A 72,089-nucleotide genomic window follows, 5' to 3' on the forward strand; every position below is an offset into this window, starting at 1 on the left:
ACCATCATATATAATTTAAAAGGTTACGTCGTTGCAAAAATACACTTTTCCAAATAAATTACATATGATGCCAAAATAGTTCAAAAGAAATTTGCGCCAAAGCGTTTTGCCTTCAAAAATCTTGTGGTTACCTGTATTACTGATTACCTGAGAATACAAGTTGTTTTTGAAAGAGTATCAGCATTAAAGTCGGTGAGGTCATAAGCAATTTATGAATGAAAAATGGATGTTGTTCCTTAAAGTTTGTTACAAGTCCGTTTACAGAAAATCCAATATTTTCTAAAACGTTTGTAATAGTCCTAACTGAACCAAGACTTAGTATATGTAAGTAAATCATCATACTTATGTGTGGTCTTATATTTAAATAAAACTCCTTTTTGTGAAATCCTTAAATTCCCGTGAACTGTGTGTTTTGTTAATTCCCCATGTAAGTTGTTATAACCATACTAAGACTCGAAGACCTCGTACTCGACGTTCTTCAGGCGTCGGAATGTTATGACACTTGTCACCCCAGACCTGCCGGTCTAGCTGTTGCAAGCAGCTTAGGTGCGGGTTTGTCAGACCCAATATAGATCTATACACAACTATCACGCTCTCCCTACAAGAGATTATGGCTATAACTACAGGACTTTTTTGTTGTACTTAAGAGTACCATGAAGGTGAATGTCTCACAAATTTAGTCATTAACATGTTCACGTAGTTTGTAATGAAATATCCGTTTTGTAAATCGATTGTATTATTGTTTCTTTGTTAAACGAGGTGTCCAAACTATACCTATTATAGTTTATCAAGAGTGTTTTATGTTTTAAATGAAACCTTGTTATGCATGGCTTTGTATTTCAATAAAATGACATTGAAAATACTAAGTATAAAATCTTACACACCTTGCTCACCATGTTACAAGGTGTGGATAACTCTTAAACTTGTTTTGACGGTTTTACCCTTAACTGTCACTGTATTAGAATATTTATAGAAAACTCACCGTAAGTTGAAAACTGAATCCTTAAACTCGGAGAGTTTGGAAAAAGAGTCTACTATGTTCATAAATTTTCCTATAATTTTTGGTGGTCTCAAACCAGTGTGAAAATTTTCATCTTCACAACCTGGTCCGATTTTGTTGCTGCAGTGATAGACAGTTTTGTAAAAATCACCATAAATTGTAGAAACATCGTATGGAGATGTGCAAGTATTCATTTTAAAGGTATAAACCTGAATTATTTTCATATGAAACAGTTTTGAAAGATATTAAGTTTAAGATGGTCAAAATAGTCCGTAAATAGAACTCAACTTTTCTATTGAAAGATTATGTTTGCGTTTAGTTAAGTTTTTGGTGTTTTAACTTGTATTCCCCCCTGAAAACTAAAGAAAACCGGAAAATTTAGGGGTATGAACTCACCTTGAGTGATTTCTTGAAGAGTGGAAGGTCGAAGACGAGGAGTATCAAGTCGAGATCACTTGATGAACACGTGAAAGTTTGGATGATCCTAAGAACGATTTTTGGTGTTAAAATGTGTGTAGATGATCCAAGAGTGTTATGAAAATATGGAATAACACTTGAGTTTAGATGAAATACTTACCAAAAAGTGAAGTAGTAGCTCAAGAACTCCTTCAAAAAGTGGCTGGAAGTAGAGAGAAAAAGAAGCTTTCTTGAGGGGTAAGAGAAGTGTAAGTGTTTGATGGTGAAGGAAATGATCAAGGCAACCCAAGAAATCCTCCAGGGATTTCTTTATATAGGAGGTTGCTGGAGCAACTTGCAAGATTGATAGGATGTTTGCCTTGGTTTGTGTGATGTGGATAAGATTGGGCTAATGGGGAGGTGACACATGGAGGGCAAGTGGGCACACTTGACCCACTTGATATTCTAAGCTATTTTCTTTATTGTAAAATAATGATTTATAATTAATAAATCCTTGAGAAATGAATAAAATATGAGTTTAGGGGGTTTAAAATGATAAAAATATGAATTTGGTGAAAAATCCCCGTAAAAAACGGGCTTAACAGGCGAAAGTAGTCAAAAACCGGACATAAGGAGCGAACCTGCGAGGGGTTCGGTTCTTTGGAGATGAGGACCGAAAGTGGGAAGAAGGAACCGAAGGGAAGGCTCGGGCCCGAAGGTGCGAGAGGAGTGAAATGGACCGAAGGCTCGGTTCATTTCGGTTGTATTTGAGATTCGGTCTCGGATGCTATGTTCGGTTCAGAAGGGGCTAAGTTCGGTCCTGAAAGGTAGCTTCGGCCCTAAAAGAGGTGAGTTCGGTTCCCTAGGCAGTTTTGTAAAAATGTTCATCTTCACAACCTGGTCCGATTTTGTTGCTGCGGTGATAGACAGTTTTGTAAAAATCACCATAAATTGTAGAAACATCGTATGGAGATGTGCAAGTAGTCATTTTAAAGGTATAAACCTGAATTATTTGCATATGAAACAGTTTTGAAAGATATTAAGTTTAAGATGGTCAAAACAGTCCGTAAATAGAACTCAACTTTTCTGTTGAAAGATGATGTTTGCGTTTAGTTAAGTTTTTGGTGTTTTGACTTGTATTCCCCCCTGAAAACTAAAGAAAACCGGAAAATGTAGGGGTATGAACTCACCTTGAGTGATTTCTTGAAGAGTGGAAGGTCGAAGACGAGGAGTATCAAGTCGAGATCACTTGATGAACACGTGAAACTTTGGATGATCCTAAGAACGATTTTTGGTGTTAAAATGTATGTAGATGATCCAAGAGTGTTATGAAAATATGGAATAACACTTGAGTTTAGATGAAATACTTACCAAAAAGTGAAGTAGTAGCTCAAGAACTCCTTCAAAAAGTGGCTGGAAGTAGAGAGAAAAAGAAGCTTTCTTGAGAGGTAAGAGAAGTGTAAGTGTTTGATGGTGAAGGAAATGATCAAGGCAACCCAAGAAATCCTCCAGGGATTTCTTTATATAGGAGGTTGCTGGAGCAACTTGCAAGATTGATAGGATGTTTGCCTTGGTTTGTGTGATGTGGATAAGATTGGGCTAATGGGGAGGTGACACATGGAGGGCAAGTGGGCACACTTGACCCACTTGATATTCTAAGCTATTTTCTTTATTGTAAAATAATGATTTATAATTAATAAATCCTTGAGAAATGAATAAAATATGAGTTTAGGGGGTTTAAAATGATAAAAATATGAATTTGGTGAAAAATCCCCGTCAAAAACGGGCTTAACAGGCTTCCAAGCCTGACCCACTCAGTTTCTTTGTATTACAAGTAGTAGCGCGAGAGCATAAGTTGGACAACTTGTGAAGATATTTTGTTTATAGGTCAGTAGTTGTATATAACTGTTGTAAGGCTTATAATATGTCGTTTATGCTTTTGGTCTGTATCGGAACATGACATCCCGAGTTTTGTTATATATGAAAATACATTTCTTTAAGGAATGCTTTGATAAATTTTATTTTATCATATTTTGTTTTGGGAACAAATTCCACAACTCTTTTAATCAAAGGATTACTCTAAAAATTATTTTAAAAGCATAAATTAAATCGGTCTTTTCTGGCCGTGATTTTGGGGATGTCACACCATTTCCTCATCAAAGTTCACATTGAGCTTATTAAAACGATCCATGTATCGTTGCATCCTCTACACGTGGTTGCTAACATATTCTCCATCTTTCATTTTGCTTGTTATGATGGACTTTAACACCTTGTACTTTTCCTGGATAGCTCGCTTATGGTACTTTTCCATAAGGCCATTGTTCATCTCGTACGGCTAGTAATCCTCATAGTGTCTATGCAATTCAGGAGTCATTTTGGCCACCATGATGCAAGCAACTTTTTTTGCATCATTGTAGTGTTTCTTGTAGGTGACCATTTCTTCAGGAGCGGCCTTCACTTCGTCGATCTCATTTAATGGTCTATCAGGACATATTCCTTGTCCTCAAAACGAAGGGCCATATTTATGTTACGCATCCAGTCATTATAGTTGGTGTCATCCAATTGCACCTTAGAGCATATGTTTAACAAGGAAAAGTTGTTGTTGTGGAGGAGGAGGAGGAGGAACCAGAAGCATCAGTTGGAGGAGACATCTATAAAAGAAAGATAGTTTTTTGTTAGATAAGAATAATCCTCAATATAACACCCAAAATGAAATATTAAGGCTAGGTTTCAACTAGATAATTCACAACTTAGAAAAGGAATGTCGTAATCTAATCATAAATTATATAAAGGTAGGTAAATGACGATTTACCAATTTCACCACAAGAAAACAAAATTTGAACGAATTAGGTTTTAATGAAATTCCTAGATCTTTTGAAATTTGTTGAACCTCTTCAATGGCATGTTTAATCTTGATTATGCTCTTCCATTTGTGACTGAGATACCGAGAATCACAAACAAGATGTGAATAACCCTGCAAATTAGCTTTGTACTTTCGATATTATTTATCATCTCATTTTAATGTTTCGGTTAATCACACGCGCTCCATTAATCAATGATAATTTTCAAGACACCATTGCCATTCTTTATTAGTCCCTATTAATGTGCATGTTAACCACACATGCTCCACTAACGACTTATAAAGTGCAATGTGAAATTTCATGGGTTAGCATACAAATTCACATTTTTCCTAAAGTAACTAAGATTGGAAATTTTAATAAAAGGTTTAGTTACTTTTTTATTCATTATACTTATTAATGAGAATTAATTTTTCCTATCAACCCCGTTTGGCTAACGACCCTCCACTAATCAAGGAAGCGGTAGGTGAGAGTAGACACTCATTCAACTACCATTTTATAGGGAGTTTCCTTATACCCCCTTATAGACTAGCTCCGTGAATGAGGCGTACTAGCGGTTCGACTGACTTAATCTTATACATATAGTAATTATTAAACGTTTAATTTTACATATAGTATAAAGTGTATTTTAAAATTTTTCAAAATACTAGGTTTAAATATTAAATTTCGAAAATTAAAGAATAAATTAATTTTAAATTCAAAATTAAACCAAATATTTAATAATTATCTATTAATTAAAAAATTAATTAATTATATTAAATCATATAAGGATTATCTACTTAAATTAATCAAATAATTTAATCATAATCCTTACCCCCCTAATTTTCGATAATATGGGTATATAAGGATCATCTACTTAAATTAATCAAATAATTTAATCCTAATCCTTACCCCCTATTTAATCAGAAAAACTAATAATTACCAAAAATAAGAAAACTCTATCCAAGCCAACCAATTTTTTCGAAAATTGCATGCTTGGGGAGGAAGGTAAGGATTTTAATCCTTACCTTATTTTCGAAATCTTGAGAGGCAAGGAACCCCTCTTCAAAATCAAAAATTTGGAGGGCAAGGTAAGGGTTTCATCCCTTACCAAAATTTCAAAACTTAGGGCCTAAGAAACCCTAATTTCGAAACCCTAGTCCATGAGGGTTTAATTTCCATAAAACCTAATTTGATTAATTCATCTATTATAACAATTCAATAGAAAACAAGCTAAGACTCTGATACCACTGATGAGTTTTATGTAAAACAAATAAACTCTAAAGTGTGCATGCAACCCTAATAAAGATCTATGTTTTCTCTAATTGAATCTATAACTATGAACATCAAATAAGAACCCTAAGGATACCTATATATTTTCGAAATTTAGAAAGAAATAAGGAAAACATATATCCACTATATTGCAACGTTTCAACATGGAGAATTCCAAGAAAGACGACTTACCTATCTAGAGCAATACCAAACTGAGCAAGGCTTAGAGTCTGAGAACTGTTGAAAAGATAGCGGATATGAGTCAAGTACCATATGCCTCCGCTGTCGGCTCAATCATGTACGCTATGACGTGTACTCGCCCTGATGTGGCTTTCGCTTTGAGCATGGTTAGTCGATATCAAGGGAACTCTGGTAGAGCTCACTGGACTGCAGTAAAGAACATTCTTAAGTACCTGCACCGGACTAAGGACTGGGTCCTTACCCTCGGTGGGAGTGATGACTTGAGAGTGACAGGGTATTGTGACGCCGGTTTTCAGACCGACAGAGATAATTTACGCTCTCAGTCAGGCTGGGTGTTTACCCTAAATGGAGGAGCAGTAACATGGAAAAGTTCCAAGCAGGAGACTGTAGTTGATTCAACGTGCGAATTAGAGTACATAGCAGCGAGCGAAGCATCGAATGAGGCGATATGGTTGAAAAACTTCATCGGAGACCTTGGAGTTGTACCATCCATAAAGGAACATGTGGAGATTTTCTGCGATAATGAAGGAGCGGTCTCCTTGACCAAGGAACCGAGAGATCATGGAAGATCCAGGCATATCGACAGAAAATACCACTTCATAAGACATCGAGTAGAAGAAGGACTCCTCGTTGTAAAGAAGTTATCGTCAGAGGATAACCCAACAGATCCCCTTACGAATGGACTGAGTAGGGTCAAGCACTTGCAGCATGCTAAGAGTATCGGGCTGAAGGACGATATTAGTTTTAGTGATTAAAAAAAATATTTAGAAACTTGTAATAGCTAAAATGTAATTGACATTTGATGATTGAATAAAAGGAGTTTTGTTTATAAGTAAAAGTTACTATCTTGTGTCAATTGTTTACTATTGTTTCACTTTTGCATGTTTTGACTTTCGGAATAATAAGATTATCCAAACTATCCACAGTCGGTCATACTTTGGGAGTAGGTTATGAGGCTAGACTGTCATGAATTGGCTTGTAGATTGTCTAAGGTGTTAGATATAGCAAACGTATGCTACAACATTCATGAGTGCTCTTGAAATAAGATTTGAGTATTGGATTAAACCCTCGCTCACATGAATCACTTCATGGAATTTATCACGAGTGATTGTGAGACGATAATATCATATAGTCTTCAAACCAAGATATATGAGTTGTTGACTACGAGTTGGTTGTGCATTGATGGTATGAAAACGCATCAGATGTTATAAAACGTAATGTTGTGTATGATTTAACGAGTAGTTAGTACAAGCATATAAGTTGAAGTTTATCTGTTCCTTTTATCCTAAGAGGATTAAAAGCGATATCTTGGGTCCCTCGATGATTTTGTTTTGGCTTATGTATCGGGCCCGGTCTGGACTCAATTAATGTGTCCAATTAAGTTCTATGTCAAACAAATCAAAAATCAGGAAACAAACTGTTGGACAATGAGTATGACCTTATTCCATGTATTTGTTTAAAGGACGCGTCACTGACTGGGTCAGAGTTCGATAACGACTTTTGAGAGCTACGATTGCTAATCGGATTTTGAAGTTGCATTGGCAGTTATAGTTATTAGACTTATCTGAGTGGGAGACTGTTGGATTAGGCGTCTAAGCCCATAACTATAATTGGTATATACTTGACCCGATAGTAGCATGGTTCTTTTGGTTTGCCTTCACCGGAGCAATTTGATAGGATGGACTTTTGAGAAAAGGTTATTTGTGATTTATTAATATATTATAAGTATAATTTATTAACTGAGAAATCATATTATTTAATTAGTATCCATCAAGAATTAATTTGAAATTAATGAAGTGATCAAAAGAGACTGATTAAATTTACGGGGACTGATTATGTAAATCAGTAATACTTATAGTATGGGCTAATGATCCATGGTTGATTAGGATGGCCTAAACCTATATGATAGTCCATGAAGGTTTAAACCCAAAGGGCCTAAGAAATATGAAGGGTCATGGTGAAATCGGGTTTGCATGGATGAAACCCTAGTCTTTGCCACATTATAAAAGCAACCCCTTAACCCTAAAATCGACCCCATGCATTCTTGTGAAGAACCATAACCGATTTTGTGCTATTTAGCCGCTTCTCATAAGCCTCCTCTTGCATTTGGTGTTTGTGACACATTAGAGGCATCACATTTGAGGTGCTAAAGCTTTTAAAGGCCAAGAACTACAAGCTACACTAAGAGGTATTCATCTAACTTGGTTTTATGTTGTATATCTTCAATTGTATGCTAGTTAGGGTGTGTGCTTTGGAAAAATGAAATTGCATGTATAATTAGAGAAAACTTAGATCCAAAGCATCTAGGGTTGCATGTTGTAGTGGTTATAGAACATGGTTTGGCATGCAGAATTAAAGATTGCACAATGAACATGGTGATTTGGGTGTTCAAGAGATGTATTGAATATGTATGGTGTTACAAAAAAAAGGACATAGATCTACATCTACATAAATAACACACACTCACACACTCAACTTTTACACCTCTCAAGCACACCTCTACAAGTGGACTAAACTCACCTTATATAGAGGTGTTTACATGTCTCTCTCTCACTCTCTATCTCAAGTCAAAAGGCTAATGCACCACATGTAAGTGGGTCTACAAAAGTCAAACATTTACAAAGTCAATCATGAATAACTTTGTACCCCAACATTCTCCCCCTCAAAGTTAGGAATGAATGACCCGCTTCAAATCTTCCAAAATCAAACAACTACGTGATCCGAGCCTCGAGGGTGACACATATCGAAATGAACTTCAAATCTTCAATTCTTCCATGATTCTACAATTTTGGCTCTAGGATGTGAGACCATACAAACCGAGCATCAACGAATGATCACGAGCTTCTCAAACTCCAAATTGATAACCCCAATTGTCAAAGTTGCCAAACATTCGAAAGGTTAGGGGCTGTTTTCGAAACTTTCTCCTTTTTCTTTACAAAACTAACGAAAACTTTTATCCAATTGTCCAAAGTTTGGAAAAAGGTGTTAAACTAACGAAACTTCAAGGGCCATATACGAAACTTTGAACTTTCTTCTTCCCAATTCATTTGATAACGAAGATTTCACAGGGCACATTTGAACGAAACTTTTGAGCACCCTTCTTACGAAATTTCATCTTCCCCAAACAAACGAAAAAATTCACAGCAACGTATGAAACTTTATGCAAACATACGAAATTTCATCCCTTCGTACGAAACTTCATCACCCTTCGTACGAAATCATCTGCCCATTTTCTCTCTCCCCTTCGTTCAATCAGAGCACCAAATCCATAGCCAATTCTAACGAAAAATTTTCAACATCATTTTAACGAATTTTTGTTCTTCTTCACTTCGTTAATCAGGTAACAAATATCACAGAACTTTCGTTAATCCCTTATTCTCCAAAACCTTCGAAATCAAGATGATGCCAAGCCAAATCATCGATTTCTCAAAATCGGCACCAAATGCTATTGATTTCGACCCAAAGCAGTCGACGACTCCAAAATTTTTGTTAGTCCTGGATCATCAAAACCTTCGATCTTTGAAAAAATCTTCGTTATTTCCAGTCCAACCATTCGATCGCTGATATCATCCATAGTCATTCATGCTTCGATTTCATTCACTGACCCACACAAAATCAACATCAGACCCTTCCAAAATCATTCGACATCTAACTCAATCTTCAACACCAATCGATTACCCACATGATTTGAAATCGTCCAGTAAATCATAATCAATCATTTGACCCAAAGCAATTTTGACTTGATTTAATAATATCTATCATAAAAATCATTTAACCCTTCGATTATCAAAATTCATCGACTCCCAAATCAAGTTTGACCATTTGACCCAAAGCAATTTTGACTTGATTCCACAACAATCACTACCGAAATCAAGAGGCTCGACTCATCGGTACCAAACCAAAACCAGATTTCGATTAAATTGAACGAGAAAAAAAAACTTCATTTGGCGTTTAAAAATCGATTGGAATTGAGAATCAAAGATACACAAAATCAACTTCGATTTTAGTATTACATTCGTCTTGAACTGAATAAACGAATAAGTAAGTTGATTTCAATCGCAAAACAAGTCGAGCTTTGAGAATTCACATGAAGATACGAGATGAAAGATTCAAGATTTTGAAGATAATCAACAAGCTACACTGTATCTCAAAGATTATGAAATCGAGAGAACTTTTGTCACGAGAACAAAGAGAATTAGATATCTGGATGTGAATGATTTGATTTTGGGTCAAAACTCATATAATGGATTAGATTAAAGTACTGGACTTCAAATCGGATATACGAATAGTAACAGATTTGAAATTTGGGCTTCAAAGTTTAATTGATGAATAGTAATGGATTCGACATAATGGACTTCAAAATCAATATGAACAGGTTAACGAATTTCTTTTGGATTCACTTAAAAATATGGATGAACAGTGAATTTTGAATTTGAGAATGATTTTTGGAATTTTGATCTAAACAAAAATAATTGGATCAACAATGGGATTTGAAACGAATTAGATCCAATGAATCAAAACGATCAAAATTTCAAGAACGTAAAGCACAAATTAACGAGATTAAGAGAGATCATAGAGAGAGACTCACCAAAAATGCTCCAATTGTGACAGATTTTGCCAAACCGATAATCGTTCTTCAAAAAATCACGTTGATCTTTGAAGACCCGCTCTGATACCAATTGTAGTGGTTATAGAACATGGTTTGGCATGAGGAATTAAAGATTGCACAATGAACATGGTGAGTTGGGTGTTCAAGAGATGTATTGAATATGTATGGTGTTACAAAAAAAGGACATAGATCTACATCTACGTAAATAACACACACTCACACACTCAACTTTTACACCTCTCAAGCACACCTCTACAAGTGGACTAAACCCACCTTATATAGAGGTGTTTACATGTCTCTCTCTCACTCTCTATCTCAAGTCAAAAGGCTAATGCACCACATGCAAGTGGGTCTACAAAAGTCAAACATTTACAAAGTCAATCATGAATAACTTTGTACCCCAACACATGTGCACCATAAGAGTGTTATAGTGCTCAAAACCCAACATGTATACCATCCCGAGGATGATTGGACCCATAGTATGTTGGCATTCCAACCCGATGGTTGAGGGCCTAGGGCATTCCAACCCGATGGTTGATTGGGCCCATAATATGCTGTTATTATATGTGTGTTACTTGTGGTGCGGGTATTTTGGGGGAACTCACTAAGCTTCGGGCTTACAATTTTTGGATTTGATCCAGGTACCTCAGATGATGGCGGGAAGGCGAAGGCGTGATCGTGCACCTCCTCACATTTTTATGATCTTGATTTCTAGGATACTATGATGTCTAAACTATTTTGAAAACACTTTGTAATAGCTTAATGGTTTTGAATGGTTGAAAAAGTTTTAAATTGGGTTGAATTTTTAGACGTTACAAGGATTTTCTGACTGCAATGACATTCCAGGAAGAGACCGGTGAGAAGGGTTTCAATATCTAGTAGGGTTCCACCAGAGATCTAGGGTTTTCAGTGTTGGATTAGATGTCTAAGCCCATAACTATTATCGGTATGTACTCGACCCGAGAGTAGCATGGTCCATTTGTGTTGCATAACACCAGGACAATTTGTTAGGATGGACTCTTGAGAGAAGGTTATATATGATTTGTTAATATATTATAAGTTATAATATATTAATATGAAATCATATGTTTTAATTAGTATTGATCAAGAATTAATTTAGTGATCAAAAGAGACCAATTAATTCTATGGGGACTAATTATGGTAATTAGTTATATTTATATGTGTTGGGCTTATGATCCATGTTGGACCAAGTTTGTGTATGGATACATAAAGAGTTGGGCCACATGAACCATGGATCATAAAACCCATGGGTATGGATTTGGGTTATACCCATGACCCTTGAAATACCACATATAAGTACATACTCCATTGCCCAAAATCGCACTTGCAAGTGCTTATTTTCTTAGAGAAATATGGAGGTGTTTTGGTGCATGGAATTCTCTCTCAAGAGTCACATTTGTTCTACGTGAGTTGTGATTCCATTTGAGGTGCAACACTTGGGGAACTAATTTCTTAAAGGCCAAAGTCTTTCTAGCAAGACCAAATACATCAAGACTTCAAGCTACATAAAAGGTATGTTACTCTAACTAGTATTTTGTATTGTTTATGACAAATTGCATGCTAGTTATAGGTTTAATGCCTTGGAAACTCCTTTGCATGTATAATTAGTGAAAACATAGATCCAAGGTATTTAGGGTTGTATGCGCACCATAGGATGTTGTAGTATACAAAACTCAACAGTTGTATCAGAACCATGGGTTGTTTTCAAGTTATACTTGCTGAAAAGCCTGAAAATCGAAGTTTTTTGCTGTCTGGACAGGGGACTCGACGAGTCCATTGAGGGACTCGACGAGTCCATGTACAAACTCATCCAACTCATCGAGTTTGTTCTTGCACTCGGCGAGTTGGAGCCCCTGACAGCAGATTTTCGAGTTTTTTGGCTGGAATTGGACTAGGAACATTACCCTAAGCTGTTTTTGAACTTATAAACCTGTTTTTGATGTGGTAATGTTCATGCTAATCCAATTTCAAAGATAATTGTCATAATTTCAAGATTTGTATTAGTTTATATGTTCATGCTAATTTTCTTGAAGATTGATTATTTGAATTATCTTGTTCTTATGAGTTAGTTTAGATTAATAGAAAAATTGTGTGATAATTTGTTTTCGATCCAAATTGATCTAAAAGTTGTTCATCAAATGTGTTTTTGTAACTTGTCCTCAAGTTATATGAAAGGTCTCATTTATGATTTTCAAAACTCATAAGATTTCCATAAGTTATGAAAATGAAGAGTCTCATTTTTTAAATGTTTTAAAGTCTTCCATAACTTGTCCTCGAGTTATGGAACTTGAACAGTTTTTTCATTAAAACTATTTTAAACTCATAAATTATGGAAACCAAAAGTTTTTGAATTGTTCAAAAATTACCCTCAAGTTTTGGAATTTGTAAAGTTTCCCCCACTAATACTTTAATTCCAAGTTAAACCCTTAGAATTTTAAAAGTTAAAATTCAACCCTTATACTATTATAATATTATAGGTTTAATATATATATATATATATATATATATATATATATGTATAAGAGTATGTCAGTCTTACTGTTAGTAGGCCTCATTCACGAAGTCGGTCTATAAGGGGGGTATAAGGTTACTGCCTATAAAATGACAGTTTAATGGGTGTCCACTCTCACCCACCGCTTTCTTGACCGGTGGAGGGTCGTTAGCCGAACGGGTTTAACAGGACATTAATTCTCCCTTCATTAAAAGTATAATGATAAATTTAAAGTAACTATTCTTTATTAAATTCCCAATCTTAGTTACTTTAGGAAAATGTGAATTTGGTGCTAACCCATGAAATTACACTGTGTACCTTACCAAGTCGTTGGTGGAGCGTGTGTGGGTAACCGACACACTAACATGGACTAGTAAGAGTGGCAAAGGGTAACTTAATGTTTATCATAGATTGGTGGAGCGCATGTGGGTAACCGGCACATCAATTAGGTGATAAAGTTAAGGGTACCAAGTTAAATTGCATGGTTATTCACACCTTGTTTGTGATCCTCGACATCCCAGTCACAAACTTGAGAGGGCACAATCGAGATTTAAACATGCCATTGAATAGTTCAATGAATCTCAAAGGATCTAGGAGTTTCAATCCAATTAAAACCCAATACCCTATTAGGTTTTTCATGGTGGAAATTGGTGAATCGTCATTCGCCTACCTTCAAATATTTTATAGCTTGGATTACGGCATCCCTCTTCCAAGTTATAAAATATTGTGTTGGGTCCTAGCCTTAATATTTCATATTGGGTGTTATATTAAGGACTTAAATCAACTAACTTGAATTTCTCCCATTGTATATGTCTGATTCAGACAACTATGATCTTCCCAAATCTCTTGAAACAAGCTTTCCCGTGGTTGGATCATGGAAATCATACTTCTCTTCCTCCACCTTCTCCAATTATTCTCCCTAACCCACAAGTTCTTGAAAAGTTCAAGGTCACTCAAGCTCTATTGGCAAGCAAAGTCTACGTGTGCTCACATCTTGGAGATGGAGTCACATATTGACAAGTCGGGAGAGTTGGGTGTCAAAGTCTTGAGGAAGTTGGTTGTTGCTAGGTTCTTCAATCACTTCCTAAGTCACATAGTGAGTTCCTTTAAGACTACTATATGACAGACCATGACATGACCCTTAATGATCTTACCTATTTGCTTGATGCTGCTGAATCAACAATGATTTGGAGCACTGGTAAAGCAAATTTGATTGGAAGATCGACTTCCCAAACTTCCATGGAGATTGACAATAGTAACATTAGAAATCCAGAAAAGCTTTCTCTTCCCAATGGAAAGGGATCAACCATAGTCACCTCGGTTGACCAAATGGTAAAGAGAAAGGCTAAGTCTAAGATAGTCCCGTATACCATTTCCAAAGAGTTCGTATGTTTCTATTGCCAAAGGAAGGGGCATTGGTTGCGAAGCTGCCCTGTTTACCTGAAAGATCATAAGGATGGTAAAGTCAAAAAGTTTGACTCTACTTCGGGTAAAGTCCACTATCTAACTCTATTAAGTTCCTATTTTAAGATTCTTATTACATGATGTGACTAGGTCGCATTTTGATGTTTTAAGAATCAAATAAAAGAGAGGAAGCTTAAAGGAAGAATATACTGATTCTGATCGCGAAGATGGATTTCAATCGCATGGTTCGGTGATCAGAATTTTGAGTCGTTGCTTAAGAGTTGGGATAGATTGCCTAGGAATAAATAACAACATTGTTTTCATATGCATTTGCATTGTAAGGATAAGTTTTTTCCACAAGTTTTAAAATAAAATAAAAGGTTTTAATTTTATTTATTTTAAATATCCTTACAATGGCATTTGTGAAAATTTGTTGTTTATATGATTCCATTAATAGCCATATTGGAAAATGGATTTGATTTTTTCATTTGTGGTAGTGTCATAATTTACCAAATAAGGAAAGATTCTCATCACCCAAGTTTCAGTTGGATAGAAACTTGGAATCATGCAACTGGTATTGTATGATGAATGAGAATTTTCATCTTTGGGAAATTAAGACTAATTCCTTGTTCATATGTATATGTGAGTCAAGTGAATGACTAGGAGATTGGGCACACTTGGTTGTGCACTGGTCAAGTCCACCACAAAGATGGATGAGACTATTCGTCATGATTTACTAAAGTTTAGTAAATATGATTATGCTTACAAGTTTAAGTGTAATTCTGAAACATTGGAAAAGTTTCAATGTAAGGCAGAACGGATGAGAAGAATCAAAGTAGGCAGAAAGATAAAAGTTTCTCCAATCTGAAAAGATGGGAGAGTACTTGAGTATCTTGTTTATGGTTATCTTAGTGATTATAAAACCATATCACAATTGATTATCTAAGGACATCTTAGTGCATTTGTTTAACTAAGAAGAGGAATCGTGAATTGTTGAGATGGTTAGATCAAAAGATGAATCATACTTCGTTCCAAAATTGAGTCTTAGAGCAATACTCCAAGATTGTAACTCGAGTGACATAATCTTAAGAAATGTTATAACACTTGTCAAATGTAGAGTAAGATGCTTCCTACTCTTGTACAATTGAAATTGGTGAGTTGTGATGTTTTGGATAAAACGAAAACCAACTAAGGCCAATTGTGTGAAGTGTTTGTCTTGATAAGAATCCACACTAACTCTTGAATATTTGCTTTGTCAAGGAATGGTTCTTGACAAGAGAATATTATATGTCAAGAGGTCAGTGGGAGTCTTAAAGATCTTGAAAGCTTCAATAACTAATCAAGGGTATTGTTTATCACTAGCACACGACTTGAGGTTTGTAACCTATCGTGTTGACATATTCTTATTTTTGTGCCCATTCCAGTTAAAGTTGACTATGAATGTGAGTTCTATGAAGTTCTCAGTTGTTTGCATAACTACTTGGAAACAATGGTAGGCCCTTGTGCTACCAGGTGGCAAGAAGTTAAGATTAAACAAGTTCAGTCCATATAGTATGGATTTGTCACTAACCTTGTCTTGTGATTATGGTTATGACAAATTTACATGGATAGGAACACATACACCATAAAAATCTAAGTGTCATAAGGTTTCTCTCCGATTCATGAAAATGATGGTGAGGAAACGCTTTCACTAAGTATATTTTAAGTAGACAACAATTGTGATATTTGCATTCTCATAGTCGTTAGTAGAGTGTGTGTGGTTAACCGACACACTAACATGGACTAGTGAGAATGGCAAAAGGTCTAAACATTATGATTACGACATCCATCTTCATAATTGTTTAGACACACATGTGAGCTATCTAAGGAAATGTGTATGATTTTGGGAAGCTTAGATAAGGTCTTATCAAAGCATCTCGTATCAGAAATCTGAACTTTGGTAAGAAAGTCAATAAGTATTGATTTCTAGAAGTTCAGCTGATTTCTGGATACATGTCAAAGCTAGTGGGAGTATAAGTGTTATGCTAATAATTATCATGTTAGTGGGAGCATGATTATTATGTTAAGTATTGCAAGTTAGAAATGTTAATTATAGAAAACAAAGTTTCAAATTGCAAAGATGCAGGGTTTGAAAAGTTGTTTTGCTATAACTAAGGGAGAGAAATTATACTTCATTCCAATTCTAAAAGCTTAGATTGTGAGTTTTTTAATCAAATTTAGTCATAATTACATTATTTGCGTTCTAAAATTCGATTATGATTACGACATCCCTTTTCATAGTCTGGATTGTGAGAACATGGCAAATAGAAATATTATAGCAAAAGACTGGTCTAGTATCATGTCTTTATGTGAGACATCATGAATCGTGTCCCATATGCTTTAGCTATAGGATCGATTACATGTGCTGTAATATTCATCTGTTCTAAATTTTTCCAAATGCCTAGGACATTAAGAGGGAAAAAGTACTAGAACTGGATATGACTAAAATGATTAAGCAATTGTTGAGGACAATCTGTGGTTTACCAAAGATTGGTTGCTCATGGACAGTTGGAAGTATAGTGTAAATTTTGGAAGGACCGTATTGACATATTCTGAAAAGAGGCAACTCTTGTTCAGAAGTGATAGTAAAAAATGGGAATATGGAAATGTTTCCATAGGTGGAAGTTGTTCTTCAAACCGTGTAAGATTAGAAAACTTAATGCAAAAAGGATGTTCAAAGGAATGTACTTTGAATGTGAGACTTTGTTTCCATGGAATTGCTCTCAATTGGAATACTTTGTAATATTTGTTGCCAAGTCTTTGTGACTTTTGTGATTAGTCATTACAAGAGGATCAATGTATACAAGTTTAGAATCTAATAGATTTTGGTAAATGGCAAGAATTTGGTATTCTTACATTTACAATAAGGATTTGGAATTGTGAAATGAGCATCATTGAAATGTTGTCAATTGATCTATTCCACCAAGAAAGGATCATAAGTAAACATAGAGTGCGTGCTTGGAGCATGACATAACTATTGTTTTAATTCAAATATTAAGTTGATTATCCGAAACATTATACAATGAATAATGAGTAATCAATATGACTCAAATGTGTTTGGGCCATATAGGATTAATATTATTAGTGTGTTTCACTTTGCATGTTTTGACTTCCCGAATAACTAGGTTATTCAAACCATCCACAATCGATCATACTTTGGAAGTAGGTATTGAGGCAAGATTGTCATGAATAGGTCTGTAGTTTGTCTAAGTGGCCTAGACATAGCTGTAGTATTCATGAGTGCTCCTGGAATAAGATTCGAGTATTGGATTAAACCCACGCTCATTTGACTCACTTCATGGATTTTATCACGAGTGATTATGAGACGATAATATCTTATATTCTTCAAACAAAGAGATATGAGTTGCAGTCTACAAGTCGGTTACACATTAATAATGTGAAAACGCACCAGTAACTTGGTGTTATAAAACACATTGTTGTGTGTGATTTGATGAGTAAATAGAGTAAGCATATGAGTCGAAGTTTATCCATTCCTTTTACCCTTGGAGGGATAAAAGCGATATCTGTGGGCCCCTCGATGATTTTATGATGACAAACGTAAGTGCTCGACCGGGCCTGGACTGATTTGATTTGTTCAATTAGTCGGTCGTCATAAATCTGAAATCGGGAAACAACAAATGGACAGAGAGAATGATTATAATCCATGTCTCAGTCCATATGATATCTATAATGGAGGAATATACGATCCCTTATCTAATGAACACGTCATTGACTAGGTCGGAGTTCGACAATGGCTTTTAAGAGCTACGATTGCTAGTCAGGATCTTGGAGTCATATTTGCAATAATAGTTTTAGACTTATCCAAGTGGGAGACTGTTGGATTAGATGTCTAAGCCCATAACTATTATTGGTATGTACTCGACCCGAGAGTAGCATGGTCCATTTGGGTTGCATAACACCAGGACAATTTGTTAGGATGGACTCTTGAGAGAAGGTTATATATGATTTGTTAATATATTATAAGTTATAATATATTAATATGAAATCATATGTTTTAATTAGTATTGATCAAGAATTAATTTGGAATTAATTTAGTGATCAAAAGAGACTAATTAAATCTATGGGGACTAATTATGGTAATTAGTTATATTTATATGTGTTGGGCTTATGATCCATGTTGGACCAAGTTTGTGTATGGATACATAAAGAGTTGGCCCACATGAACCATGGATCATAAAACCCATGGGTATATATTTGGGTTATACCCATGACCCTTGAAATACCACATATAAATACATGCTCCTTTGCCCAAAATCGCACTTGCAAGTGCTTCTTTTCTTAGAGAAATATAGAGGTGTTTTGGTGCATGGAGTTCTCTCTCAAGAGTCACCTTTGTTCTAGGTGAGTTGTGATTCCATTTGAGGTGCAACACTTTGGGCACTAAGTTTTTAAAGGTCAAAGTCTTTCTAGCAAGACCAAATACATCAAGACTTAAAGCCACATAAAAGGTATGTTACTCTAACTAGTATCTTGTATTGTTTATGACAAATTGCATGCTAGTTATAGGTTTAATGCATTGGAAACTCCTTTGCATGTATAATTAGTGAAAATATAGATCAAAGGTATTTAGAGTTGTATGTGCACCATAGGATGTTGTAGTATACAAAACCCAACATTCAGATGGTGATGCAACTTTAAGAAGAGACTAGTAGGTGACTGTGGTTCATATCTACATCGCCGGATATTCAAATCTACGTCACCGGAGGTGGTTTTGGGCGGTCTGGCAAAAAAAGAGTCTTTAGTGACTAGGATAGAATGATAAGCAGCAGTGGTTTGGCAGACGACGGTGTTCCGTCAAGTGGTGGTGGTGCGGCGACGGTGGTCAGTAGGAGGTGTTGGTATGACATCATTGGAGAGAGAGAGAGAGAGAGAGAGAGAGAGAGAGAGAGAGAGAGAGAGAGAGAGAGAGAGAGAGAGTGTTCCTAGAGGTATGTAGGTGGGGTTGTATATTTTTTTGATTTGATTTTAAATAAGAAATACAATAAAATTATAAAAGAAATAGAAAAATAAATTAATAAGGGTAAATCTGTTATTTGAAAAAAAATCAAAGTAAATTGGACCAAACTCATAACAAAACGAAAAGTTTGGACCTATGATATCAGTCCAATCATTTTTGAGCTAAAATGACAATTTTAAACTAACCAAGGATCATTTATGCAATTTTGTCAAAGATTCAAGAATATGCACAATTTTCAATTGCATCGATATCCGGAAGCTTTTATCGAATTCGTTTCTGTTGTTTTATAGTGAATAGTTACTTGGTTTTGAACGGAGTGATTCATGATCGTGGCGTCCTGGGGCCGTACCACGCAACTGAACTGATTATACAACCACCGGTCCACGACCACATTTAGGTGAACTACTTTTCTCATCTCTGCCGTCAATCGACACAACTACTCCGGTTTTGTTTCTAGGACAGTCGTTCTGCCAATGGCTGGCGTTAAAGTTAAGCACGAAATCCTGGAGGAATTGAACGGTGACGACAGTAACAATACGAAAACGAAGGATGTTTCGGGAGCTCCGGTGATTGATATTGATAGTTCCGATGACGATTCCTGTTCATCTGACGATGGAATTAAAAATGGCAAGAGGTCTAGGGTTTCGAGAGGTGTTGACGAAGTTCATAGAAACAAAAAGAATAAATCTGCGGATGGTGTGACTCTTCCCGCAGGTTTTCTAGATCGTTTACCGCCTAAGGATGCGGCATTGCAAAATAAGAAGGGAAATATTGTTTCGTCGGAACGGAACTGTAAGCAGTTTTGGAAAGCTGGCGATTTCGAAGGAGGTTCCGGATCTTCCAGATCTTCCGGTGGTGGTTGGGATGCACCCGCAGGTAAGTAAAACTTGCTGCTTTTTATGTTTTCATCGCCCAAGGGTTTTAGGGTTTTTTTTAAAGGAATTATCACAGTTACTTGCAATTATTAGGATTCAACTTGATCTGAGTTATTAAATTTTTAAACTTAATTAAGCTAACTAAACTTTGATTAAGGCTATTGCGAATGTGTTTATGGAAAGAAATGTAAAATTCGCTGAGAAAGGGAAGAACATTAAAGAAGTATAACTTTTATCTCAAAATTCTCCCAAACTTCTCAATCTCTAGGGCCACTAATTGTTTGCTGGTTTTGTACTTAACTCGTGAAAAGTTTAAGATTTTTGAGAGCAAATTCTTTACCTGACATATTTCATATCTACAGGTGGTATTGATCATTTAAGGGTTCATCCAAGATTTCTGCACTCCAATGCAACTAGTCATAAATGGGTTCTTGGAGGTAATGTTGTTTTATATGTTTTTGAGTTGGTTATTTTTCTGTTGTTTTTTTGTTATATGCAGTTGAAATCACTTATTTGGTTCATATTCCTAGTTTTTATACTTATAGATTGGTCTGTGTATATCTACTCATGCAGCTTTTGCAGAACTTCTGGACAATTCACTAGATGAGGTAATTATGCTGTGCCACTTAAAGACCATACAATCATCCATCTCTGTTACACATATCTATATATCATTTTCATTTCTTTCAATAGGTCTGTAATGGTGCTACTTATGTCAAGATTGATATGCTAACAAACAAGAAAGATGACAACAGAATGTTGCTGATTGAAGGTATTTGTGTGGCTTCCTTTGTATTGATTGCCTTTCTTGTTAACCATTTTCATCCACCATGTAATGTAGATAATGGTGGTGGGATGGACCCAGATAAAATGCGTCTATGCATGTCTCTTGGGTTTTCTTTGAAAAGCAAGATCAAAGATGCTATTGGACAATGTAAGTGACCTCACTTTACTCTCATCAAATATGTTCTTGGGTAGATTGGATGAATATTTTCTTTATTTGCCATTGTGATATTTTTAATAGATGGGAATGGTTTCAAAACAAGCACCATGAGGCTTGGAGCTGATGTCATTGTCTTCTCTCGATGCTCTGGGAAAAACGGAAATAGGTTTGTGGAATATATAATCTTAGGGGACTTGATATTTCAAAAACACTAAGAATAACATTTGATGATATTTCCTTGAAGGCCTACACAAAGCATTGGTCTATTGTCCTACACGTTTCTTCGGAGCACAGGAAAGGAAGATATCGTAGTTCCAATGGTAATTAAATTAACACATGCTTGAAATGTTTGCCAACTAAAATTTATGTTCTAAGTTATTATGCCTTAAACTCTAGAGGGCCTCAAATATTTCTGGAAAATGTCATGTCAAGACGTATGTCGGTTGCAATGTGAAAATTATTGATATTGTTTGGGAGCATCAAGTTAAAGTTAATCACAATGCTAGTCTTTTGGATGATCGAAAAGTGTGTCAGCAATCTTTCTTACAATTGTATTTAAGAATTACATGTCAAATTCCAAAATTTATGTTCTCATTCACATATATATTATTATTATTATTATTTATGTTATTTATAATTTTTGGTTGTTGTTGACTATGTCAAAAAGCTTGATTATGAAAGACGTGATCGAGAATGGAAGAAGATGAAACGATCATCAGCAAGTGATTGGGATAAAAACGTTGAGGCAATGGTACAATGGTCTCCTTTTTCAAGTGAAGCAGACCTCTTGAAACAAGTAAGATTTATTTTATGAGCAATAGTTTGTATCATTCTAAATTAATATGCTATTAATTTTATTTTATTTTTTATAGTTTGACAAGATGAAAGATCAAGGCACTCGCATAATCATTTACAATCTATGGGAAGACGATCAAGGCCAATTAGAGCTCGATTTTGATGCCGATAAACATGTTTGTGTTACATCAGCCTTGAATCAATGTAACTAATTTATAGACAATACATGATCAAAATCCACTGATTTCAATTCACATTAAACAACATGTCTTGCAGGATATTCAAATTCGAGGTGTTAACCGAGATGAGAGAAGTATAGAAATGGCAATACAGTATCCCAACTCTAGACACTTCCTCACATATCGCCACTCTCTCAGGGTAAATTCGACATTAAACTTAAATATTCTGTGTTACTGATTAATGATGGTTTAATAATTTAATTTTTTTTTTTTTATCAGAGTTATGCATCGATTCTGTATCTAAGAGTTCCTCCTTGCTTCCGGATGATTCTGCGTGGGGTTGATGTGCAACATCATAATATCGTAAATGATATGATGATGACAAATGAAGTGACATATCGTCCACAGCCTGGTCTTGATGGGGTCCCCAAGGACTTAAATGTAATTTTCTTCACTTGATAAAATAATTATTTGTTTGCTAAAGTTACCTACTTACCTTAGTTTAATTACTGCCTCTTTCAATGATCAGATGGTTGCTACAGTTACTGTGGGATTTGTAAAGGATGCAAGGGCTCATATCGATGTACAAGGATTCAATGTTTATCATAAAAACAGACTCATCAAGGTTTTGACTTTGTTGACTTTTTACATTCTCATGATGCATTAGATATCATATGACACTCCATCATTCTTGTTTCAACAGCCATTTTGGAGACTTTGGAATGCTGCAGGAAGTGATGGTCGTGGGGTCATAGGTTATATTTATCCCTTCAAAACTTTTAACATTTTTTTTGTGATTGATTCTAATTAATTTTTAATTTTTTTTATAGGTGTATTGGAGGCTAATTTTGTTGAACCAGCTCATGACAAACAAGGGTTTGAACGCACCAATGTTCTTTCAAGACTCGAAACACGCCTCGTTCATATGCAGAAGACATACTGGTATAAATATAATATTTCATAATTATAACATTCTAATTATTTTATTAAATTAAAAAAATAAGTAATAAACACAACCGTTTTCTGATTCAGGAATGCATACTGTCACAAAATTGGGTACGCGCCACGTCAGCACAAGAATAAACCGGAAGACCTAGGTATAAAATATTGTTTTCTTTTACATTGTGGGATACTTGCTCGATCTGTAAATAATACATCATTTTTTTTTATCTGGTAGAACCTTCTCCTAATTACAGAGATGACCCTTCTTCTAAAAAGAAGAGTAAGATACATGGTGTAGGTGTTGGCTCTTCTGAATCAACATCACCTATGTTTCAAAACATGCGTGATAATGATTTGAAAACAAACATGACTCCTAAACATGCAAATGCAAATGCAAATGGAGATTATTCTTCTCAGAGAGATTCATCAGGTCAAAAGACTCGTTTGGTTTCAGCTCTTGAGGTCAGGCATCCGGATTATTCTCCAATCCAAAAAGGAATGCAAGTTGTGACACGTGTTCCTGGTGGTGTTAATGGAAATGAAACTGCTCTTTCAAATAATAACACTCAGAGATTGAATCAGTTGGTTGAAGAAAACCATGAGTTGAAGGAAAGATTGAAAAGACGTGAAGAAGAGGTATTAGGTAATCTTCTTCAGGATCTAGAATCTGAAAAGAATCGTTGCAAAACACTTGAAGCACAGGTAAGTAATTTCACTAAACTTCGTGTCTGTTTTTCATGTTCATAAGTATATAACCTTAATTAGTATTTGTGTATATAATATGAACAGATTGAAGAGGAAAAACACAAATATGATGTTTTAAACAGGGAGCAAGAAAGTATCATTGCTATATTTACAGAGGAGAGAGAACGTAGAGACTCTGAGGAGCAAACACTGAGAAAGAAGTTGAAGGTTTGTTTATTTGTTTGTTTGGTAATAGTTAGTTATTCTACATTTGAAATGATTTAATTATTTATTTGTGTGTGAAGGAAGCGGAAGCTACAAATAAGAACTTGGTGGAAAAGGTGACACAGTTGCAGTTGGAGAAGATGAAGAGTCAGGGGCGCAAGTGGGGCCAGTAGGAGGAGCACACAATGAATGTAACGTCTGCTAGTGTCTGTTATGCATAATTTGCAGATGTTTTAGAGTTTTTTTTATTTTAGAAAGTATGGATGGTTTCAGTTTGTATGAAAAATGGAAGGGTTGTTACTTGTTATGGTTGTGTTTACTTGCTACCACGCTGTTTGCTTAAGTCAAGTGTCATGATTTGTTGCTTATTTATGGGATAGTGATTGCTCATAATATGTTTCAAATTAAAGAAAGAGTTATTGTATTTAGTGGTTTAGCAGTTATGATGCTTTTCTTTCTTTTATTTATGAAAATCAATGTAACTCATCAAATATGTTCTAATGGCAAATCGGAGAAGGTCTAATGAGCAAATTTTGTCAAGACTTTTGGAGTATTTTTGTGTATGAAAATGCCTTTGAAGGGATGTTATGTGGGGGGTTGTAGAACTAACCTCTTACATCAAATTCATGAACTAAAGAAAACCCAAAACACCTAGTATGCCATTGTTTACAAAATAAATCATCTATGCTTGTTAAAGTCAATAATAGGGAGCTCATAGGTTGGTTTGCTTGGTTTGAATTTTCAATAACCGAACAAAACTTAATGTACAAAGCAAACAGAAAGAGGTGGAGATGATTTCAAACCCATAATTTCCAGCAAATCTAATAAAAAATAGGATACCAAACTTGATTTTCCGACAAAAAAACGTTTCCCCCAACCAGTAATCTCAACACGAAGATCTCTTTGGCGCCGCCTCTATTCTCATCCTGTTACACGCATTGCAACAAAATCAAATGATAGAAATGGTCCAAGTTAAAAAAAATAAATAAATTAGGAACCAATCATATAAATTACTCCAAACCACAGGGACCATTTGTGTAATTTACTCTAAATATAATGAAAAAAAACAATTTAATTCCTTAGAATTTGTTTTTGGGTTTAATTATCGATTTTCTCGGTCCGAATCCGACCCAGGTGGGATATAAATACCTGCAGATTGGGCGGAATCGAGAGTGGGCGTAGGGAAGTAGACTTGGATAGATCTCTCTGTTTTTCTTATCTTCTTTACCATCAAAACCAAATAAAACAGAGGAGAAATGGCGGGGATAGGGTTATCATGGCCATCAAAGTTGACCGATAGACCTAAACTCACTTCCACCGTCTCTCGGTCTTCCTCATCTCGTTGCTGTTTATCTTCCGTTAAAATGACCGTCTCCGTCGACGAGAAGAAGAAGACTTTTACCCTCAAGAAATCTGAAGAAGCCTTCAACGCTGCCAAGGTATATGGATGTGGATTCCTATTTAATTAAATCTCCTTCTGCCTCAATTTTGTGTCATCGATTCCTTTCTCTTCTGCTGTTCAGTTGATGTTCTTGACTACCTGTTTCATTAACTGTTCAATGTGAATCAATAACATTCTGTTTATTAGCAATTTAGGAAAACACGAATCGCAAATTGCTTCTTATGTATTCCATCTGCGATTGGTTGTTTCTGTTCTATATAATTTTAGTATAATTAGATAGATTGTAGTTTCATATTGGTCAAAACACACATTAAATTGCTTTTTATTTTTTTATTTTTTTATATAGCTTTGAGTTCATAACTCTATGTTTCTATTCTATATGATTTCAGTACAATCAGATATATTGTGGTTTTGAAGAGAAATGTTTTACTACCAGCTTAGGTTAAACGACTTGTAGATGGCTTCTGTAAGTAATAGATTCATCATTTTAAGCAATTCTAATCGAGGAATTTAGCCTACTAAATTTTGGTAACAAGAGTGCATAATCTTAGCTATATATCATGGAGTTTGTGCTGCAACATTGCAATTTATTACAATCCACCAGTTAGCTAGCAATTAACATGCCCCAGATAAGAATTTTCAGACCATCAATTCAAAGAAGATGACAATCTCACTTTCTTTTCACCTCAACTCATAGAAGTTATATATTGAATTTAGTTCCAACTGTTAATTATAAAGATCCTAGTTTTGGCAATCTCATTCAATGAAAACATTCACTTACAGTGATTATTTGTTTTGTGATTCCTATTCTGTTGGCAGGAGTTGATGCCAGGAGGTGTTAATTCCCCTGTTCGTGCTTTCAAATCAGTTGGTGGGCAGCCTATTGTAATTGATTCCGTGAAGGGTTCTCACATGTGGGACATTGATGGCAATGAGTATATCGATTATGTTGGTTCCTGGGGACCCGCAATCATTGGCCATGCAGATGACGAGGTTACTTCTATCCTCTATCCTCTATCAAAATCTTTATATTCAGGGTTAAACGCAAGAAATACAAAACAATTTTCATTCCTATAATTTGATAGATTTTTCGAAGTATAATATCCTAACAAGAAAAATTACCAGGTACTTGCAGCCTTAGGAGAAACAATGAAAAAAGGAACAAGTTTTGGTGCACCATGTCTCCTAGAAAACGTATTAGCCGAAATGGTGATCTCAGCTGTTCCCAGTATCGAAATGGTCAGATTTGTGAATTCCGGGACAGAAGCATGCATGGGTGTACTCCGGTTAGCCCGTGCCTACACCGGAAAGACAAAAATAATAAAATTCGAAGGATGTTACCACGGCCACGCCGACCCCTTTCTTGTCAAAGCCGGAAGTGGAGTCGCCACCCTCGGACTCCCCGATTCCCCCGGAGTCCCCAAATCCGCCACCTCCGACACCCTAACATCCCCTTACAACGACATCGCCACCGTCCAAAACCTCTTCAATGCCCACAAAGGCCAGATCGCGGCCGTAATCCTCGAACCCGTAGTTGGAAACTCCGGATTCATCACTCCGACTCCGGAGTTTCTCAATTCCCTCCGCGAAATCACGAAACAGAACGATGCGCTTCTTATATTCGATGAAGTGATGACCGGGTTCCGGTTAGCGTATGGTGGGGCGCAGGAGTATTTCGGTGTGACTCCGGATTTGACGACTTTAGGGAAGATTATTGGTGGCGGGCTTCCGGTGGGGGCGTATGGCGGGAGGCGGGAGATCATGGAGATGGTGGCTCCGGCGGGACCCATGTATCAGGCGGGGACGCTTAGTGGGAACCCTTTGGCAATGACAGCTGGCATTCATACGCTTAAAAGGCTTCAAGGAGCGGGGACTTACGAGTACTTGGATAAAATTACAAGTGAACTTATTGGTGGGATTTTGGATGAGGGTAAAAAGGCGGGGCATGCGATGTGTGGAGGGTATATTAGGGGAATGTTTGGGTTCTTTTTTACGGATGGACCTGTGTATAATTTTGAGGATGCTAAAAAGAGTGATACAGATAAATTTGGGAGGTTTTATAGAGGGATGTTGGAAGAAGGTGTTTATTTTGCTCCATCTCAGTTTGAGGCTGGGTTTACTGGGTTGACTCATACACCTGAGGATATTCAGCGGACGATTGATGCTGCTGCCAAGGTTTTCAAACAGCTTTAGATTTTGTCAAGTGGTAAGGTTTTATCGTGAGTGAGTTTCGTTTATATTTTTTTTGTAGGTATATGCATTTGGATTTAGTTATGGTTTTTACCATGTTGTAATATGTTTAGATATGAGTGTGTAATAAGATTCTTCGTTTGGAGTTCTTTTTGCTGATGGTTTTTGTAGTAACTTGTTATCGTTCTCTTTTATCTACTTCACCGGTTGACCCTGACATCCCTGATCAAAGATCGATCTTAAGAAAAAAAGGTTTAGGTTAAATGCAGGAAATATAGTAATAGACTGTCATTTCCTAAATAATATTACTCCTACCACCTTATAAGCTTAGAATATAGAAGCACATCAAAATAGTATAAACTTATAAACGAATAACAATAATAAAAACTTCAAACTTATAAATTTGGAGATATGAAAGAAATATTCATGTTTGTTAATATATAAACTAATTTTGTTGGATTGGTTATACTATGAACGGAACTATATCCGCAAGATCGTTTTATGTTTTGCAAGATTGTAATCATAAGATTGGATCGGGATCGGAAGATCTTACCCAAATGAATTTATATTCAAATTTGCTTGTAAGGTCTTGGATGTGCAATATACATTATAACTTAATGTCAATTAAGACGTCGATATAGAGTTAACTTTAACTTTTAAACATGAACCATAATTTTTGTTGCTGCAAACCGTAAAAAATTAAGAAGAAAACATCTTAATTACAGAAAGAAACAAGATCATTATGATCTACAATTATAGGCTTAACATCAAAAATGAAATAACATGAGTGTAACTTGTCTAATTCAAGATGAAGTGATGATGATCTATGATGATTTTGCAACTTGTAATGCTTGATTTCAAGTTGAGTAAAAAATTTTTTAGACTCGACTATATAATAAAATTATATAGATGGGATCGGATCGTATTCATATCTTAAGATTTTAGTTGGGATCTCTATAGATATTACTTCATATAGATCCTAATGAAATCGGACCTGGCTCAAATAAGGGATCTTACCAACCATCCTATACAAATTTAAAAAGCTTAAAAATTCTAGGATAAAAAATAGTTTGGATAAATTTTCTCATGTAGACCGGTTCGAAGCCCGGTTATGGACGCGAACCGTAGATAAAATTGGTGATAAACAAGGTTTCATCATGAAGAGGAACAGAGAAGACATGGAGATCGTCTGGCAAACTCCGGCCAACCCTCCGGAGCGCCATGATTATATCTTCCGTAACGGTAATCTACTCATGAAAAATATACATCTCCTTTTGGAAACGCATACCTTCATAACGATTCTTAAACCCATATATATTTTCAGGCATTCGTTATGTTAAACCCTACTACTTCGAATTCATTTCTCATGTATGTACGCGCTTCATATCACCATACATTTTGATATTAATAACAGTACGATTGTGAACTTTGTACATCTAAAACCCTAATTAAACCTCTTTACTGCTGGAATTTGGTTCATGTGAACGACAGGCTAAGGTTCGGTGGGCCGGGAAGACCATCGTTGATCTGTTTGCCGACGAGTTTAAAGGTCGGAACCGTGATTACTATGTAAGGACATATAGATATGCCGTTAAACTGCTTATTTTTTTTTTCAAGTTCCGAAATTGATTGAAATATTTTGTGTATTGGATACAAGTTAAGTGGATGAACTCTGAACAATCTGAATAGTGATGATAGTTTTATCTTATAAAATTGTAGGATTCTGCTGTAAAGTCTGGCCGCATACAGGTAAATGGAAAGACAGTGTCTGTTTATTACAGAGTTCAATCATCACAAAAGATTAGTCACTTCCTGCATAGGTGTGTATGTGTTCTACTCAATGTTTTGTTCATCAACCAATTTTTTTTGAACAAAACATATGATGCTATTTTATTTTACCTTCTTGTTTGGCCATACCACTATGAAATCAAGCTTTTAATTTTGTATGGAAGGATGTAGGCATGAACCCCCAGTGATGGCATTGGATGTTAAGATTCTGCACAAAGGAGAAGATGTACTTACTGTTTGTAAGCCTGCATCTGTTCCCGTAAGTGTAAATTCTTATTTTATGCTTCCCCAAAAGTGTTCTGTACTTTTGTTTATTCTCATAATTATATTTGTTTATTTTCCTAACAGTTCTTGTTTAGTTTAGAGCTTTCATTAAGAAAATTAGCCTTCAGGCAGATTGTTACAACAAGCACACTGGTCACATAGTTAAAGATTATAGACTAGAATCACATTTCTTCTAGTTACATTAGTTACATCAGACATTGCCATCACCTTCTGAGTTCTGACAACTTAAGATAAATCATCATATCCTAATATTGTGGAGTCATACTTGCCTTAATCATATAATAAAGCTATATAAAGAGAAACAAAACTATATTATACATTGTTACCTCTATTTAATAACTACAATAAATAAAATCATTTAACTAACATGTGAAAACAAAACACATCCACCTGGACGTTTTTGTGTCGATCCTTTTCCCTTATTGAAGGAAGTGATGCCCTAGACAAGAATATCTATGGCATGTTTTGCCTGCTTCTTCTTCATATCATATTTCATACTAATCTGTTTTACATTCTACTTCTAACTAGATAATAATTTTTTATTGCTTAATCTATTTGACTAGATATACCAAATTGCCTGAATACATTTTACAGGAATTTATATCATAAAAAAGTAATTGTCAAAATTTTCAAAATGATACAAATACCATAGATAAAAACATTATCATAACATACCATTTACTTGTTTTTCATTTATCAAAATATTAATATGAACTAAAGTTATTCTTAAAAATTATGATGTAGACTTAAAAATTGGAAAATCATATGAGTGTAGATTATATAAAATTATAAACATATGAGAAAGATATAGATACATTAGTTAATTTTTTTTATAAGTTTAACCATGGGAGTGAGTTTATAACAAAAACTTTTTGATCAATAAAGGTTAGTGGAAATCTGATGTCACAGAATTAAAAAGCTTTGGAGAGGTTAACCATTGGAGATGCCCTAGTGATGATGCACATTTGAAAAAAAAAACTAAATAGGATATTATTCGACTTAGAAGTTCATATGCTAATTTAACTTGGATTTTTTAGACTAGTCAATTGTTTGGAACTCACATTTATTTCTTAAATGGTTATATTTAACTTTTGTTGACTTGTAGTGATTTTGATTAGTTAATGCATTAGGTATTATTTATTATTTTTATATTAAATAATTTTTTTTGGGAAAGAGACCCACATCTTGGCAAACTATTTAAACCTCAAATATCATACCTGAAAAGTATATTATTTGAAAAAAAACATTTGCTTCTTTTTTCAGGTACATCCATGTGGTCAATATCGTAAGAACACAGTTGTTGGCATTCTTCAGGCAGAGCACGACTTGGCCCCTCTCTTCCGTATCCAACTTTTCATTTCACAAATTACCATTTTGCCCATTTTCATCTCTCCCTTTGGTGGTTTCTTTTCACATTCAAAACATCTTTTTTTTTCTTAACTAAACAAAAGCCATTCATCGTCTCGATCGTTTGGTCTCGGGGCTTCTTATTCTTGCCAGAAGTGCTTCTCAAGCTGAAATTTTCAGACAACAGGTAACTTTTTTTTTTCCCTCGTCATTACAAATAAAGTTAAAAAATATTTAATTTTAAATTTGGTTCAATTTTACTGCAGATTGAAGCTGGGATGGTACAAAAACAGTATGTTGCAAAAGTTGTTGGGGAATTTCCTGAGGAGGTATAGCTTAAGCAGACATTTAATTATTTCCTTCATGTTTTTAATTAAAATTTTTTGTTTATAAATCTGATACAGCAAGTCGTAAATTTGAGAGTAAATTTCAATGCTCGAGAAGGAAGGAGTACAGTAGAGGTAGAACCATGCCTGCTTGATGTTACATAATTTGTTACCTTTTATATGTCAGATTTATTATCTGTTGTATTAAATATTAATCAGGTATTTTTCCCTGTATAGCCAGAGTCCACGGATGAAAAAGTCAACGGAAAGTCCGCATGTACAAAATTTACTAGAATCTCCACAAACGGGAAATATAGCATCGTATCATGTCATCCAGTCACTGGAAGAACTCATCAAGTAAGAAACACATACCACCAACATGATATGACAGAACAAGTTGTACTGTGTTTGGCATGCAGACTAAGTCCGGGACTAATGTCTAAGATAAAAATTGCAATTATTTAAGATGGGACAAGATCTCGCTCTTGATCTTCCGTCTATTGCAAAAGACGTAAATACCCTCCTCATCCTGATACCTCTTTGTCTTTGATAGATTCGTGTGCACCTACAATCCACGGGTCACCCGATAGCGAATGACCCACTCTACCTCTCCGATCAAATTGATAGCAACTCTAGGAGAGCATTTACTGCGCATAAAACCGCAGTGAAGTCAACTCATTCATTGGAATCCAAGTCAAATGATAATCACATCAGTGAATCCGAACATTCCGTTGAAGATTTTGACATAGATCCAATGTGCACAAATTGCCCAAACTTGGCTCCTATAGGGTAATCAACATTATTATACAATTTTAACATTATTTTGATATTATATTTTGTTACATTTGAATGCGGGTTTATTGTCGATATGACTGTTATTATGAATGCAGATACGATGGGAGTGAAGAAGGTTTGTGGCTTCATTGTGTTCGATACAGTGCACCCGATTGGTTATATGAATGTCCATATCCAGAATGGGCATCTTTAAGCTTATAAATCTTTCTAAATTTGGCTCTAAATTTTCATTTAAAAATCAGTTAGTCTATTTGTATTTGGATGTACAATATTTGTGCTACTATAATGTAACAAGGTACAATTGTCCTGTCAGTAGACTTGACAAACGCGCCTTGTCAATTTGAAACATTAAACGGGTTGAGAGAGCTTGACCTTAATCCTATCCATTTAATTACTTTGAACATGTTGTGTCAACTATTTGTTTTAATGTCTAGTTAGCTGGTTAGGGTTTAGACTTTTAAATGTGTTGTGTAATGTCGGTTGAACATTTAGCAGCTTGAAAGAGTAGAAGTTGGGGAGAGTGGAGACGAAAACAAAAGTGAAATTGAAAAGAGTAAGAGTTAGGAGGCAAAATGATGAAATTATAGGAAGTTTAGCGGGAAAAATGTAAAGAGTAAGAGTTAGGGTGATAGATAGTGTGAGATCATAAAGAAGAGGGTGTGGTCAAATAGGACCGAGGAATATGGGAGTGATGTTATTATTATTATTATTATTATTATTATTATTATTATTATTATTATTATTATTAGGACTTAGTTTTACATTTCAAAATTTGACTAGGTAAAAAGAAACCGAAACAACTTTTCTTTAAAGTACATTATTAAACATGAATTCACACTTCCACCTAAAAATATCCACCAATATATTCAAGGGGTGTACCACAAAATCATATTAAGAGATAATTTAAAGCTACATCGGTTTTCACAAAAAGAAATTACACTAAAAGTTCAGCCTAAATTAAAAGCTTAACTTTATAAAAAAAATCAAACAATTACTTGAAAGAGTAATTTTAGTTTCTAGCAAGATTTTCTTACTGTTCCTCAATTCCTCCTTTTAATTCCAATTGTGTGATTATTTCTTCAATAAATTAATAGTACCCAAAACTTTATTTTATTTTAGGGTTATTATGTAAAAAATTGCATTTTCCAATTTTCTAAAATGTATTTTTATTTGTGTAATTTTAAGAAAACCTTCATATTTTCTCATGTTTTTTCATTTTAGCCTTTTTAGTGAATGTACTAGTAATCTACCAGTAATATGCAACCCTTTCTCTCCCGAATTTCCTCAGATATGAAAATCTTTTTGTTTTAAGTTTTAACCAACGTTTCATTTTGGCTAAAGATTTTCTCGTCCTTATTGTTACTTATGATATTCTTGATGGATGAAGTTGGAGGCTTGATTTCATATGTGCTTGCTAATTTGAAGGATGCAGTTTTGAGTTGTGGAGTCTGCTATCCTTGACCTTATTGCCTCTTTCAATCACTAAAACGGAGTATATTGCTATAACTAAAGCTAGAAATGAGCTCATTTGGTTGAAAATTTTCCTATAGTGTTGGACATGAAACAAGAAATGTGTCTTGTATTATTATAACCAAAGTGTAGTTCACTTGGCGAAGAATCTAATGTTTCACATTAGAACAAAACACCTTTAAACGAGGTACCATATTATCAACGATTTGATAAGAACATTAGAAAAAAACATCTTTAAATGAGGTACCATATTATCAAGGATTTGATAAGTGACAATCCTTTGAACTTGAAGAAGATCCTTGGTTTGAAGGATCCAACATGCATGTTCACCAAGGTAGTAACAATAGAGAAGTTGAAATTATGTATGGCTTCAACATGCCTTCAGATACTTGAAGAAAAGGCAAGTGCTAGAGAGAGATTCCGTTACCGAGTTTGAGTTCAGATGTGAACATATTGTTTATATCATATTGGTTGATCAACCTCCAAGTGAGAGATTTTTGAGTTGTAGAGCTTGATATCCGTTTTAACCTTATTGCTGCATCATAATAAAATTTTCTTGGAGCAGTTCATATAGCAGAATCCAAGGCTTAGGGCAAAGTTGTTGGTGCAAAACTTTGGCTGTTGATGATTGTTACTTCTAGGAGAAGCTTCGAGGGAGAAACAACATGATGCGGTACATGTGATTGACGTCATATGCCAAATTTGTCAACATTATTTTTTGGGCTTGGCCTTATTTGTAGATTTTAAGTCAACTTGCATCTATAAATAGATTCTTTATGAATGATTGTAACTCTTAAGCAAAAAAAGGGTCTAATTGGTGGCTATCAATAAAATCTCTCTATGGTTTATCCGTTGACGTAGCACGAATCGAGTGAACAATGTCATATCCTTGTGTTCTTTATTTTCTCCCCATCTTTATTTTATTGTTTTTTTATTAGTGTGTTTATCGAAGTTCTAAATCCCAACATGAAAGTTCTGTTTCTGCTAACTTAGATGCAACCGAATCACAAATGATTTCCCTTCTACGAATCTAGAGACCGAAGGTTCCGTGTCTGCTAAATTTGATGAAATCGGATCACAAATAGTTTTGAGTCCGCTAATTTGGAGATTGAAGGTTCATTTTCATATTAGCAGATATATAAAATTTAATGTCATTCTCTGTAAAAATTATAACATCTACCGGTTAATTTTGACATGGATACCACATGAAAATCAGTGTGAAGTTTATATTCTCTATGGGTACATCACCCATCCATTTCTCTTGATTGAATAATCAAACTTTTACTTTAAGTTATTGTATGGTAGTCTATTATAACACTGCAATTAATTTTTAATATCATGATCATCATCGATTTCTTCTATTGTCTTCATTATCTTCGTTTCATGTACTTCCCAATTAAAGTCTCTTCTTATGCAAGACCTACCAAAGGATTCTTTTTCAATCAAGCAGTTGTAAGTTTTAAATAAATTGTCAATATGTCAATAACATGTATTTACATTTTGTTTAAAGAATATTCATAAAGTATAATAGTCTTCTTTTAATGCTTTAAACTCCATGAGTTAACCTCAATTGCTATTAATTATCATGGAAAGATAGCCTTTTTTTTGTCTCTTTCATATCATGTATTCCTTGAACCTTTGGAGAATAGCTTTATATTTTGTTCTGGCATAACTTTTAATCTAGTTTCCATGAGCTATCTACCATTTCACAAAACTTTTTATCACATTTTTCGCTACATCTACAAATTCATTCAACTACTAACACAGATTGGATTACCCCTTGATGATATGTTGCTACTTTTAGTATAGGGATAACGACTTAAAAAGGTAATATATTTTTTGTAACATCCCAAAATAGCAATATTTTTTTTTCATTTAAAAGTCATTTAAAACATTCATTAATTGTTCAGAACCCATACAATTCATAGTATTAAATCATCAGAGTACAAGTTATTTCAAATGCGGAAACCATGAGGGGAGGATGTTGTGCCATCACGCCGGGCCCTTCCCTTTGGAACTGGAAGTACCTGAAATCATAAACACAAACTGTAAGCGTAACGCTTAGTGAGTTACCCAAGTACCAAACACCACACATTAAAGAAGATAAATGCTTTCGGACAAATCATAGTCTTTTCGTTCAGTGCCGAGGGCCAAATCTTGGTCTTTCATACAAATGCCAAGGGCCAGATCTTGGTTTCTCATATAACTGCTAGGGGTCAGATCCCGGTCTTGAGGTTTGTAACCTATCGTGTTGACATATTCTTATTTTTATGCCCATTCCAGTTAAAGTTGACTATGAATGTGAGTTCTATGAAGTTCTCAGTTGTTTGCATAACTACTTGGAAACAATGGTAGGCCCTTGTGCTACCAGGTGGCAAGAAGTTAAGATTAAACAAGTTCAGTCCATATAGTATGGATTTGTCACTAACCTTGTCTTGTGATTATGGTTAGTGACAAATGCCAGGGGCCGGATCTTCCATATAATCATCACATGGCATCCAAAATTCTACACAACAAACAATGGACCGGCATTGGTGCCTTCGGCCCATGGATCTAGTGAGGAAACTCACCTCAATTGCTGAAAAACCCTGATAAACGCTCGGGCTGCTGGACTGGAGAAATCCCCATGCTAACTAAACAATAGAGTCCCAATTAATAATTGAGACATAACCCAAAACTAAAAACCTACAATACTTGCCTAATGTCCATGGTAAAAAAGGGTCAAGTTAGTCTTTCAAGCCCAATAAAATCCTAGGCCCAACCCCAAGGATCATCCAAGGTCCAATATTGGCCCAACATCAGAAGTGGCCCAACAAGAAGTAAGTCTATGGTCCAGCCCAACAAGCAAGCCCAACGATTAAGGACTAAAAATCACCCAAGCTAGACTGGGCCGTACGCTCGGCGTACCAACTGGTACGCACAGCGTACTCGGCCAAAGTGGATGGATCGTGACTGGGATGCAGTACGCGCGACATACAAGGAGTTATGCCAGGCGTACGCACCCCACATGCAAACTCATGCAAAGTGTCTTAATGCCTTAAGACCCTACAGCCAAAACTTAGATCTGAACCCACTACGACCCTAAGGCCATAAAGTTGCAAAATTTATGCCTTTGTATGGCAACAAGAAGCCCAACACTAAAAACCTAGCTTACTTCACCCTTTTCTACACCCTAACTCTTGGATGGGGACAAATCAAGGTCCAAGCTTGCATCTTTATGACTTGAGATGCCTTAAAACGTCTGAAAGGACACCTTGAAGGCTTAGGAGTACCTCATACTCATCAAGCCCTAAACTTTGGGGACAAAAAAGAAGAAAACAAGGCTTAACTAAGATCTAAAGAAACATAAGCCAAGTGTGGAGCTTTATACCTCCAAATGGTGCACAATGAAGAGGAGATGCTGGATCAAAAGTCTTGAGAGCAAAGCTTTTTCCTTAAAGATCCGTCTTCACAACCAAGGAAGCACACAATCACTCCAAAAAGCACAAAATGCTCAAAATGAACTAGGGTTTGCAAAGAGGGTCGATCTTGGGATGGAGGCTGATAAAGGGGAAGGTCTTGGGGCCATAGTGGTATTTAAATAGTGCACAAACCTTAATTGTTAGGGTTTTGGTCTCAACCACGTACGCCCGACGTACCAGAGTACGCGCAACGTACTAGCACAGGACATAGTACGCTCAACGTACCAAGGCATATGCCCCACGAACTCGAGCAACACCAAAAGTCATGGATTTTGACATCGGGGACCCTTCTTGCAACAAATCAAAACTCAAGGGTCCAAAAGCAAACCTGAAAAGGAATAGATGTTACATTTTTTGATTTGTACATATTTGGTCATTGATTTTTTTGTCAACATTTGACCATTTAACTTGTTTTTCTGTCCACATTTAGTCCTTATAACCGGCTACTTCAGGTTAAGGCGAAAAAATGACTTAATAGAGTAATATATTTTTTAGTTTGTACATATTTAGTCCTTAAAATTTTTGTACACATTTAGTCCTTATGACCGATTTCTTTAGATTTTGCTCACAACATCCTACGTAAGACAATAACTAATGATGTGTTCTCATACGTGACTCGTCCATCACTTATATCAGTAACCTAATTCACGAATTGGTCAAATAATGTCGGTGCCCTAGTTTTCTCCTAACAGAAGATGTCTTCGACTGCAGTTTCATTTATTTCCATAGCAGACAATGATATTCTTTGTCTTGGAAGTGAAAATTCAATTTGGGAGGAAGCAATCACAAAGAATCTCGTTGTTTGCTATAGAGATAGATGAAACTTTATTTTGTCTTGGAAGTTCAAATTCTTTTAGCGTATTCCTTAACTCTTTTGTCTTGTAAGTGCAAATTCGAGTTGATAGGAAGCAATCATAAAGAATCCCGTTGTCAGCTATGGAGATAGATTAAACCAAAACCGAAGATATATTCTGCTAGGAGAAAACTAGGGCACCAACATTATTTGACCGATTTGTGAATTAGGTTACTGATATAAGTGAAGGACGAGTCACATATGAGAACACCTCATTAATGATTGTCCCACGGAGGATGGCGTGAGCAAAATCTAAAGAAACCGCTCATAAGGACTAAATGTGTACAAAAACATTAAGGACTAAATGTGTACAAACAGAAAAATATATTACCCTATTAAGTCATTTTTTCTGGCTTAACCCGGAGTAGCTGGTTATAAGGACTAAATGTGAAAAAAAACAAGTTAAATGGTCAAATGTGGACAAAAAAAAACTCAGTGACCAAATGTGTACAAATCAAAAAGTATATTACCCTTTTACGTCATTATCCCTTTAATATAATGACATACTAACCCTTCAATATATATATATATATATATATATATATATATATATATATATATATATATATATATATATATATATATACACACACATACACACATATACATTTTCAATGTTCATTTTTGTATAATTGTGTTGTTCATTTTTATAAAGTACATAGTTAGTCACATTTGTACTTTTATTAATATATAGTACAATTATGGAGTGCATTCAGTTTATGCACTTTCATGTCGCTTTAGGAGTATTGAATCATTAGAAACATTTATGAGTTCTTTTAGTTGTTAGAAGATCATGCATAATTGAGTTACATAGGCTTAGAGTTTTGTCTTAGCCCTACTGCCTGTTCTCATCTGATAGGGTTCCAAAACGATGCGAATTATTCGAAGGCCTATGTGATTCTATATAAGGTATGGTCTTTGAGAATCAAGGATTGTAAGTGTTGGTTGAGTTGATTCAGGGCTTTGATGTTGTGGGCGGCAGCCAATGGTGGTTTTAACCCTAAGTGGGGGAGAACTGAGTATTCAGACTTGGGATTCGAATGACGGGTTGACTTTCAGTTTCAACTTCATGGGTCATATGAGTCTACAGTTCAAGTATGAGAGATTATTAGTTCAAGATCATTGATGCGTGAAGGGAGATGAAGCAGTTTATCATCAGAGTGCTCGTGGTTATAACTTTTAGCATTATATCTCTCAAGGGTATTTTGGATTTTCATCCAAGCTTCAAAAATAAATACAGGAATTGATTGGATCGCGGGTGCAAATTGGGTAGCTAAATGGGTCTTTGTTGTCAGTGATGCAGGAGTGGTCCTTGCAGCGTGGGATCTGCTGGTCAGGGAACTTGTTTGCAAGTTGATCACCATGGTAGTGCCAGGTGTGTTCATGAAAAAGCAATTGGATCACTTAGATGTATATTGGGATTTTAGAGTTTGGTTAGCTTACATCAAGGATCGATTATCTATTGTCAAGGATTGGCGATTGTGGATCAGTTTCAGAAATGAGTATGTTCGCTTTCTTTATTACATTTTCTAATGGGTATCGTCTCAAGTGTAGGAATAATGGAGTGTTTGAGGATAGTATTCATTTTGGGTATAAGGGTTTGAGGTGGTGCTGTTGGGGTTCGCTAGTGTTCCACCAATATGTGTGAGGATTACAGTTTGAGATTGTTCAACTCATGTTGGTTCAGTTGGTTTCAGTGATTGTCGCAGACTTCTTCATTAGTCAAGGGTATTGCATGTCACACCCCCAAACCAAGGATGGCGGAAACGTCCGGGGGTGGAGGACTTCATGTATAGTATCACAACAACGAGTATAATAGTGCCCAAAGTAAATACAACCATCATAAATATAATTGAAAAAGTTATAAAATAGTGTGTGTTTACATGTTTCCAATCAATTACACTTATGATGACAAAAAAATGAAATGTTTGACGATTTAACGTCCCATCCTCAAAAGCGGTTGATTTCCTGTTTCACTGAATTCCTGAGAATACAAGTAGTTTGAAAAAAAGTCAACAATTAAGTTGGTGAGTTCATAAGAGTTTTATTTGAGAAAGAAGCCGTTTTCCTTGTAAAAAGCGATAGAGTATGATTTCAGAAAATTCAATATTTTCTTTATTAAACGCTAAATGAACTCTCCTATGTTATGCAATAATGTACCCTGGAAAGACCTGTAGATTCCTTCTACAATCACCCAATGTATACAAGTTATATAAAATTTAAGTTAAATAAACTGTCGAATATAATGGGTCTGCCCTAGGTCCACAACCAAACAAGGAACAGGAAGTAAGGCGGGCCCACCAATTCTAGGTCGATTGCGACTAGATTCTTATATAACTCTAGCATATACACTTAGCAATTATAGCTGAAGTCTAACAATTCTAGATGAAATGTAGTTTTGATAGAAATATGTTTCCAAAGAAAATCCAATATTTTCCTTATAAAAAATCATGTAGTCTTAAACGTCAAGACAGAGAATATGTGTGTGTTTTGTACTTATAATGTTCATAATGGTAATATGTTTCCAAAGAAAATCCAATATTTTCCTTATAAAAAGTCATGTAGTCTTAAATGTCAAGACAGAGAATATGTGTGTGCTTTGTACTTATAATGTTCATAATGGTAATGTGTTTCCAAAGAAAATCCAATATTTTCCTTATAAAAATTCATGTAGTCTTAAACGTCAAGACCGAGAATATACAAGTATTTTTCCATACTTAAAGTAATACATGCAAGTTTAAATCGGCATAAACTCGTTTAATTTAGAAGTAAATCCCCTTTTCAAAGTAGAATTTTTCCTGTAAACTTGAAAGATTGTTAACTCCCTATGTGAGTCGCTATAACCATACTACGACAAAATAACCTGCTGCGACATTCTTCAGGCGTCGGAAACGAAATGACATTTGTCACCCCCGATCGGCCGATCGGACTTATGCAAGCAGCATGGGTGTGGGTTGTCAATCCCAATATAGATCTATACACAATTATCACGCTCTTCCTACAAGAGACTCTGGTTATAACTAATTCAGGATTATCTGTGGTACTTAAGAGTACCCCGAAGGAGAATGTCTCACAACTTACGTTAACTAGTTTACATATAGTTTTGAGTATAAAACCTCTTCCGTGGAGGAAGTGAAATCACCTTTTATGAAAATACATTTATGATATAAATCCATAAACTATTACTATTATAGTTTATCAAGTAGTATATGAAAAACCCATTTGTTTTGAGAGTAAAACATTTTCCATGTAGTATGCTTTTATCGAAAATTCATAAACTATACTTAATGTAGTTTATTATATGTGTTCGAAATGAATGGAGGAAAAACCTTAACATGAATGGCTAATTTCTGTTTATGATGATAAACTAACAAGAATGCATCCAAACATTGAGAAACTTATCGTTATGCACTTTGCTCAACATACTACAAAGTGTTGTTAATATGGTAAACTATGTAACTAGTTTTTATCCTTTCTGCACTGTTTTGAAATCATCATATAAAAATCATACGAAGTCGAAAACTAACTCCGTAAACTCTGAGAGTTTAGAAAATGTGTCTAGTTTATTCATAATTTTTATTATGATTTTTAGAAGTCTCTAACTTATGTGAAAGTGTTCATAATCACAGACTGGTCCGAATTCGTTTCTGAAATGATAGGTAGTTTTGTAAAAATCACCATAAATCGTAGAAAAATCATATGGAGATGTGAAAGTAGTCATTGTAAAGGTATAAACCGGAACTACTTGCATATTAAACAGTTTTGAAAGATATTAAGTTTAAGTTGGGTAAAACAGTTCGTGAACAGGTCACAACTTTTCTGTTGTAATCTGTCAAGTTAAGTTTTGAATATGTTTTGGTGTTTTAACTTGTATTCTCCCCCCCCCCCCCCTGAAAACTGAAGAAAACTAGAAAATGTAGGGGGTATGAACTCACCTTGAGTGATTTCTTGAAGAGTGGAAAGGTTGAAGATGATGAGTTTCAAGTCTAGATCACTTGATGAACACACGATGTTTTGGATGATCCTAAGAACGATTTTTGGTGTTAAGATATGAGTCGATGATCCAAGAGTGTTATGAAAACATGTAATAGCACTTGAGTTAGAAGTAAATACTTACCAATAAGTGAATAAATGACTCAAGAACACATCAAAAGTGTGGCTGAAAGTTGAGAGAAAAGAGGCCCTCTTGATGGTTTAAGAAGTGTATAATGTTTGATGGTGAAGCAAATGATCAAGGAAATCCCAGACATTTCCTTATATGGAGGGTTGCTGGAGCAAGTGGCTAAGGTGAAAGGATGTTTGCCTTGGTTTGTGTGATGTGGATAAGGTTGGACCAACGAGAAAGTGACACATAGGAGGCAAGTGGGCACACTTGACTCACTTGTGGTGTAGAATATTCTTCTTATTATAAAATAATGATTTTTAATTAATAAATCCTTAAAAAATAATTAAAATAAGAGTTCTGGGGGTTAAAAATGATAGAAATATGAATTTGGTGAAAAAATCCCGTCAAAAACGGGCTTAGGAGGCGAAAGTAGTCGAAAACCGGCATTAGTGACCGAACCTGCGAGGTTCGGCTCTTAGGAGTGTGAGAACCGAGAGGGAACCGAGAGTAGAAAGGGGAAGACCGAAGGTCCGAAGTGGGGATGCGAGGGTCTCGCTGCTGAGCTTCGGTCTGCTGAGGTTTCGGTCCGAGATGCTTCTGACAAGTTCGGTTCTGACAGGAGGGTTTCGGCTCCTAAGAGGTTCGGCTCCTAAGAGGTTCGGCTCTAAAAGGTTCGACTCCTAAGAGGGGTTTCCGTTTTGCGTGATTTTTGACCAAGTTAAGGGTCGGGATGACCCGGATGACTATAAAAAGTTTGAGAGAGATTTTGGGAGAGATTTCACATACTTGGAGAGATTTCACATACTTGGAGAGATTTGGGAGAGATTTCACATACTTGGAGAGATTTGGGAGAGATTTCATATACTTGGAGAGATTTCACATTCTTGGAGAGATTTAACATACTTGGTGAGATTTCACATACTTAGAGAGATTTATGAGAGATTTCACATGCTTGGAGAGATTTGGGAGAGATTTCACATACTTAGAGAGATTTGGGAGAGATTTCACATACTTGGAGAGATTTGGGAGAGATTTAACATATTTGGAGAGATTTCACATACTTGGAGAGATTTCACATACTTGGAGAGATTTGGGAGAGATTTCACATACTTGGAGAGATTTCACATTCTTGGAGAGATTTGGGAGAGATTTAACATACTTGGAGAGATTTCACATACTTGGAGAGAGTTGGGAGAGATTTTACATACTTGGAGAGATTTAGGAGAGATTTAACATACTTGGAGAGATTTCACATACTTACAGAGATTTGGGAGAGATTTCACATACTTGGAGAGATTTCACATTCTTGGAGAGATTTGGGAGAGATTTAACATAGTTGGAGAGATTTCACATACTTGGAGAGATTTGGGAGAGATTTCACATACTTGGAGAGATTTGGGAGAGATTTCACATACTTGGAGAGATTTTGCATTCTTGGAGAGATTTGGGAGAGATTTAACATACTTGGAGAGATTTCACATACTTAAAGAGATTTGGGAGAGATTTCACATGCTTGGAGAGATTTGGGAGAGATTTCACATACTTAGAGAGATTTGGGAGAGATTTCACATACTTGGAGAGATTTAACCTTAGCCATTATTATCGCATAATCTCGCAAATGTAAGGTTCGTGAACCCCGTTATGCTTCGCTAATGATCGTTTTAAGTCCCCGAAAGGGTCCTTAGTCGTGTTTTAATGCGTTTAACTCCCTTTTTAGGGTTTTTACATTGTTAACACATAGATTCTTCGAGACACTTGAATTTTTGACATACAAATGCACATTTTTATACATAGAATAACTTTCTAACATACAAGTACTAGTTAAGTTTTACCGGTTTGACTTGTTGACTTTGACTTTGACTTTGACTTGAATTTGACGGTTGTCACATTGCATGAGGTAATAGAAGTTCAAATAATAGGAGTAGGGTTTCTTCAATTCTCCATGTGTGACCTTGAGTTGTACGGAGTTCAGTTATGGGATGTCGTGTCGGCATGTGCCTATGGATAGTTGGTTTGGCTCTAGTCAAGGATTATATTGAGAGTATTACTGTCTGTTCTTTTCTGGTAAAGGATTGGGGATTCGAGACACAATCCACACACTTGATGCAATTTATCTAAGTTTTCGAGGTCCGAGTTATCTCATGGTTAGAGTGGTTTTGTGTTTGGTAGTTGTGCATTTTCGGTTGATGTAAGACTATGGTTTCCTCATAGCATTCATATGTTGATGCTGATCTACAGTTGCTCTATGGCATGGGTAGGTTGATGTAGGGCGACAATTAGATTTTTTCATCTATCGTTGTTCAGATCATAGGGCAATTGTAACCTCTAGAGGCTAAGTAATGGATGCATGTTGAGAATTAAGATAAGTCGATCTGAGATGATTAGCTTGTCCTCTTATGAGCCGCATTTGTTAAGGATTGTGATTGCACACATTCTAAAGAGGGAATCGGTAAAGAATACTATGGTCAGACCATAGAAATTATATGAAGATGAATGGATGGATTTTAACATATGTGGGTATGACCACAGTTGGTCCTTGGTATTCCTTGTTGGCAGGATGAGTTTGGATAGTTGAAAAGTGTCAGGATGGATGTTGAATGGGTTCCTGCAGGTCGGTGGGATGATGGTCGTGTGCACATAAGCATGCCGAGGTGCTGGTCGTGAGTCTTCAGTCCATGGAGGGATGATGGCAAGATCGGTGTTGTATCGAGAGCGTATCATTCCAATGGATGAATGGTGTCACTTCATGTCGTGAGTTGGTTTATGTGCGACTTGTGTGGGTGGTACCCGACAGTCGAATTTCCAAACTTATATGTTTTGTTCCTTGTTTTTCCTTGTTGTGGTATGAGTGTTAAAGCCTTGTAGAAAGGCTATTTGGTATCTTAGTGGCCGACAGATTTTGGGTCAGGTGTTTGGTAGGATTTTGACTTGTTGGAAGAGTCATAGTTGTGCATCAAAATTCACTTGATGAGTGTCTGAATTTGTGGATATCTGTTGGTTTTGAGGGCTATTTATTAGGAGTTTGTTTACTAGTGTTGGATATGGTTTTGGGAACTTCGAACCATGGAGTTCGTGGTAGCTCTCTTGGATGATCTATTAGGTGGTTTCATGCCTGAGCTAGAATGGAAGTCTAGATTCGACATGAGATATTAATTCGACTGTTGGTATGCTTGTGGTAGCGGTAGAGTGACTATGGATGGTTAAGTGTGCATCTAAAGCTTTTTGGGAATGATTTCTCCAGACCATATATTAGAAGAGGGACTATGGACAGGGTGTTCCGGCTTCTCGCTTCGTAGTGGGATGTCGATGTTCCTAGGTGAAGTGAATAGGGGATATGTATATCAAAAGGTAATAGTTAGTATTAGAGTATGATTTCTATGGTTTCAGAGTGATAGGCTTCTAGTCTTGTGAAGTTTATCATTGGACTTGGTTTGTGGTTGTTGTATTGGAGCTCCCGATTTCGAGTGGTTTCGTTAGGAGATTGACCGAACTGTCGGTGATGAGAGATGTAGTAGTTGCAGCTTGAGTAATTTCAGGTGATTGGATTTATTTTGGTGGCGTTTCCTAGGTTCTGAGAGGTCTAGTTGTGACATCCCCTAATTTCTCGGCCAGAAAAGACCGATCTAATTTATGCTTTTAAAATAAAATCAGAGAAATCTTTTCAAAAGATGTTGCGGAAATTGGTCCCCAAACAACATATGATAAAAGTTTATCAAAACCTTTCATTAAGAAGGTATATATTTTTCATATATATAAAAACCTCGGGATGTCATGTTCCGATACATATCAAAAGCATAAACAAGACCTTATAAGCCTTACTACAGTTATTTACAACTACTGGCCTATAATCCAAAAATCCCACGTCATCCACCGACTAAGCTCGGGGTCCACTACCTGTAATCATAAAAAAACTGAGTGGGTCAGGCTTGGGAGCCTGGTGAGCATATAGGGTTTTCAACCCACAGTAATAATAAACTTATTAAGTTCACCAATCAACAATAACCCTGATTACCCATTCCCGTTATCCTCACTTTACGTCCCTAAACACTTTTCACAAGGGACCTAGCCTAAAGAATATCATCGGGATGGAAACTACTGCTAAGGGGTTTCCTCAGCCATACATGTCCTAAAGGCAACCATGAGGGGGATGGAGTACAACGAATAAACACCCAAGTTCATTAACACCTACAGGTTGCGGACCTGCTAATGTTTCCCACTGGACTGTCTAGAAAGTCCGTGGTCGTCATCCAAACTCCGCTAGATGACTGAATCACAAATCACAACGAGGCCTCTCATCACTTTTATTTTATCACACATCACTATCTACCCATGTTCTACCCAACATATTTGTAGATAAAAATACTTATACAGTTTAAAACTTGTATAAAACATCAACTCAACAGTCACCTCAAATAAACAATTAATATATTTACACATAGCACGTATTATAAGGTAAATACTTCATATCTATGTGTAAAATGAAAGTGACTATACACTCACTTGTTTTGATGATAATCGGGCAGCAATTCGTTTCCTAAAACGTTCGTTTCTAATAAAACCGGGAGTTTTATTGAGAAACCGGGCTCTGCAAAAGTCGGCCTTCGAAACCGAAAAGATAAATTTTCCGGGCTTTACGGGCTCTTCGTGGCGTATTCCGGGGCTTATAATCGATACCGGGGCTTCGGGGGATGTTAATATGAAGAAAATATGAAGAAAGGGGTGAAATATAGCAAATTTCCAAAAGTACCCGAGAAGGCTCGCAGGTCCCCTTCTATTTATAGGGTCCGAAGTCCCGATCCAACCGCTGAGAAGAGGCCACGCACTGCAGATCCGACGGCTCGCAGGAAGGCTCGCACGTGGGTTCGCACATGGCTGCGCATGCGAGGGTTTCCTGGCAGTCTCCTACTGGACCGAGGTCTAGTCCGAAGTAGGGTTGGTTCGTGGCATGCAGGCGAGGGTTCGGACACGCACCAAGGGCACGCGTCGGATTCTTAGTGGACCGCGGTTACTGTTCATGCGAGGGTGACTCAGCAGATTTCGCCACGTGGCTTCGCATGACTCACTGATTTCGGACACGTGTCACATTCTAAGCGAGGGTGACGTGGCAAATTGTGACTATGCGAATGTTCTCGGTTTTTGTGCAAAAACTTCTAAAATCCATAACTTTCGCATACGAGCTCCGTTTTTGACGTTCTTTATATGCACGCGTAGGTAAAATTACGCTCTACAACTTCCATTTAGACTTCATCGGCTAATTTTGAATTTAATTTTTGTATTATTATTTTTAACAGACCGGGACAGGAAATCCGTTAAAAATTCATAACTTCTTCATCCGACGTCCGTTTTCGTCATACTTTTTACCGTTGTGCTACTAATGATGAGACCTTCGATTCTCGTTTAGGTCGTGTCGGCTAAAATTCACTCGATCTAAAATTCGAGTTTTTAGCTGTCTACTGCTAAGCTGAAACTTCGAAAAATCATAACTTCCTAATACGAAGTCAGATTTGGGCGTTCTTTTTATAGAACTTCTCGGTTTAATGAACACTACGAGTTTCGTTTAGATCACTAAGGCTAAAAAGTAGTTTATCGAAAACTCACTTTTTACGACATTCAGCACCGAGCCGGTTTTGTCGTGAAACTTCGACATGTCATAACTTCTTCGTTATAACTCGGATTTCGGCATTCTTTATATATCCGTAATCCTTGTCACGCCCACTACAAGTTTCTTAATAGATATCGGCTTTATCTAAAATTTTATTTTTGACGCTCATTTTTATTCTTAATTAATTAAGCCCTAATAATTAAGCATAAAACACATAATTCACACAATATTCACATAATTCCTTTTCATTTCTTCAAAATGAGTTACAAAGGTTAACCTAGACTATAATGTCAATATAAATGCCTAGCCTAGAAACACGGGCATTACAATTCTCTCCCCCTTAGGATGATTCCGTCCCCGGAATCACACATCAGCAAACAAATGCGGGTAGCGACTCATCATGTCACACTCCGTTTCCCAAGTGAGATTTGGCCCATTCGTATGTTTCCAACGCACAAGCACTAAATCGACCATCTTGCGTCTCAGCTTCTTAGTCTTACGGTCAACGATTGCCTCAGGTTCTTCGATCAACCTCTTGTTTTCATCCAACCTTAACTCAGAAATGGGAATTATGTCGGGCACATCTCCCGTGAACTTTCTCAAATAGCACACATGAAAGGTATTATGAATACCCTCCGGTTCTTCCGGTAATTCTAGCTTGTAAGCTTGATTCCCGATCCTCTGAAGAACTTTAAATGGTCCAATAAACCTTGGACTCAATTTTCCCCTCTTACCAAATCTTATAAGTCCCTTCCACGGCGAGACTTTAAGTAAAACCGAATCTCCAACATCGAAGGATATCGGTTGTCTTTTCTTGTCAGCATAACTCTTTTGTCGATCTTGAGCAGCTAACATCCTTTCTCTTATCACTTTCAACTTTTCAGTAGTTTGATGGACTATCTCAGGTCCCATAAACTGTTTTTCCCCAGCTTCTAGCCAGCATGATGGCGTTCGACATTTCTCCCCATACAAAGCGTGATAAGGTGCCATCTTGATGCTCGAGTGGAAACTATTATTATAGGAAAATTCTACTAGAGGTAAGTGTTCATCCCAGTTACCTTGGAATTCTAGGGTACATGCTCTCAGCATATCCTCCAATGTTTGAATCGTTCGTTCGCTCTGACCATCAGTTTGAGGATGGTAAGCTGTACTCAAACACAACTTGGTACCCAATTCCTCTTGTAGACTTCTCCAAAACCTTGAGGTAAAACGGCTGTCACGATCGGATACAATCGTTAACGGAACACCGTGTAGCCTCACAATTTCCTTCACGTAAGAATTCGCAAGTTTATCCATAGACCATTTCTCGTTAGCGGCTATGAAATGCACACTCTTAGTGAAGCGATCAACGGCCACCCAAATCATGTCGTGACCGTTCCTTGTTCTGGGCAGTTTAGTCACAAAATCCATACTGATATCTTCCCATTTACCCATGGGTACTGGTAAAGGTTCTAAACTCCCATACGGTTTCTGATGTTGTACCTTAACCCTAGCACAAGTTACACACTCAGCCACATACTTAGCAACGTCGAGCTTCATCGTCGGCCACCAATAATAAGGTTTTAGATCCCTATACATTTTCGTACTGCCGGGATGAATCGAGTACATGGTTTTGTGAGCTTCTTCCATCAGAAGACCTCTTACTCCTCCTGTCTTAGGTACCCAAATCCTATATTTGAATACCTTCAATCCTTGACCGTTTGTATCAAACACCAACGTTTTTACCAAACGTTCCTCCTTCCGGTCATTTTTCTCTAAAGCTTCCTCCTGAGCTTTCTTTATACTTTCCACAATTGTCGAGACGACTTCAATTTTCAACGCTCTTGGCCTTCTTTTTTCAAGATTTACCTTCCGACTGAGAGCATCAGCAACAACATTTGCTTTACCAGGGTGGTAAAGTATCTCACAATCGTAGTCCTTGAGTAGTTCCAGCCAGCGCCGCTGTCTAATGTTCAATTCCTTCTGATTAAAGAGATATTGAAGACTCTTATGATCAGTGAAAAGTTTACACTTAGTACCGTAAAGATAATGCCTCCATATCTTTAAGGCGAATACTACCGCTGCCAACTCCAGATCATGAGTGGGGTAGTTCTTTTCATGTTCTTTCAACTGCCTCGATGCATACGCTATCACTTTATCCCTTTGGGTCAGAACACATCCTAACCCAACTCCAGAGGCATCACTATAAACTGCGAAGTCATCAACTCCTTCAGGTAACGAAAGAATCGGTGCTTCACACAGTCTCTTCTTTAACTTTTCAAAGGCCTCCTTATGCTTTTCATTCCAAGCATAAGTAGCTCCTTTGTGGGTCAAATCTTTTAATGGAGCAGCGATCGAAGAAAAGCCTTGGATAAATCTTCGATAATATCCAGCTAATCCTAAAAAGCTTCTAATCTCCGTAGGACTTTTTGGTTGTTCCCACTTCATCACAGCTTCAATCTTTGCTGGGTCAACCATTATTCCTTCTTGGTTAACCACATGACCTAAAAATTGGACTTCTTGAATCCAAAATTCACATTTGGAGAACTTTGCATACAACTTCTCCTTTTTCAAAACTTCTAGCACTTCATGCAGATGCTTGTCATGCTCCTGCTTGCTCTTCGAATAGATCAAGATATCGTCTATGAATACTATCACGGATTTATCAAGGTATGGTTTACAAACCCTGTTCATCAAATCCATGAAAGCTGCTGGGGCATTGGTTAATCCGAACGACATAACCAAAAATTCATAGTGTCCATATCTTGTTCTGAACGCAGTCTTTTCGATATCCTGCTCCCTCACCTTCAGTTGATGGTATCCTGACCTAAGATCGATCTTCGAAAAGTATCTCGAACCTTGCAACTGGTCGAACATGTCATCGATCCTCGGCAACGGATACTTGTTCTTTATTGTCGCTTTATTCAGCTCTCGGTAATCGATACACATTCTCATACTCCCGTCTTTCTTCTTTACAAACAACACAGGGGCTCCCCAGGGTGATGAACTGGGTCGAATGAAACCTTTGTCCAATAACTCCTGAAGTTGTGTCATAAGTTCTTTCATTTCGGTTGGCGCTAATCGATACGGTGCTTTGGCTATCGGCGTCGTTCCTGGTAACAAGTCGATACGAAACTCAACTTGTCGATCAGGGGGCAATCCGGGAAGATCTTCGGGAAAGACTTCCGGATAATCACACACCACCGCAATATCCTGCACCTCCTTCTTTTTCTTCTTAGCATCGATCACGAACGCTAAATATGATGTACACCCCTTGGCCAAACACTTTCTGGCTTTCATTAGGGAAATGATTCCAGAGTTTACTCTGCGTTTGTCTCCGTACACCATAAACGACTCTTTCCCTGGCGGGTTTACTTTTACTATTTTCTTCCTACACAATATTTCGGCGTCATTGGCGCTAAGCCAATCCATTCCTAAAACTATGTCGAATCCATTTAACTCGATACGCAATAATTCCTCGTGGAACTTATTCCCATCCAAGTCAATAAGGATATTTTTCATACGATGGCTAACAGGTACAAACTTGCCACTAGCAATCTCGACTAATAAGGCATTAACTAGTCTATCTACAGGCAAAGCTAGTTTTCTACCAAATTCATGCGATATAAAGGAGTAATTGGCTCCAGAATCAAACAAAATTTGGGCAGGCAATTTGTTTACGAGAAAGGTACCTGAAGCGACATCGACTTCTTCTTTTGCAGCTTCAAGGGTCATCTGAAAGGCTCTCGCCTTCGGCTTTGGTGGTAGATTGGGCTTTGCTGCATCCTTCCTCTTTGGACAGTCTTTAAAAACATGCCCTGCTTCATGGCACTCAAAACATACCCTGTTGTCGGATGGACACACGTTGGCATAATGCCCAGTCTTTCCACATTTGTAGCAAGTCACCTCCTCGCTACATTTCCCAGAGTGCTTTTTCTTGCACTTCTCACACCATTTCACTTCATCTCCTCCTCCTCCAAACTTCTTAGACTTAGAAAATTTGCTTCTCTTGTTGGAACCTGAAGTTCCTTCAAATTTTCTCTTTTCACCAACTTTTGCCCTCTCCAGACCCTTCTCCCTGATCTGAACCTCCACATTCTTAGCAGCCTAGATGGCGGCTTTCAAAGTGGTTGCTTGATTAACCATCGGACCAAAGTCCGCTGGTAATCCGAGGGCAAACTTGTTGACCTTAGAGAGTTCAGTTGGAACTAGGTAAGGAACAAGCTTCATCTTTTCAGTAAAACTAGCAGCGTGTTCAGTAACGCTCATCTTTCCCTTCTTTAAATTTTGGAACTCATTATTAATTTCCAGAAGGTCCTGCTCAGAACAGTATTGCAGTTTCAGTTGTAGCACAAAGTCTTCCCAAGACATCTTACTAGCTTCTCCCTTGGGCATCGAATCAGCTAGTAATTTCCACCAGCTCAACACACCAGACTTTAACAGAGGAGTTGCAAGTGCAATCTTTTGTTTGTTGCTGCACTCACAACTTTCAAACATTGTCTCCATTTCGGAGATCCAGTTCATGACTTCCACCGGTGTCGGACTTCCAGATAGACATGGTGGTTTAGATGCCATGAAATCTTTATATTTGCACCCGCGTCCATCAGCTCCTCCATCCTGGTTGTCTTGTCTAACTATCGGTGGGTTGGCTTGACCAAGAGTCCCACTATAGTTCCCTCCTACTGATTGCCCTTCATTTAATACGGTCTATTCAACAGGCATCGTAGTCTCTTCCCTATGCTGTTGTAGTAATCGCCTTGTCTCCTCCATCTAGTGATCTAACATCATCTGCATCATTGCTTATACCCCAGCCATCGTCATTGGCTCAGGTGCAGCTCCTACAACAGGTACTTGCTCAACTCCTTGAGGTTGAGGCTGTTGATCCCTATTTCCATTTGCATTCGCAGCTCCACTACGAGTTCTTTCCATTACAATCTATATACCGAATAAGGTGAATTTAGGTCTTTATCCTTGTTAGACATGTCAATTCCCTTATCACTCTGAAACGTTTACATGTTAGTTCTAATCTCGTAATCATACGCTTAAAATCCTACACACATAAGGTTTCTAGATCCGGTCGGCAACAGACCATAGATCCGAACAAATAATGGCATATATGGCAACATATAGCATTTAGCACATAAGGGCATTTTAGGCGTTCTTCCTAAAATAAACTAGTGCTCGTGTCTAAAATATGGTAGACACTCATATCACAATCATCACTTAGCATTCTAAGTTTAAGTCTAGAAATCGTAGGATATTTCTTAGTTCGCTTAAACTAATGCTCTGATACCAACTGTGACATCCCCTAATTTCTCGGCCAGAAAAGACCGATTTAATTTATGCTTTTTAAAATAAAATCAGAGAAATCTTTTCAAAAGATGTTGCGGAAATTGGTCCCCAAACAACATATGATAAAAGTTTATCAAAACCTTTCATTAAGAAGGTATATATTTTTCATATATATCAAAACCTCGGGATGTCATGTTCCGATACAGATCAAAAGCATAAACAAGACCTTATAAGCCTTACTACAATTATTTACAACTACTGGCCTATAATCCAAAAATCCCACGTCATCCACCGACTAAGCTCGGGGTCCACTACCTGTAATCATAAAAAAACTGAGTGGGTCAGGCTTGGGAGCCTGGTGAGCATATAGGGTTTTCAACCCACAGTAATAATAAACTTATTAAGTTCACCAATCAACAATAACCCTGATTACCCATTCCCGTTATCCTCACTTTACGTCCCTAAACACTTTTCACAAGGGACCTAGCCTAAAGAATATCATCGGGATGGAAACTACTGCTAAGGGGTTTCCTCAGCCATACATGTCCTAAAGGCAACCATGAGGGGGATGGAGTACAGCGAATAAACACCCAAGTTCATTAACACCTACAGGTTGCGGACCTGCTAATGTTTCCCACTGGACTGTCTAGAAAGTCCGTGGTCGTCATCCAAACTCCGCTAGATGACTGAATCACAAATCACAACGAGGCCTCTCATCACTTTTATTTTATCACACATCACTATCTACCCATGTTCTACCCAACATATTTGTAGATAAAAATACTTATACAGTTTAAAACTTGTATAAAACATCAACTCAACAGTCACCTCAAATAAACAATTAATATATTTACACATAGCACGTATTATAAGGTAAATACTTCATATCTATGTGTAAAATGAAAGTGACTATACACTCACTTGTTTTGATGATAATCGGGCAGCAATTCGTTTCCGAAAACGTTCGTTTCTAATAAAACCGGGAGTTTTATTGAGAAACCGGGCTCTGCAAAAGTCGACCTTCGAAACCGAAAGATAAATTTTCCGGGCTTTACGGGCTCTTCGTGGCGTATTCCGGGGCTTATAATCGATATCGGGGCTTCGGGGGATGTTAATATGAAGAAAGGGGTGAAATATAGCAAATTTCCAAAAGTACCCGAGAAGGCTCGCAGGTCCCCTTCTATTTATAGGGTCCGAAGTCCCGATCCAACCGCTGAGAAGAGGCCACGCACTGCAGATCCGACGGCTCGCAGGAAGGCTCGCACGTGGGTTCGCACATGGCTGCGCATGCGAGGGCTTGCTGGCAGTCTCCTACTGGACCGAGGTCTAGTCCGAAGTAGGGTTGGTTCGTGGCATGCAGGCGAGGGTTCGGACACGCACCAAGGGCACGCGTCGAATTCTTAGTGGACCGCGGTTACTGTTCATGCGAGGGTGACTCAGCAGATTTCGCCACGTGGCTTCGCATGACTCACTGATTTCGGACACGTGTCACATTCTAAGCGAGGGTGACGTGGCAAATTGTGACTATGCGAATGTTCTTGGTTTTTGTGCAAAAACTTCTAAAATCCATAACTTTCGCATACGAGCTCCGTTTTTGACGTTCTTTATATGCACGCGTAGGTAAATTTACGTTCTACAACTTCCGTTTAGACTTCGTCGGCTAATTTTGAATTTAATTTTTATATTATTATTTTTAACAGACCGGGACAGGAAATCCGTTAAAAATTCATAACTTCTTCATCCGACGTCCGTTTTCGTCAGACTTTTTACCGTTGTGCTACTAATGACGAGACCTTCGATTCTCGTTTAGGTCATGTCGGCTAAAAATCACTCGATCTAAAATTCGAGTTTTTAGCTGTCTACTGCTAAGCTGAAACTTCGAAAAATCATAACTTCCTAATACGAAGTCAGATTTGGGCGTTATTTTTATAGAACTTCTCGGTTTAACGAACACTACGAGTTTCGTTTAGATCACTAAGGCTAAAAATTAGTTTATCGAAAACTCACTTTTTTCGACATTCAGCACCGAGCCGGTTTTGTCGTGAAACTTCGACATGTCATAACTTCTTCGTTATAACTCGGATTTTGACATTCTTTATATATCCGTAATCCTTGTCACGCCCACTACAAGTTTCTTAATAGATATCGGCTTTATCTAAAATTTAATTTTTGACGCTCATTTTTATTCTTAATTAATTAAGCCCTAATAATTAAGCATAAAACACATAATTCACACAATATTCACATAATTCCTTTTCATTTCTTCAAAATGAGTTACAAAGGTTAACCTAGACTATAATGTCAATATAAATGCCTAGCCTAGAAACACGGACATTACACTAGTGAACCCTTTTGTCGATACATTGATTTAATGAGTGGTTTGGAGGAGTCATAAGGATTGCATAAGGGATTGCATAAGGGATTATCTTCTATAATTCTAGCCAAGGCGGACTTCGAGGACGAAATCCAGTTTAAGTGGGGGAGAACTGTAACATCTAGTTTCAAGATGTTTCTTATTTCGGAATGGTGGACTTTAATTTGACTATGAGAAGGTATCGGGCTTTAAGAGATGAAGTTTGGACCTTAAAGGAACAAGGTTCTTGGGCTAAGAGTATAAGACTTTGGAAAAAATGTTATATTTTGGGCTGAAAGGCATTTTGGGCTTAAGCTGAATTGGGCCTTGTTGGATCAGGTTTTTCATGGCGCGACACATAAGGTGTCAAGGCATGAAACATGTGCATCCCAAGCCCATGTTTTTTTTAGGGTTTTAATACATATTTAAAGGTGTTATCTCCATGTTTTTGGGTCATTTGGTAGTCTCCACCCTCAGAGATCGTTCCTTACCCTAACCCTAGCGTCCATGGTCAAGTTTGAGCATTTTCTTCTATTTTTATGGAGCTTGAATACGATGAAGGTGTTCTTTGCTGCAAGTAGGTGTTTTCCAAATTCAGATCCAACAACCTTTTCTCTTCCCTGGACCTTGGTGAGCATAAAGCAGGGGCAGAACACAGACGCTAAAACCAAAGGGCCGAAACAAAAACTTCAAAAAATGCAAAATGATGTATCTTTTTATTTTTTAAGAAAGTGTTGATTTAATGATTTAAACAAACTAAAACATGAGTTTAAAAGATAATTTTACCATGATACCCCAACAATAAAAAAAAGCATGTAAGTTTTGTGTTACAACACTTCTATCCACATACGATTTACATATAATGTCGTTGTTACCGTAATAATCATATAAAATAAAAAGTTCAAAAAACTATTAATACCAACAATTCTAAATTAATGAAAGAATTAAATCGTAAAATAGTTATATTATGTTACTATTCCTAGAAAACAAAAACATAATAATAACATTAATAAATTCACACTCTAATACAGTGAATCCTATTTACTTTTCAGAACATCAGGTTCACTTTATCAAATATCGGGCAACCATCATATCGTTCTATTATCACAAATTTACAATCACAAGTGTGACCAGATGAAAAAAGAGTGAGCATGAGATAGATTAAGGTTGTGATTTGTGATATAGAAACAAAATGTTCATAAAAAAGAGTTTGAGACTAGTAAAACCTGGAGATTGGCGTGAGTTCCAAGGCTTTTACTAGCGAGCCGGGAGCGTCGTTCAACAGTGACCGGTGTAGTTTTTAAGGTTGTGACCGGAAACGTTATACGACAGGCACGAAGGGAATGGAGGTTTCAGACTATGAACAAAGTGAAGTTCTAAGGCGGTTAGGGTTTTTAAGTTTTATGATTTTTTGAGATTTGTTTTCTCAAATATATATTTGTGGCTTTTATAAAAGTTTTGAAAGATTTTGATTAAGTTTGAATTTGTCAATCTTCTTTGGATTAAAAGAGTATCAAATTTTTTTTATCTTATTTTTTATGTTAGGATTGAAATTTAACGATCGATTAGGATCTATTTATGATATGACTCTTTAGATTTGGGTTACTAAGTTTGTTTTTAGATTAAAAAGTCTATCGAATTTTTTTTATATTTTTTACTCAATGTCTCCATCTAATAAACCAAAGGCTTTTTTATACAAAAATTATTCTTTTGTCATAGAAAAAGAGCAAGTTCTCCGTCTTTAACCATATTCAAGTGGCTCTTCTTGGGTGCTTTTCATTTTTCTTAATGTTGAAAAGCAATCCAAATACATTTTACAATGTCATAACCTAAGAATTTAGACAAAAAGCAGGGGGCCATGCTCCCCCGACCGTTTCATAACTCCGCCACTGACTTAAAGCTTTCACCTTTATGTTTTTATCTCATAGATATAAGTTTTGGATGATCTTGTGGTCATTTTTGGCCCCAAATCCTTGTGTTCATGGAGTTCGTTCATAACTCTTTAGTGTTATATTTTGCTTTTGGATCTTTCATGTTGGAGAAAAAGGGCCATGGATGGATTCTTTTAAGTCCATGCAGAAGTTATGACCTCTTTGAGAGATTAATGGACTTAGGGTTTAAGATCTTTATTGATTAATTCATTGGAATGGATAAAGTTGAAAACTTTATCCATTAGGACCATGTGTGATTCAAATATGAGATTTGGGGGTTCTACCGTTCTAGACTTAAAGGATTAAGTCCTTTAATACGGAAAGTTGTTAAGGCAGTTATCACGATGTGAATGCTTGGGACTCGCAGTGTGAGTTTTAGGAAATTCACGACTATTTTGTAACACAATGATTCACGACGCAACCAGAGTTTGGTTTTGGCGCAACGATCGTTCACCGTTGACTTTTGTTGACCGCTGACTTTTGGTGAAAGTTTGGTGGAATTGGGTATTTGACTAAGGTATGGCCTCAATTTGATATTAGGTGGTTTTTGTTAGCTATTTTGGTTGTAGAGGTTTCTGTTGAGTTTCTGATGTTTAGTTCAAGTGAGTTTTCTCTCTATATTACCTATGTAACATCTGGTTTCGGGAAGTTTTTATTTCAGAACGAGACTTTAATTTAGTCAAGAGCAGGTCTCGGAATTCAAGGATAAATTTTGGACCGTATTAGATGTTGATAATGTTGGTTAAGTGATTTAATCCCCTGGATTGTGTATTGGAGCCAAAAAGGGGTAAAATAGGGAAAAAGTGATGTTTTTGGACTTTTTGTATGTATTAATGAATTGAGTTCTGTAAGAATTAAGACAAAAGTAATTGTATAGAATTGTGGGGCTTGTCAATACTTTCACGTGCATATAAAGATCAATAAAAATGAGTTTAGAATGAAAAAGTTATGATTGTTTGAAGCTGTAAACTGAAAATCTGGAATTATCCGCAAAAGCATGGAACGCTTCTGGCCTAGTGGGTTGTCCGTTGTTTTAGGGTTTTTGGGGTATTTAAAGGCCATTAACCCTTAGGTCTTGTCATTTCTTAGCCTCCACTTACCCTATAATGTTCTTTGAGTGAAACCCTAGCCTCCTTTGAGTATTGTGAGCCTATTCTCTCTCATTTAACCCTTTTTGGTGTTTATTTGGGAATTTTAATGAAGCTTGAATATTAAGAAGGTTTCGTTGGTTGCATGGATGGTGGTTTCAAGAGTAGATCCATAAAGTTTACACCTTTTCTGGACTTTTGTAAGTAAAAAGCTCCAAACTTTCCTTCTAGTTTGCTAGATCTTGCTTATGGTCCCCTTTATGCACTTTTGGTCTAATTTTGGTGGCGAGCTTAGAGTTGAGGTGACTCCAACTCCTTCTAAGCACTTAGGATTGTTATTTGAACCAATTAGTTCTGGAAATTTGGTATTTTATTGTAACGCTTGATTTCATGGTATGCATTTAACTCATTTATTTCTTTATTTTGGAAGAGGAACTCGACGAGTTGGTCGCCCTAATTTGTCGAGTAGAGGGCAAATTATGCACGGGGTTTGAGCTATCTACTCGACGAGTCAAGAGCCCTTGACTCGACGAGTAGATCGGCCAGAGTGAAACCCTAGTTTCGGGGTTTTGCACCCTATTTAATCTCCTTAACCCCCCACCCCTTGGCCTCATTTACAGCCTCCAAGTCCTAAACCCTAATCCACGAAACCCTAGAGTATTTTGTGAGTGTGTAAGCCATTCTTGAGTGATTTTGTGTGTTCTTGAAGCTAGAAGAAGAAGAAGGAGCTAGAAGGTTCAAGGAGAAGATAGTAGATCCAGGGATTTCCTTCCATCCTCATCATTTTCTGGTAATCAAGTCTCTAACTTGATCATTCATTCATTAGATCTACTTACTTCCATTTTTATGAGGGTTTTGGTTCAAGAACCTTGGTCTTTGAGATTTGGGCGTCCCAAGTGACTTACATTTCAGATTTGGGATCTAGAAGGGGTTCCATGGCATAAATGTGCAAACTTTATGACCATGGAAGCTCCATGCAAGCTTAAAAGAGTTATTATGGTATTTTTAGCCCTAAAAGGCCATGCATGGAAGGAAAGTTTGGAACTTTACGTGTCCAACTGATGTCCAAGGCCTAGATCTATTATAGTGTGCTTTGGTTTAGAGTATTATGACTTATGGACCAAGATCTATGTTCTAGAGAGTTAGGGTTTGAGCTAAACCCACTAAGAAGGACTAATAGCGGGTAAAGTTGGAAACTTTATCCTTAAAAGTGTATTCTCAGTGTGTAGGTGAAGTATGGAGTTTAGATCTGAAGGGTAGGAGCTTAATCCATTGAGATGGATCAATCAGACAGAGGAACTCGGCGAGTCCATAGAGGGACTCGACGAGTTGAGTTGGTTTGTCCCGTTTTAGCTTAAGGTAGAACTCGACGAGTTAAATCGGTAGATCGCGACTATGAGTAGCCTGGGAACTCGATGAGTCGGGAGGGGGGGGGGGTGGGGGAGACTCGACGAGTTAGATCGTGATTTCAGGTTCTAGGACTCGATGAGTTGATGGAGCACCTTGACGAGTTGAATTTGACCCAAGAGTTGACTTTGACCAGGGGTAAACTGGTCATTTTACCCTAAGGAGAATTATCAGGTTTTGACTAAGTGTTATTGTAATAATAATAGCCGGGAAGTCATGGGAGCAGCCGTCAGAGATTCCTCACTCGAGACTTCAGCAGTTAGCTTTGCGAGGTGAGTTTCCTTCAGTAGGAACGGGTCTACGACACCAAGGCCGACCCGTATATGTGATACGTTAGTAGCTGAGTGTGGGCGGGGCCCGAATCTCCATGACAGTGGGCAGGGCCCGTATCTCCTAGTTGCATGTTATGTGTATGGTATGTGGTAGTTTGGGGAGACTCACTAAGCTTTGTGCTTACAGTTTTCAGTTTTGGTTTCAGGTACTTCCGGTAGCAAAAGGAAGAGCTTGGGATGATTGCAGTGCACACACCATTTATTCAGCCTGGGATGTTTATACTCTGATATTTTGATATACATTGATATGATGTTGGAGATATTATGACATGTGTTTTGGATAACTATGGTTTTATTAATAATTAAAAACAAAATTTTTGGACTGTATTCTTGGGATGTTTCAAGTTGGTATCAGAGCCTTGGTTGGAGGGATTCGGGCACACTCTCGGGTGTGTCAGAACTCAAACTAAGGAATTGGTATGAAAATTTTCAAAAGAAAATCATTTTTACAAAAAGAATTTTGAAAAGAGAAAAGAAATTTGAAAAGAGAAAAAGGGTGTGGTGCATGCAATCAGCCGAGCTCAAGTAAGTACTCCCAAATTACCAATACAAGTTTATGTTATGATATGCTTATGAGAACTGCATGCTAGATTAGGGATAAGGATCTAGGAAGGATGCCTTATGTGCCTATTATATGTGTATCTGTTTTATGAGAATTGCATGCTAGATTAGGGCTAAGGATCTAGGAAGGATGCCTTATGTGCCTGTTATATGTATCTCAACTTTATTAACCGCATGCTAGTACAGATAGTCAGTGATGGTCTGAATGAGATATGCTTGATTATGTTTACTCGATGCTCGAATGCTGCTTTCTTTGTGCTTTTAGGATTTCTAGCTATCTTTTACTAACTAGTAAATGAATATGTTAAGTTACATATTGTGAGGACTAAATAATTTCAGAAGGTTAGGTCTAGCTCTATTGCGTAACTATTGTTTGAGTCCAACTGTTGTAGGGTAGGATCTCTCATTCGAAGAATTATCTAGTCTTAGTGCTATGTAATAGTATTCACAAGCTAGTTAGGGGGAGATAGCAGGGACTTCTTATGCAGCTGATAGCGGAGAGTGGATTGGTGATTACCCTAGGGCAAGCATAGGATGAGTTTAGCATGAGATCAATGGTATTATTAGAAGGGACTTGGTGGAGTCAAGGCAGTTTTTCAGGAAAGTACGGATAGATGTGGAAGGTAGTATGGGCCCGTACTACTGGAAGCAGAGGATCCGTACTTGAATCAAGGAAGGCTGAGATGAACCCAGGAAACTTGTAGAATGTGAGATCCCTCGAGTTATGATGAGTATACTGATGTTTGTTATGGTGTATTTTCAGTATGGTGACACTACGCACTAGGCCAGTTGGCACTTCAGGCACTGGTGAGGGATCAGGCTCGGGCTCTGTAGCCGGGCAGCTGGATGAGCAGACGAGGGAGTTTATTTCGTCTGAGATCACACACACCATTTTAGATCAGACTCCTGTGATCTTTGGTTCGGTCAAGGAGGGTATTTTGGAGCTTCTGGATGAGAAGCTGAGCGCTTTCCGCACTGAGGTGGCGGCCATGATGGGGTTGCGCACACTGACTTTCCGGGAGTTCAGGGCTTGTGGAGCTCCCGACTATCATGGGGCTCGGGAGCCCATTGCTAGCAGCAGCTGGTTGGCTGATGTTACCAACACATTCCGTATGAGCAGATGTCCTGAGGGGGACAAGGTCCGACTTGCATCCTGTCTTCTGAAGGACAAGGCACGAGATTGGTGGGAGGAGGTCGGATGAGCCATTGGGGATGATACAATTGTAGATGCTATGACCTGTAATGATTTTTTGGCCAGGTTCAAGGACGACTTTGCACCCGTGATTGAGGTGCAACAGCTAGCAAGGGAGTTCCAAGATCTGGAGCAGACGACGGAGACTGTGGCGGAGATCACCGCCAAGTTTAGGGAGAGTGCCCTTCTCGTTCTGCAATATGTGGAGGACGAGGAGATGAGGAAGGCCCGATATCATGAGATGTTACAGATTGGTATCCACCAGTTTGTGAGCCGCTACAACTGCAAGACGCTGGAGGATATGATTGCCAGGGCTCGTGAGAGAGAGATTGATTTAGAGATGGAAAGGAAGAGGAAGCCAGAGTCGGTGTCTGGCGGGGATGGCTCGGGCAAAAAGCCCAAGGTAGATTCCTGAGGGAAGGGCCAGTAGGGCCACGGCTGCTGCGGCAAGTGTGGCAGGGGGCACGATGGGCCGTCTAAGGCAGGCAGTTCGGGCTGCTTCTAGTGCGGACGAACTGGGCATGTCAGTAAGGATTGTAATGCTACCACCACTATCACATCATCTGATCTGATTTGTTTCCAGTGTAATCAGAGGGGCCACAAGAGGTCCCAGTGTCCAAGTTTAGTAGCAGCAGGGAAGGTGGCAGCACCCGCCCCTGCTACATTGAGGATTAGAGACGGCCGTCAGGGCCGGGCAGAGGCGCTAGCGGCGAAGAGCAGAACCTTCCGGTTGACAACAGAGGAGGCACGTGCAACTCCCGATGTCGTTATAGGTATGTATCTTCTCCTTACCTCTTTATTTGTATTGATTATTGCTTATAATTATTTGTTTGTTATAGGATCGTTCTTAGTGAACAATATATTAGCCTTGGTACTGTTTGATTCGGGTGCCACCCAATCTTTTGTGTCACTCGCGCTCAAAAAGCGATTCGTCGGAGCTCCGGGGGAGTTGGATTGCCCACTTGATGTGGAGATAGCAAATGACAGGACCGTTAGGGTTGTGAGGGTTCACAGAGGTTGTACACTATAGTTATTCAACGAGCAGTTTTCAGTGGATCTGGTTCCTATTCCTCTGCGAGGGAATAAGGTTATAGTGGGTATGGATTGGTTGAGCCCAATGGGGCAGTGATTGACTGCGAGTATCAACTAGTGAGGATTCGGACCCCTAGTGGGGGAGGGTTAGTGATACATGGCGAGAGGCCGCGGGGTGGATTGACACTATGCTTAGCAGCGAGAGCGAGGCGCTACCTTCAGCAGGGTTGCGCGAGTTATGTCGCCTATATTATGGATACCCGATGATAAGGGTAAGGTGAAAATGGATGATGTACCGGTAGTGCGAGAGTACCCGGAGGTATTCCCAGAGGATTTACCTGGGATACCTCCGGAGAGACATGTTGAGTTCAGGATTGACCTGGTCCCTGGTGCGGCTCCGATAGCCAAGGCACCATATCAGTTGGCTCCTCCCGAGATGCAGGAGTTGTCTACGCAGCTGCAAGAGCTGCTAGACAAAGGATTTATCAGACCAAGTAGTTTGCCATGGGGAGCCCCGATCCTGTTTGTGAAGAATAAGGACGGGTCGCACCGGATGTGCATAGACTACCGGGAGCTGAATAAGGTAACGGTGAAGAACCGTTATCCCCTCCCGAGGATCGATGATTTGTTTGACCAGCTACAGGGTGCATCTTGGTTCTCCAAGATTGATCTGTGATCAGGTTATCACCAGATGCGAGTCAGGGATGAGGATGTGCAGAAGACGGCTTTTAGGACTCGCTATGGTCACTATGAGTTCATGGTGATGTCGTTTGGGCTCACCAATGCTCCAGCCGTGTTCATGGACCTCATGAACCGCGTGTGCAGACCGATGCTGGATCGGTCTGTGATAGTCTTCATTGATGATATCTTTGTCTATTCCAAGACTCAGGAGCAACATGAGGAGCACGTGAGGGAGGTGCTGGAGACACTGAGGAGGTAGAGACTTTTTGCAAAGTTCTCCAAGTGTGAGTTCTGGTTGCGCGAGGTGCACTTTCTTGGGCATCTTGTCATCCAGAAGGGTATTCTGGTCGATCTGGCCAAGATAGAGGCTGTGATGCAGTGGGAGATTCCGAGTTTTCCAATTGAGATTCGGAGTTTCCTGGGTCTAGCGGGTTATTACCGAAGATTTATTCAGGACTTCTCCAAGATCGTTGTTCCTTTGACCCGAATGACCAAGAAGTCGGTGACCTTCCGCTGGGGGCCTGAGCAGCAGGCAGCCTTCGAGACTCCCAGACAGCGGTTGTGCGTGGCACTGATCCTGACTTTGCCGGAAGGCGTTAATGACTTCGCGGTTTACTGTGACGTGTCGATTACGGGCATGGGTGCGTTATTGATGCAGCGGGGTCACGTGATAGCTTACGCTTCGAGGCAGTTGAAGCCTCACGAGGCTAACTATCCGACACATGATTTAGAGTTGGGGGCTGTGGTGTTCGCCCTCAAGATTTGGCGACATTACCTCTACGGGGTCCGTTGTACCATTTACACGGACCGCAACAGTTTGAGGTACCTCATGGATCAACCGAATCTGAACATGAGGCAGCGTCGATGGTTAGATGTGGTGAAGGACTACGAATGGGAGATACTTTACCACCCGGGCAAGGCTAATGTGGTGGCCGACGCCCTAAGCCGCAAGGAAATAGCGACTCCGATTCGAGATATTTGTCTGCGAATGACGGTTATTACTCCATTTTTAGAGCAGATCAGAGAGGCTCAAGTAGAGGGCCTGAAGGAAGAGCGCAAAAAGTGCGAGAGGATCATAGGCCGGGTGGCCTCATTTGATTATGACAGCGGAGGGTTGTTGACCCTGCATGGGAGGGTCTGGGTTCCGTACTAAGACGGAGTTCCACATGTTTTGATGGATGAGGCCCATAAGTCGAGGTTGTCCATCCATCCCGGGGCGACGAAGATGTACCGGGATCTTCGCCCTGATTACTGGTGGCCCTGCATGAAGCAGGACGTTGCTTGGTACGTGGAGCGGTGTTTGACCTGCAGTAAGGTCAAGGCCGAGCATCAGCGACCTCACGGAAAGATGCATCCGCTAGACATTCACGTGTGGAAATGAGAGGATATCACCACGGATTTCATTACCAAGATTCCCAGGACCGCGCGTGGAGTAGATTCGATATGGGTCATAGTAGATCGGTTGACCAAGAGTGCTCATTTTATTCCGATCCAGGAGAGTATCTCGGCTGAGAAGTTAACCGAGATATACGTGCGCGAGATAGTGGCACGACATGGAGTGCCTGTCTCGGTGGTGTCAAATCGAGATGTCCATTTCACTTCTCGATTTTGGAAGCAGTTTCACGTGGAAATGGGTACTCGTCTCCACTTCAGCATCGCTTTCCACCCTTAGACAGAGGGACAAAACGAGAGGACGATACAGACTCTCGAGGACATGCTACGTACATGCGTTTTGGATTTTGGTGGCAGTTGGGATACGTATATTCTGTTAGCGGAATTATCGTATAACAACAGTTACCATGCCAGCATAGACCGACCTCCCTTCGAGATGCTCTACGGGAGGAAATGTATGACCCCAATCTGTTGGGGAGAGGTTGGTCAGAGAGTCATGGGGAGTACTGAGGTAGTACTCAAGACTACAGAGCGGATCCAACAGGTCTGGAGTAGGCTCCAGACTGCTCAGAGTTGGCAGAAGAGCTACGCTGACAAGCAGCGTTCAGACTTAGAGTTTCAGGTGGACGATATGGTCCTCCTGACGGTGTCACCGTGGAAAGGTGTTATCCGATTTGTAAACGGGTCAAGCTGGGCCCCAGGTACATTGGTCCTTTCTGGGTTATAGCCCGGGTGGGCAAGGTGGCGTATCGGTTGGATTTACGTGTCCAACTGATGTCCAAGGCCTAGATCTATTATAGTGTGCTTTGGTTTAGAGTATTATGACTTGTGGACCAAGATCTATGTTCTAGAGAGTTAGGGTTTGAGCTAAACCCACTAAGAAGGACTAATAGCGGGTAAAGTTGGATTTACCCTTAAAAGTGTATTCCCAGTATGTAGGTGAAGTATAGAGTTTAGATATGAAGGGTAGGGGCTTAATCCATTGAGATGGATCAATCAGACAGAAGAACTCGGTGAGTCCATAGAGGGACTCGATGAGTTGAGTTGGTTTGTCCCGTTTTAGCTTAAGGTAGAACTCAACGAGTCGGTGAAGGGACTCGACGAGTTAAATAGGTAGATCGCGACTATGAGTAGCCTGGGAACTCGACAAGTCGGGGGGGGGGGGGGGGAGACTCGACGAGTTAGATCATGATTTCAGGTTCTAGGACTCGACGAGTTGATGGAGCAACTCGATGAGTTGGGTCAACCAGAAGGTTGACTTTCACCCAAGAGTTGACTTTGATCAGGGGGTAAAATGGTTATTTTACCCTAAGGAGAATTATCAGGTTTTGACTAAGTGTTATTGTGATAATAATAGCCGGGAAGTCGTGGGAGCAGCCGTCAAAGATTCCTCACTCGAGATTTCAGCAGTTAGCTTTGCGAGGTGAGTTTCCTTCAGTAGGAACGGGTCTACGACACCAAGGCTGGCCCGTATACGTGATACGTTAGTAGCTGAGTGTGGGCGGGGCCTAAATCTCATAGTAGCCGAGTGTGGGTGGGGACCGAATCTCATAGTATTGTTTGAGTATAGATATGTGAGTGCTTGATATGAATAGATATACTTGTTGTCTATGTGATACTTGTATGCATGTTAGACAATGGAGTGTGGGCGAGGCCCGAATCTCCTAGACAACGGAGTGTGGGCGGGGCCCGAATCTCCATGAGAGTGGGCGGGGCCTGTATCTCCTAGTTGCATGTTATGTGTATGGCATGTGGTAGTTTGGGGAGACTCACTAAGCCTTGTGCTAACAGTTTTCAGTTTTGGTTTCAGGTACTTCCGGTAGCAAAGGGAAGAGCTCGGGATGATTGCACTGTACACACCATTTGTTCAGCCTGTGATGTTTATACTCTGATATTTTGATATACATTGATATGATTTTGGAGATATTATGACATGTGTTTTGGATAACTATGTTTTTATTAATAATTAAAAACGGAATTTTTGGACCGTATTTTTGGGATGTTTCACTTATGCATATTATTTGAGCTATGCAAGTCGTGTTGGGATTTTAGGTCATTTAGATGTTTAAAGTTTAGATATTGTTGGTTGGAAGTGTTTAAATGGATTAATCGCTTTGATAAGGATTCATACAACCTTGATCGTGTAAGACAACATATATTCAATAGTAATTATACTTCCAAAATTTTCATATAGATTCTTTCCCATATAGTGTCCAGTCTTCATGGCACACTACATCTTAGCATGTTCCACTAGTTTCAACTTGATTCTTTGTCATCAACATCTCTCTTCGTGCAATACCATAGATTGATCACCACTTAAACTAAGTACTTTAACTTACTAAACAAGTAAATTACTCAAAATTTCACAAACTACTGACTATTTTCACCATCCTAGTCTTTTATGTTAAAGTTGGCTAAACGTATTAAGGAATTCACGTAAGGATGTGATAAAAGTCATTTATCACTCATTATCATTAAATAATAAGTCGGAGCATCCTGTATAGGGTACATATCAACTCTTAACACACCACTCTAATTGCATACTATGTCATATAGACATACAAAAACTCGGCCTATTGAGTCTGGAAACTCTGTCAACTTCATTCTTTTGTCTTTCTCGAATTCCGCATGTCATCTTATATAAATTTAACTTCGATACGACTGAAGTATTTCTCACCATCTTCAGTTCTTCCAAATCCACAAGAAATCACTGCTTTAATATGGTCGGTGCAAACGCCAGGCGGTGGGACGACTTTATGGATTACGCCAAAGGTCTATCGTCCCGTTAATTGTAAATGTGCTTCAAACGTACGATATCAATCCAAATGCACAATATTACTCCAAAGGTAAATGTAACTCAAATGTACAACATATCCCCAAAGGTACGATTATCTCACCAAACATATTAGTACCGTTTCCTTCTTATGAAGTTATTGTAAGTCTTCTTATCACCCCGAAAAGTTACATGCCAGTTCTAATACAACAAGTATACGTTTAGAATATTGTACACATAAAATTTCCACTTCCAAATCAAGGTCGATAGTAGACCTTAAACTTCCTCAATTAATAGCAATCTAGGTAGGAAACCTAAGGCATGCGCTATAATACATATCATTTAGCACATATTAGCATATAAGGCATCTCTCGAAAGTATGCTAGTGCAAATAATAGCAAGTAAGGCATTCGAGCTAAAGCATGCTATAAAATAAATTTATTAGCACATAATAGTTATTAAGGCATATACCCTAAAGTATTCTAGTGCTTGTGTCTATCCAATAGCAATTTAGGTATTCAACCTAAAGTATGCTAAGACACTATACTCACCATCATCTCTTAATCTCTAAGTTTAAGTCTAGAAATAATCACTATTCCTAGTTCGGTTAAACTAATGCATTGATACCAACTGTGACATTCCCTATTTTCCAAAACCGAAAAAAACTTTTCTTTATGCTTTTAAAATCATATTATATTTGTTTGAGGAAAATCCCAGTACAATAAAACATTTTGCAGAAACTATCGTTTTATTAAAATATCTTGAGTAAAGATATTGTTTCGAAAACACAAAACCCTAAGGATGTCATAATCAATACAATACACAAGTTACAACGTAAAGACCTAATGGTCCTAAACTTTATAGCAGACTTGTCTCTCTAATCACTCGACATCCTATTCAAGATCCAGCAACCTTAACACCGCTACCTGTGATGCATATAGATTGAATAGGTCAGCTTTGGGAAAACATGGTGAGACACATAGGGTGTTCAATCCCACAATACTATTATGATAAAAAAATAGTAATTATCAAACCTACAAAAACCAAATATTACCAACAATATATTATTTATCATAGTTATCCATAAGACTACCAACCCCATCCTGTCTATTCTCACATACTGATCCTATAACATTGATCCTTAAGATCTTACCTGATGGATCACTTCTAGCAATGAGTAAACTTTCCTGCTTCAGTAATTCCTTGGTAGTAGAAGTAAATAAATGCAACCATGAGTGGGATAAAGTATAAACACCTACGAGAATGGATACCCGTTATGTTACGTGATACATCTATGGGTTATAAATCCACATTAACGATGTAATTCACGGGACTTGTATAGATCAGTCCAATGTTGTGATCTTACTGTAGCAGATGACCAGACATACCTTAACCGGTTACCTAATACAGAACCACCATTTCTGGCTGTCCAAAAAGAGGAGGAATACTAGTGTAGTACTCTGATACGTAACCTTCACCATGACACGAAACAATGTCATAGAACCAAGCTCTACTTTCCATTCCAATCTCACACATATCCCTGATATAAAACTACCCAAAATCCAAGCATTCATTTCAAGTCTTAGTTTGTAACTAGACATGACTATTAAGCCCACAATCCATCTTAAACACAAATTTCCTGTTTATACAATACTACCATAATACCGGGTATAATCAAGCACTTATTCAATTTAATTTGAACTAAGTATCTTATATGAGTCTTAGTTTGTAACTAGACATGACCACTATACCTGTAATCAATTTCCAATACGATTCTTGATTTAGGAAAATACTTATCATAATACAAGTATACATTTAACACAAGGTTCAAACGGTAAGTATTTGGTATACATTTAATCTTCTTAAGAAATAATACTTATTTTAAGATAGTCACGTAGTATCACCAATTATTTCTTTCAACATAAATATAATCTTAATTGGTTTGTACAATGTAAGTATTACTAAATACACATTTAACACATATTCCAGATAATAAGCATATAACTTATATATAAACTTCCAACTAATATTTAATACTTTTAATAAATACTTGTATTAAATCATGTTCTTGAAAGTAACTATGTGTAACATCGTGATTTTTCACCTAATTTTTTTCATTTTAAACACTTTTTAACCAGAATACGTTAGCGGAAATCTTATTTTGAATTTTATGAAAACATCACCCATGTTACTTTATTAACAAAACAAGTCCATCAAAATAAAAGTTCCCAAAAACCAATACCATAGTCAGTTCTCAAAATCAAACATAAATGAAATCTTAACGACATGTCCAAAATGGTAACATCACTAAGTAATACTAAATAACTACCCAAAAGTCTCCATCCTCACCAAGCCATCAGATTATGGTACATGTACCAATGCAAGACAAACGACAAGCAAAGAAACAAGTGTCAATATTTGCTAAGTGAGTCAACCATAAGTACAATGTTAGGAAAACACACATAACATATCACATACATCACATGCATCACATACCACACATACATCACACACATCACATACATCACACACGTCATATACATTACATACATCGCATATTCATCGGTAGAGTATCATTAAGGTCTACCGTTATTATTTATCTTTTACGATCAGATAAATGTTAATTATTCCCAACCTAGCCCTAGGTCCATCACCAACCTGTAAGGTATACACCCCATAAATGGGTCCATCACTAACCCGTAAAGTAGACACCCCACATACAAGTCCATCACTAACTTAAAGGCAAAACCTGTTCACTACTAAGTGACCGGTCCAACCCTTCCCTACTGAGTCCATTACTAACCCAATAGGTAAAAACCTTATTCGCTACTAACGCGACCGTCTTGACCCAATGTTCTAAGTGAGACACAAATCTCACCCATAACATTGCCCCCGATGCGCTGCATTAGCTACTCCGCCGATGCAAATACAAGTATGTGCATTATTATTCGAGAGTGGTACTTATCATTGTTTCCCATCACTAGAAACTTCCCACCCAAACGTGATATTTGATCTAATGCCATCACTATGCCAATATCACTCCAGTCCACCCACCATAAGGATTATGCACCGAGTAATTGTCTAGAAAAACCACCTGACGCCTCTTTTGGCTTAAACTCTTATCCTTTAGGTATCTTTCAACCCACTAGTCCATCATATAACCCGGATAGAGTAAACACCTATGTCTAGGTTACTACCCTTCATCCCACTAGTGTATTCCCCTTTTAATCAATTTTTTATTAATTAATTTTTTAAGGAAAGTACACATTTTACCATCATAAGTAATCACGCATATTAATTAACATCTTGCACCAACATATTATTTCACAAGTTCTTATGTAAACATGCAAGCTATTAATTACAAGTTATAACATTTTACATCACATCCCATTTTCATGCACACATCATCTTTATGGATTATCACCTCACTTGCATATTCAGTACTAAATCATCATAGACAAATATTTACACGAAATCATGGCATGCAAACATCACATAAAATATACACAAGACACTCTTTCTATCATGGCCTTAACATAGCTATCACATTAAAAACAATAAGAACCTAGCATATATGCATCCTAAATTGTCACACACATGATGAATCATAATAAACAATAGAATATAACACCCAATAGTGATATTTGCTACCTATACAACCTAGGTTCATTCCAATCCCTCTAAGATGTGGAATTCCTAATAAGTACTTTAATTACCACAAAGATTGACTCACCATTGTTAAAAAGCACCCTTTCCACACTTCAAATCTTGTAGTACTCGAGGTATCAAACTTTCCCATAATACAACGCAAATAATTATATTACTACGAGTTTACAAGATCAAAAATAGCTATTCTATACCCCAAACATGTAAACTAGTTACTAGGCCAAATTCTTAGATTTTGACCTGAATCTATAGCCTGTTCAAGGCCATGTTTTCACCACAAAACCTATAAAACTTACAATTTATCCCATATTCCATTAGTTTAGACTTTTAGGTTTTTAGGGAGTGCTTATACAGGTCCATACAATTTTCTACAATTTCTATGAATTTTACAAAACTGCATATTGGTGCAGCTAATTTCTGTCCAGTCAGTAAAAATGACGAATTTCACCTTGGTTAGAGACAACATCAGGTCGTGGGAAAAATCAGGGACAAACTAGACTCAAAATTTAAACTTTGAGAGTTTACGGATCCTAAATCTGACTCCTGATGATTGTTCTAGATTTTTTACAAAACAAGGGCAGAATATGTATTTTCCTACAATTCCCAACTTTGACTTTTAAGGGTTAATTGGCAGCTTAATCCATTAAGCCATAACCAAAAACGACTATAAAGCTGAAAATTGAGTTCTTAACAGTAGAAACATGTCAAGGAGTCAAAAGGACAATTTAAATTTCAAACCATGACTCAAAGTACATTGCTTTTAAGGGGAAAAAAGTACCTTGCAAAAATAGAAAACACCATTAAGGGCTTGAGTTTCCTCCACCATTAAGCCACATATAAAGACCTTTAGGGGCTGTTTTGAAGACCTTTTGGATAGTTAAAAACATGCTCTTTT

At 37.6% G+C, this 72,089-nt stretch overlaps 3 protein-coding genes across 3 annotated transcripts; all 3 read left to right on the top strand.

The window, feature by feature from the left end:
• The first annotated feature begins 19,506 nt into the window (after positions 1–19,506).
• Positions 19,507–24,234, top strand: LOC145130632 (protein MICRORCHIDIA 7-like). The gene is made up of 18 exons (XM_079065428.1): positions 19,507–20,124; positions 20,486–20,560; positions 20,697–20,731; positions 20,817–20,895; positions 20,965–21,057; positions 21,148–21,232; positions 21,311–21,386; positions 21,734–21,862; positions 21,939–22,037; positions 22,138–22,239; positions 22,320–22,481; positions 22,570–22,665; positions 22,744–22,795; positions 22,871–22,982; positions 23,073–23,137; positions 23,218–23,684; positions 23,772–23,894; positions 23,972–24,234. Exons 1-18 carry the CDS (start codon positions 19,722–19,724, stop codon positions 24,062–24,064), a joined length of 2,346 nt encoding a protein of 781 aa, XP_078921554.1. The 5' UTR covers positions 19,507–19,721; the 3' UTR covers positions 24,065–24,234.
• Positions 24,235–25,037: 803 nt separating this feature from the next.
• Positions 25,038–27,657, top strand: LOC145130694 (glutamate-1-semialdehyde 2,1-aminomutase, chloroplastic-like). The gene is made up of 3 exons (XM_079065484.1): positions 25,038–25,330; positions 26,113–26,286; positions 26,419–27,657. Exons 1-3 carry the CDS (start codon positions 25,148–25,150, stop codon positions 27,484–27,486), a joined length of 1,425 nt encoding a protein of 474 aa, XP_078921610.1. The 5' UTR covers positions 25,038–25,147; the 3' UTR covers positions 27,487–27,657.
• Positions 27,658–28,544: 887 nt separating this feature from the next.
• On the top strand, positions 28,545–32,425 carry LOC145130748 (Pseudouridine synthase family protein). The gene is made up of 12 exons (XM_079065537.1): positions 28,545–28,725; positions 28,808–28,851; positions 28,975–29,052; positions 29,203–29,303; positions 29,443–29,530; positions 30,820–30,898; positions 31,008–31,090; positions 31,170–31,232; positions 31,308–31,364; positions 31,467–31,586; positions 31,783–32,018; positions 32,120–32,425. Exons 1-12 carry the CDS (start codon positions 28,641–28,643, stop codon positions 32,223–32,225), a joined length of 1,140 nt encoding a protein of 379 aa, XP_078921663.1. The 5' UTR covers positions 28,545–28,640; the 3' UTR covers positions 32,226–32,425.
• The last annotated feature ends 39,664 nt before the right edge of the window (positions 32,426–72,089 follow it).

This window comes from Lactuca virosa, chromosome 1 (assembly GCF_052849685.1).
Source record: "Lactuca virosa cultivar CGN04683 chromosome 1, Lactuca_virosa_CGN04683_v6, whole genome shotgun sequence".
Lineage (NCBI taxonomy): Eukaryota > Viridiplantae > Streptophyta > Magnoliopsida > Asterales > Asteraceae > Lactuca > Lactuca virosa.

Coding starts and splice junctions, on each gene's coding strand:
- LOC145130632 (XM_079065428.1), top strand. CDS start 19,722: ATGGCTGGCGTTAAAGTTAAGCACGAAATCCTGGAGGAATTGAACGGT. Junction 21,387..21,733: donor AAGATATCGTAGTTCCAATG/GTAATTAAATTA, acceptor TATGTCAAAAAG/CTTGATTATGAAAGACGTGA. Junction 21,863..21,938: donor AAGCAGACCTCTTGAAACAA/GTAAGATTTATT, acceptor TATTTTTTATAG/TTTGACAAGATGAAAGATCA.
- LOC145130694 (XM_079065484.1), top strand. CDS start 25,148: ATGGCGGGGATAGGGTTATCATGGCCATCAAAGTTGACCGATAGACCT. Junction 25,331..26,112: donor AAGCCTTCAACGCTGCCAAG/GTATATGGATGT, acceptor TTCTGTTGGCAG/GAGTTGATGCCAGGAGGTGT. Junction 26,287..26,418: donor TTGGCCATGCAGATGACGAG/GTTACTTCTATC, acceptor AAAAATTACCAG/GTACTTGCAGCCTTAGGAGA.
- LOC145130748 (XM_079065537.1), top strand. CDS start 28,641: ATGAAGAGGAACAGAGAAGACATGGAGATCGTCTGGCAAACTCCGGCC. Junction 31,091..31,169: donor CTGAAATTTTCAGACAACAG/GTAACTTTTTTT, acceptor ATTTTACTGCAG/ATTGAAGCTGGGATGGTACA. Junction 31,233..31,307: donor TTGGGGAATTTCCTGAGGAG/GTATAGCTTAAG, acceptor AATCTGATACAG/CAAGTCGTAAATTTGAGAGT.